Source organism: Apteryx rowi, unplaced genomic scaffold, assembly GCF_003343035.1.
Source record: "Apteryx rowi isolate R43461 unplaced genomic scaffold, aptRow1 scaffold_27, whole genome shotgun sequence".
Classification (NCBI taxonomy): Eukaryota; Metazoa; Chordata; class Aves; order Apterygiformes; family Apterygidae; genus Apteryx; species Apteryx rowi.
In genome coordinates this window covers 2,526,099-2,583,598 of record NW_020449085.1, presented here as the reverse complement: position 1 = coordinate 2,583,598, position 57,500 = coordinate 2,526,099, and the positions used below count along the sequence as shown (strand labels likewise).

At 54.0% G+C, this 57,500-nt stretch overlaps 2 protein-coding genes across 7 annotated transcripts; both read left to right on the top strand.

Moving 5' to 3' along the window:
- The first annotated feature begins 1,074 nt into the window (after window positions 1–1,074).
- UBL7 (ubiquitin like 7) lies at window positions 1,075–8,555 on the top strand. Of its 5 annotated transcripts, XM_026068216.1 has the most exons (12): window positions 1,075–1,151; window positions 1,845–2,088; window positions 3,168–3,287; window positions 3,986–4,068; window positions 4,190–4,274; window positions 4,992–5,049; window positions 5,667–5,800; window positions 6,272–6,321; window positions 7,032–7,199; window positions 7,441–7,563; window positions 7,953–8,113; window positions 8,237–8,555. In XM_026068216.1, the coding sequence occupies exons 2-11, from the start codon at window positions 1,905–1,907 to the stop codon at window positions 8,088–8,090; spliced, it is 1,143 nt and encodes a 380-aa protein (XP_025924001.1). In that variant the 5' UTR covers window positions 1,075–1,151; window positions 1,845–1,904; the 3' UTR covers window positions 8,091–8,113; window positions 8,237–8,555. The 5 variants fall into 5 exon arrangements, with proteins under 5 accessions (XP_025924001.1, XP_025923998.1, XP_025924002.1 ...); XM_026068213.1 differs by having other exon boundaries at window positions 7,953–8,555; XM_026068217.1 differs by having other exon boundaries at window positions 7,930–8,555.
- An 11,502-nt stretch (window positions 8,556–20,057) lies between these two features.
- On the top strand, window positions 20,058–51,022 carry SEMA7A (semaphorin 7A (John Milton Hagen blood group)). Of its 2 annotated transcripts, none has more exons than XM_026068212.1 (14): window positions 20,058–20,264; window positions 38,877–39,010; window positions 39,957–40,007; window positions 40,400–40,495; window positions 41,172–41,256; window positions 41,853–41,963; window positions 43,356–43,495; window positions 43,864–44,042; window positions 44,245–44,353; window positions 44,627–44,825; window positions 46,582–46,697; window positions 47,283–47,434; window positions 48,081–48,148; window positions 48,958–51,022. In XM_026068212.1, exons 1-14 carry the CDS (start codon window positions 20,153–20,155, stop codon window positions 49,302–49,304), a joined length of 1,899 nt encoding a protein of 632 aa, XP_025923997.1. In that variant the 5' UTR covers window positions 20,058–20,152; the 3' UTR covers window positions 49,305–51,022. The 2 variants fall into 2 exon arrangements, with proteins under 2 accessions (XP_025923997.1, XP_025923996.1); XM_026068211.1 differs by having other exon boundaries at window positions 20,060–20,264; window positions 48,955–51,022.
- The last annotated feature ends 6,478 nt before the right edge of the window (window positions 51,023–57,500 follow it).

Sequence of the window (57,500 nt, the reverse complement as noted above, 5' to 3'; positions counted from 1 at the left end):
TGTGGCTCATGCAGCCTTTCTGTACTTTCATGGTAACTTGGCTTTTTTTAGAACATAAACAGCTCTTCTTGTCAGAAAAGCTGGTACATTGGCACAGGTTTTAGGGATCAGAGGAATAGCTTGCCCTTTTTTGGGAGAAGGCGACAAGATGAAGAACAAATATTACTGAAGCTTTCTTGGGCACATGCAGCTCTCGGAAACTGGTCATCTCTGCTCTAGGAGGTTGTCCAAGGTGCCTAGAGAAACTTACTTCCTAAGAAAAGTTGGGGGTGGGATGGTAGATACCTCTTTAAATAGCCTTAATGCAAAGGCATCCTATGTTGTCCTAGTTCTTCACATAAGAAGTGGAGGGGCAGGTTCTGCAAAGGTATGTTGAGCGTAGCCTGTGGACTTCTGATCTTTTGGAGTATGCTGTCTCTGACCTAACCTTGCTCTGATAAGCTTTTTGGGAATAAGCGGCTCCTCCTTGGTGGCTAGGTTCTGTAGTTCACCCTCTTCTCTTGCATATGCACAACATCAAATGGTCTTTCTGCTTCTATGTTCTGCAGTTCATATTCCTGCTGAAATAGGTGGTAGCAGCTTTTGTTTTAAGCAGTGTGTCTTTGTCTAATAACAGAATGAACATGTATCTTCACTATGGTTAGTGTTGCGGGGAGCCTTTCTGACTCCTTAGCTGGCAGGAGAAAATGCTTCTGGCTGAAACCTATGGAATCTCAAGGCAGCTGGGTCTGTAAATGGAGCTGGAGCTAGACTGCTGGGGGTGGGCAGGGAGCTGGGGGGCGCAGGAGTCGGCCGGGGGCTCCGGGCGCTGGGATCAGCGGATGGTGCCGCGGGTGGTGGCTGTTACGGCGCAGCTCCTTCCCCGCGGGGAGGGCGGCGGCGCCGGGCCGAGGGATGCGCCGGGCGGGGGCGCCCTGCTGCTCCGCGCCGCGCCCCCGCCCTCCCGCTTTAAACCCCCAGCCGCCCGCCCATTGGCGCGCGCTCAGACGTCATCGAGGCTTCCACCAATCGGCAGCCGGCTCCACGCTGCTCTCCGTCACCTCCCGCCGGCGGACTCAATTTCCCAGGGTGCACCCCGCAGCCTGCCCGTGCTTCCGGTTCCGGCGTACCCCGGGGATGCGGGGAGCCGCGGGGCGACCTCGGGCGCTGCGGTGGGTTGGAGGGCGCCGGGGCCCGGCCGGGGCCGTGGCCCGCTCTGAGCACCGGGGCCTGGGGCCCGGCCGGAGCCCGAGCCTAGCGTGGGGGCTGACCCTGGGCCTGGTCTTAGGGCTGGGGGTCAGGGCTGGGGCTGGGCCTAATCCCGACAACGGGGGTCGGGGCTGGGCTGGGACAGCGGCCTAGTCTGGAGGACGGGGCGTGTTGGGGTGAGTTGGGCCCGAGGCTGTGCTGGGGGATGGGGCTGGCACTGCTCAGTCCTGTCACTATGCGGCTGTGGGCATGTAATCCCATGTCCTTCTCTTCCCCGCCTTCCCTGTGCCGGGAAGCAGGGTGAGCCCCAGTGCTTGTTTTCTGGTCCCGGAGTTCCTGGGGTTGGAGACTGGCTTGGGTGTCGCTGTGGATGTGTCTGCTGAGGGCACCAGGACCAGTCTTGTTTCCTCGTTCTTGGCATCTCTTTCCTGTTCTGAGTGTTGTGGCTGGCAGAGGTGCTTTCTGCCTTACCTGTAGTTTCAGATGTGGTGGTGGCTTAAGACTCAGGTAGGGACCTAAAAAGCATTGCTGTGTTTTGTTCAGGCCTCACGTTAGTTCCCTGTGTGCACCCCAGCAACGCTGAGGCCAGTGAGTTTAAATGGTGTCTGGCTGACTGGAAGAGAGTCTCACTTTGATTTGTTTTCTTCCCTTTACAGAGCTTCGTGGATCTGCTGTTGGCTTTCTGACCTTTGGTTCCATTAAGTGACATAGCTGAAATGTCCCTGTCGGAGTGGCACATTGCAGTGAAGCTGGCAGATCAGCCGCTGGCTCCCAAATCCATCTTGCGTCTGCCAGAGACGGAGCTTGGAGAATGCCCGCTCGGTGGATGCAGCATCTCCTACCTGAAGCAACTGATCACAGGGAAACTGCAGGAGTCTGTCCCAGACCCTGAACTCATTGGTAGGTACCTGCGTGGCTCATGTCAAAGGCCTGTCGCAGGGGCCATGTTTAAGTTAGTGATATGATGCATACTGCAAAAACTTGGATCGAGTGTCAATAGAATTTTAGGTAGTTTTTTAACTTCTTTTAAACCCCTCCTTGTCTCCTCTTCCCCCGAAGTCCTCATCTCTTCTGGCTGCGTTGAGGGCAGACAGGGAGTCCCTCTGCCTGGGTGACTCCACCCCATACTGCAGGCTTTACTCAAAGCCCATGGGTGTAAGGGAGCGCCTTCCTTGTCCACGCTCCTGGGACACAGATCGCCACTAACCCCTTGTGTGCGGCAGCTCTTGCTCCTGCATTTTGGTGGGAAGAGGAAGAGTTCTCCTGGTTGGTGGGAAAGGGCCTGCCTTCCCCTGTCATCTCCTGAATGCTGCTGGGACCCAGACGTGTCGTACTGTTCCTGGCGGCGGTGGCGTTGGGCTCATGGGGAGACTTGGCATGACTGGAGAGCACGGCGTGGGGCTCAGAGCTAGTTCTGGAGACTCTGCCACGCTGCCGTAGTCATCGTGTCTCGTGATTTTGATAGTGTATGTTCCGGCATTGATTTGGAATCACGGTACTCCTGCAGTGTCAGTGCGCTGCCCCTCACTGCAGGGAAGCTTTGGGAGCTTTTTCTTCTAGCAGTTGAAAACACTTTTCTATACGTAGCCTGTAAAGTGTGAGTCAAAAGGTATTCTGTAAGTGCTAGTTGTTAGTAATTAAATCACCATTATTTTCCAGGTTCATCAGCAGGAAATCGTTTGGCAGGGCTTGTCAGTACAGACCTGTCCTTATTATGAGATCTCTTTGCGTGTGATGCAAAGCAGAACTCTGAGAGCACAGATCCTCTGAAGGATGTGGTTCTGCAGGAGCTGGCGAGGTTGTCACCTTCTGCGCAGTTCAGCTCTGTGACTTCCCTGTGTCCCGGTGCACAAGGCCCGGCGCTGCTGAGTCAGTTGTAGTGGCTACGTGTGCGGAGCAATAACCCCCACACAGCTCCCAGTTCTTAAAGGCCGCAGGACCTTGCCGGGTGTGCTGTAAATGTTTGCTGTCTCTCGTAGATCTGATCTACTGTGGCCGTAAGCTGAGGGATGACCAAACACTTGATTTTTATGGCATCCAATCTGGCTCCACTGTTCACGTCCTGCGCAAGTCCTGGCCTGAGCCTGATCAGAAACCAGGTGAGGCGGAGACGGTGTGGGATAACCCTTAGGTCTCCTTGGGATGTGTTTAGTGTGGGTCCCTTGTGACTGAGGATCAGCTTCTCTTGCGATCTGTTTCTGGGAGGCAGGTGTGGGATTTGGATGAAGCCCTTGCAAAGGTCTGTACTCTTGTACTGGAACTCACCATTTCTAGCAGCAGCAAATGGGCTTTATGTTTTCTTGCTGATGGAAGAGTTAAGGAAGGAGCCATGTGATGTGGAGAGCAAATTTCCCTTCCTTAATTGAACTGCAACCAATTTTAGGGTGTTGCCAGTGAATCGTAAACAAAGTGACTGGTTACTCCAGCTCCAGGGTTGCGTAGGCTTGTGTGTGCTCCTAGTCTGCCAGATTGTAGAATAAAATGGGTTAGTTTAAAGTTCTTGTTTCAACACCTTTCCTTTTGTATGTGTAGGAGGGTATATGTGTATATTTTTGTGTGTCTGGAAGCTGGGAGTGTGTTTACCATCTTTGGGCATTTACTTGATAAGCTGTGATAACTGTAGTGAGATGCTCGCAACCATTTTTCTGTACCCTTCCTCCCTAGATGAAATGAATCCAGGGAATTAAAGAATCACCATTGCTGCTGCAGCATGGAAGTCCAAAAAAGCTGGTCAAGTGGCTAATAAAGCTGACTGAGAAAGAGAGAATGATGTTTTGTTCTGTTGTTTTTCCCTCAGAGCCTGTGGATAAGGTGGCAGCGGTGCGGGAGTTCCGGGTCCTTCACACTGCCCTGCATAGCAGTCCTGCCTACAGAGATGCAGTGAGTGGGGCTTCATACTTCCCCTTCTTGGTGTCTTTTGTTTGTCCCCCGTCTGTGAAGAGGGAATCCCTGAGTAGAGTCTTTGTGTGACGCTGCTGATCCATTCTGATTTCTCTGGCAGGTCTTCAAAATGCTAGGGAACAAGGAGTCACTGGATCAGATCATTGTAGCTACTCCTGGCCTAAGCAGTGATCCTGTCGCTTTGGGTGAGTCTAAATGTGATCCAGAGCATCTGAAGAAAGCTAAAGAAAGATGGTCAGTGTTTAATTCATGATGGGGAGAAGGGAAGAGAGCACTTTTCTCTGGGGAAAGTGCCTTTTCTCTTTCTTCATGGAGCGTGAGAGTGCCTGAGAGCCTGCTCAGGCAGGAGTCAGTTATACTCTGCTGATCTGTAGTAATGTTTGAGGATGGACATTAGCTTCAAGAGGCGTAGGGAACACAGAGATGGAGGGAGAGCAGCGGGGAATGGGTGCTCTTTCATTCTGCAGTGTCGCAAAAATGTTCATTAAATCTCAGCCTTGCTTGTGTTGGCCCAGCGAGTTATTAGCCTTTTTGCACGTTGCCATGAGAGAGGCGGAATATGGGATGCAGTCGCAACCTCTCACAGCGAGCAGCCGGTTGGGGTGAGCTGGATACCAGACTTGATTGTGTCCTTAAGGAAGAACTGTTTGTTGTGCCCGAGCACGGCTTGTGGGATCTGCTGGAAAAGCCCTGCCGCTTGGGTGTGTGGTTGTGATGGAGAGTCTCTCCAGAGAGAAGTGGAAGGTTTTGGAGAGAACAATAATAGGGTATTTATGGTGTCTGCTAATGACTCAGTTCCTGAAAGACAATTAATTTTTTTTGGTTTTCCCATGGTTCTTGTTCGACTGGCTGCTGTCTTTCTTGTATCCTGTCTCTTACTTGTGTTTCCTGGTCCTTCCCAGGAGTCCTGCAGGACAAGGATCTCTTTTCAGTGTTTGCAGACCCCAACATGCTGGACACGTAAGTTCACGTGAGCTGGTGCAGTGGCTAAGTAAAGCCTGTGTTGTGCTGCTGCATAAGCCACTTTTCTCTGGGTGGAAGAGAGAGTTCTGCTCCCCCCTGCCAGTACAGATACACCAAGCCAGAGATTCAGGATAGGACCCTTCTTCCTCAGCAACAGAAAAGAGGGAGCTGAGGCTTTGCCTAGGGCTTTGATATGCAGCCTCCTCCACTGTTGCATAAACCAAAGAATATTGTGAGAGATGGGGCCATCCTTGCATCCAGATCATGGGTTCAAATCCAGATACGGTTGCTCACAGCAGAAAGTTGCTCCCTTGAGAGCATACAGGAGACATGTAAAATGTGAGAGTCAACATGGGGTCAAGAAGGAGCCCCAGCTTTCAGATCCAGGCTCTCACCAGTGCCAGTTCCACAGAGGCTGTGAATAGGAATGGGGAGAATATGACCCTTATGTGTGGGCTTGGGAGGTTTTGTCACTGGACAGCCAAAGGCAGGGTCTGAGGTGGTGGTGTGTGGCCGTCAGGAATGGTTCTGCCATTGCTGTCATGAGTTTTGTGCCAGTACTGAGATGCTTCTTTCCTGCACGTGTGATTCATTCTTCCACTCCATCTCTCCAGGCTTATTCCCGCTCACCCTGCGCTTGTGAATGCCATTGTTCTTGTTCTGCACTCGGTGGCCGGCAGCACCCCCCTCCCAGCCCCAGAGACGTCCTCCCGGAGCATGTCGTCTGGCTCCTACCGGGATATGCCAGGTACATTCGGTCTTCAGACACGCAGATGTGTAGTGAACCTGCAGAGAAGATGTGCTGCAGATTTGCAGACAAGTTTGTACTGACACCTGATCATCCCCAGGCTGGAAGAAAGAGTTTCGAGTTCTTGACCTGGGAGTGTTCATTGTCATTTGATAGATTTTGCACCAAGTGTGAGACTCGTCTGGTCCACTTCAGTCTCAGGGCCTCTCCCAACCTAGTCTCTACCACGGCCGGCGGTAGCAGAGTGCTTGACTTCTGTCATGTGTGAACGATGGGCCTGAGCTGTCCACAACTGACCTGCTGTATGTGGGCTTGCTGGTGCTGAGGCCTCTCTCCTAACCAGTGCCTTAGCTGGAGCTGAGCCTGGCCCGCTGGAGCAAGGAGCACTGGACTCCACGGGATCCTCGTTTGATGATTAATTCCTGATAGCACCTAGTTTTCTGCATCTGTTTATTTTCCTTTCTGTTGCAGGTGGCTTTCTGTTTGAAGGTCTCTCAGATGAAGAAGATGACTTTCACCAGGTAACTGGGCAGGTCTGGGCGGAGCAGCTGTTTGGGACTTGCAGTATGGGTTCAATTCATTGCCCTTAAAGAATCCAGTGGCTTTCTGTCTTCCTCTTTTAACATCATGAGCCTGTCTGGCTCCGAAGGATGTTGTGACCATATCAATGATTGTGAGATGCTTGGATGCTGTTCATGTTGGGAGTCATTTGAGTGCTGAGGTAGGAGCACGAGGGAAGAAGGCAGAGGTACAACCCAAAGCTTAGCACTTGTCCTCAGAGTAAACATCATCTTAGTCAAATTCATGCAGAGCCAGAACTGGGTACAGATGAGTACCCAGTTCTGAGAAACGTGGGAGCATTGGTCTCTGCTCTTCTACTGCAACACGTGGAGGTTTTCTCTCAAAAGGACAAAATATTTTGTAGGAGAAATTAAATATTTAAGCAGAAAAAAATGCCTGTCAACAGATAGTTTGTTACTGGCTAATAGCACTTTGTTTTTAAGCTGGTGAATGGTACGTTAAAAGGTTTACTGTCAATTTCTGCAGCCTTGTAATAACTGAGTTTGGGAAAAAGTGTGCCTGATTGTCATGTGTGTTTGTTTTCTGAAAGCTCTGCACTTGACTTTCAAGTGCTGTAGGGAAGGGATCCCTGGGAATACGCATGTGAGCCATATTCTACTGGGACACAGACACCAAAATCAGAGGGTTTTTTTTTCCCCCCTCCATGCAGAGCACAAGATCGACACCATCCAGCAGTGCTTCTGGTTCCCGCCCAGCTTCCCTTGGCTACTCTGGGGCTGCTGGACCCCGGCCGATCACCCAGAGCGAGCTGGCGACCGCCCTGGCACTGGCTAGCACCCCAGAGAGCAGCTCCCACACGCCTACTCCTGGCACTCAGGTACAACGGCAGCACAGCAGCTAGGGATATCCTCCTGGGTCATAAAACCAGCCGCTGGGTGAGTGCAAGTCCTGCTCAGGTCTGGGGGCCCTGGCTGTGATATTCTCTTACTACTGGGGTCTCAGCCTCCTGGAACCTGTATGGAGTAATAATGGAGATGTAGCAGGTGCTGCCCCGTGCTGGCTCTGGTTCTTGTGACAACAGTGCTCTCCTGATCCTCATGCAACCTGTTTCTTCCCAGGGTCACTCCTCTGGGACCTCCCCAATGTCATCCAGTGTCCAGTCAGGAACACCCATCACCAATGACCTCTTCAGCCAGGCCTTACAGCATGCCCTGCAGGCCTCCGGGCAGCCCAACCTGCAGGTCAGTGTCTCAGCCTCTTCCTCTGGGAGCCTTTGAAAGTCCCATATTGCATTGGGTGTTGCGGGATGGAGGTGGGTCTTCCATCCACCTTCTGTGGCAGGATGTTGAGCTGAAAGGTGCATCACCAGAGGAGAATAGCTTCCTGCAGGAGGGATGATAGAGAGCAATGTGAAGTACTGGGTGGGTGTGGGAGGGGTGGGCTGGTGAGTCTGGGGAGTTTTCAGCAAGACTTAGAGCTTTCAGGAGCTGCGTGATGTGCATTTAGCAATGCCATTGTGAACTACAGAGAGATGTGGGAGAATCCAGTGTAGTAGCATAGGCTGTGGAGAAGGCTGTTATTGCTTGGAGTCTTACACCTACCCTTAGCTTCTTTTGTCTCCTGTCTGTAGAGCCAGTGGCAACCACAGCTTCAGCAGCTGCGAGACATGGGCATACACGATGATGAGCTAAGCCTCAGGGCCCTGCAGGCCACTGGAGGGGACATCCAGGCTGCCCTGGAGCTCATCTTTGCTGGTGGGGCTCCCTAGCTTTGGCTAGAGAGGCTGGACTGGTGCGTTGCACTGAGGCAGCTGTGACGCTCCTTGGTCTGGGACTCGGCCCTGAAACGCTTTCCTGCACTGGGGCTTCGCTCTTGGGCACTGAGCAGTTGGGGCAGCTGCTCCTTTCCTTGCAGGTGGCTGTGTGCTCCTGTTTGATGAGAACACTGACCATGCTAAGGGCAGTTCCTCCAGCTCCAGTTACCTCTCTCCAACTTCCCCGTCTCCCCACTCTGGCCACCAGAGACGAGACCTTGGAGCTTTGCACAGCACAGAGAAAGATCGATGGCTCTTGTGCTCTGGGAGATGTGGCGTCTGCGTTTCTGCAATCTTAGATGTTTCAACACATTCTCCTGCCCGCTGTTTTGTTCCTGCCCACCTGACATGCCTCAGGCTATTCTGTTTTGCTGTTGTGGTTCCTCTATTCAACTGTATTAAATGTACTGTCTTCACTTGCCTGGTGTTTGGGTTGTGATCCATCCTGGCTTAGGCTCAGCAGATCTGAGAGACAGTGTGCTCATTGCATCATGGAAACTGGATGAACCACTTTGCCTGTTGTAGGACTGTTACTAGTTCAGCAGAGGGCACTCCTCTAACAGCAAAGTACTAGCTGTATCTGTCAGGTGCAAAGATTGTGTTGTGAGTGTAGCTGTCCTGCACAGCCATGAGTTAGACCAATACGAAAGAACTAACTGTTCTGCAGAGACCCATTCTCAACGAAGGAGCCTCAAAGAAGCATCGTGTCTCCTTCTCAGCAGAAGCCTATTTGTTCTCAGCTGTGTGGGGGGATACTGGTAGAGCCCTGCAAGTTGACAAGAACAAGGTTACTGGTGCAGCTGTTCATGGTCACCACAGGGTGACAGTAGAAGCGTGACAAACACAAGGCAGGCTTGAGGCTGTTACCAAAGAGTGCAAGCAGGGGCTTGGTAGGAGGAATGTATTGTCTCTGGCACAGGTTAGGCTGTTGGGCTGCAGCCAGCATTTTCCAAAGTGTCCTCTAATCCTGGGTGCCATGGTTGCGGCACCTGAATTGCAAAGACAATGAAATGCATTTGTCTACATTTACAGTCAGTGAGATCTGTGAGAAGCTGGAACCACAGCTGGGCCTGGCTTTGCTCTGGTTGTACTATCAAGATAAAAAAGGCATGAAAATGGGAGATGGTTTGTCTGATACATCACCATGAGTCACTAGGGAAGCTGAAAGCAGAACACGGTCTACTATCAGACTACCCGTTCTCCCCTCTAGCTCCTTTCAGAGCACTTGGATCATTTGTTGATATGATCTTGGCTATCACACAGCAAATGCTGGATTGTTCTCTCCAGGACAGCCTATTGACTGATAGGTCTTAATCTTCTCTAGAGGATTAAGACTCAGAAGGGATGTACTGTGGTGTTCCCCCTGCCCCCCTTTCCATATGTAGTCTAGGAGATGCAATGGGATAGAGACAACCAGATTTCCTGACTTGATACACCCTTCCTGGTTATTGCCCTCATTATCTGCTTTGGAAACCCAGTCCAGATGATGACAACAATATTATGCAGTATGAAAAGTGATTAATTTGTTTCCATCCCTGGTGCTTCACCTTTTGCTTTGTAGGGAACAGATATCGTACTCCTGTGCATATCATCCCTGTACATCCTCCCTCACTCTGCCCGCTGTGGAGATGAGCCCTGCTGTCAGCCCTCAATCCTCCCTGGCTGACTAGGGATAAGCTGTATCACAGATGCTGCTGCCCAGAGCTGGCTGGAGTAATGCTGGAGGTGGAAGTCTCAAAGCATTTGCAGGCCTGCCCAAACTAGCTTAGCATTAGCAGGACTTGCTTTGGGACTGGGACTGACACATCTGGTGTGCCATGTCAGATCACAGCCTAGATCGGGACCAGCTTGGGGTTATTGGTGTCCCTAAATGGTCTGTCTTTTCTTTTTCTCTCACCCCTTGTCCTCATGATATGATCACCTCATCGACCCATGTTTTGTATTAAGCAGGTTTTTCCATTTTATTGGCTATTTCCACTTCTCCCTTTGGCACTGGATAATTGAGAAGTAACTGGATGTTTTGCATGGAAAGAACATATTTTGATTTCTGCTTTCACGAATCGTGGGGTACTTGGCTTGGAGTACCCCATCAGACACATTCTGTTTCTAAATTGGCTATAGCAGAGAAGAACTTGGCACCGACTTTGTTCATAACACGACTGCACGCGCTTTGCCTCATCTTGCCTATCTTTGGTTGCCTAAAATAGAAATGTTCAACAATCAGGCAAATTTAGAGATGCCAGAGGGGAAGAAAAGCCCCACCTGGCCCCTGCAAGGCTGGTGATGGAGGAGGAAGAGAAAGGAAGACTTTGATGCAAGAGGCCTTTGAAGGAGAGCAGAAGTTCAGAGCACCTCGGAACTGACTCTGCAGCAGTCAGCTGTGCACTGCCTTCGTGGCTACTCTAATTGCCAGGTGCCTCCTGCCTCCCAGCTTTGAGATCAAAGCGATGCTGGCAGCCACTTCATGTGCAGAGAAAGCTCCCCCAGCGCAGCCTCTGCTGAGGGGGAGAAACAGGCCAGGGGATGAGGCTGCAGGAGGCAGGCACTCATTTGGGGGAGTCCCTTTGCCTGGTATTAGCCACCTAAATGTGGCTAATGGGGATGTGTAATGGGGCATCTTGTCTGAGCCAGTCCTGGCTCCTACAGTTGCTGAAGGAGCCTATATCCTAAGGTGGGTATCGAACAGAACTGGAATGACTGCTGAAGGTGCTGATATCCACTGCTTGTTGAGAAAGCAGCTTAGTCCAGGCACCAACATGTCAAGGGCTGAAGCACGATAGATCCTGCTCTTTGAGAGCAAGCTGTGATGAGCTGTCTCCCCCCGCCTGGCCTTTGTGGTCCTTCCTTTGTTCCACTGCCCAGCTACCTTCCTCTCCTCCTGCGCCAGCTTTGCTTGCCGCTTCCACGCTTGGGTTAGAGGTGCATCCGTCCCTGTCAGGTCTCAGCTTGTTTGTGTCCTGCTTGCGTGCCTGACCTCCACTTTCCACCGCGCTCTGTTTCCCAGCCAAGCATCCGTGGCCCGGCTGTCTCACCGGCGGTGCTCTTGGGAGCAGGCTGGAAGGTGTTTGTTCAAAGCCTTTGGCTGACCGTTTGGAAGGCAGGAAGGTCAAACCATGGTTCCCCAATGTAAGCAGCTTTCATTAGGGACTTTCCATTCCTGACATCAAAGAGAAACTTCTTGATTCAGTTCCCTCTTTGGCTCTAGTGAAGCTGACAAGGGAAGCGATAACAGTAGGTGTTTTCAGTAGCGATGGCAGAAGTTGGTTTGTACTGCTGTGTTTTGTTAATACTCATGTTGTTACTTGTCCTGGTGCTTGACCATCAATGCTGGAGCATCATGGACACCTGCAGGGGCTGGCAGTTTGGCTGGGATCAAGGCTTGTCCCCTTCTTTTGTACTTTGGCCACCTTGATGGTTTATTCACTGTTTCCCCCTCGTCTTTCTTTTGGTTAAGACAGTCCTGAGTTGACTGCCTCTGTGAGGAGCAAGGCTGTGTTGTGGGAGGGTAATTTTCCGGTAACAGGGTAAAATAGAGAGATCCCCTAGGCTTCATGTTCATGATAGCTTTTGTTGTACCCTAGACAGCGTGAGCCGCCTGCCTGCCCACTTCCATCTTCGTCCGCTTTCACAGTGACGCTGGAGCCTTCCCATGTGCGAAGTGAATCCAACCAGCCAGATCTATCCCAGGAGCAGGCGTCAATGTTTGAGGTAGTGAATGTCTGTGCAGATGCAGCCTCCTTGGTTTTGGTAATTTGTTGCATAAGATTTTAAACTCCAGTGTTTCAAGCTCTTCAGCCTTGATTTCTAGCTTCAAATGACTAGTGTTAGAGAGATTTCCCTTCATTCTCCCACATACCTCCAGTATTTCAGAATAAGTGTTTTTTCCTTGCTCCCCCAGCCAAACCGAGGGACCCCTGCTTGCAGGGCAGAGGCAGGACTGTGCTGGTGCAGGAACCAAATAACTAAATCCCTGTTTGGGCAAGGCAGCCAAGCACCTGATGCTGATGTTCATCCATGAAGGACTTTTCAGGGTCCCATCCTCCCCAGATGCTCCCAGACCTCTTCCGTGTCCATGGGACACGGCATGTTTTTAGATTTGGGTTTGTTGCTTGTCACTTAGCCTCCTTACTTGCCTCCACTGGATTGAGTCTTATTTATGTGCCAAGCTAGCAGCCTGAGAGCTGTCAGAATACCCCTGCTCATCGTGGGTGTCTGCGTTGAGCTGAGGAAACACGACTCTCCCCCCGCCAGGAGCAGCGTGAGGGTAAGCATGCTTCGGCCTACCAGCTCCATTTTGCTGTTAGCTCGGACTATCGGTCAGGGTGATTCTCTCCAAAGCTGTTGAGCTGTGGCCCAGGTGGTTGTAGGCATTCAAGGTCTGCCACAGGCCCTGCTAGGGAGGGACTAACCTTGCACGTCCAGGCAGGAAACATCCACATCGTGAAGAGCAGCAGGGAACTTGTCGGGTAGAGCTCTTGCCCATCAGCTATTCTTTCTTTGCAAAGGATGTGATGGTTTCCTGGCTGGTTTCAGCTTTGTCCTGGTCGGGAATGCCGAACTGCCAGGAAATAGTTCGTCGGTTTTAGTTTGTTTCTTCCTAAGTTAGGTTTATGCTGGCTCAGTGAGCTGAACAGTCTCACTGTGAGGGGTCAGGCCAGTGCCGGAACAAAGGAAAGAGGGAAGAACAGGACCTTGCAGCTGCCATGAGCTGTGGGATTTCCTTGGCAATTCTGAAATCTTGGTCTTATCATTGCTCAGGCAAGCTTTCCAGGAAGGAGGAAAGAGAAGTTTTACTGATGCTGGGAATATTGGTCAGGAATAAGATGAGAATCCAAAGACTGGGGCAAGTGATATAGCACAGCTGTCCCAGCAGCATGTACCTTGTAAATGTATGGGACTTGGTCCCTTTCCTAACATGGATGAATGAACATTTTTCCTAAAGAATGGAGAAAAGGGACTTCTGTGGCTTTAATCATCAAAGCACCTTCAGGGAACTGTGCTTCTTATGCCTAGACTCCATGTGATGCTAACCGGGGAAATGCATACTAAACAGTGCAGTTTCAGGGCAGCCGACTGTTTTAACTTGGTGATAGCAGAAATGTACTGAAAATGTCATGCTGTGAAAGGATGTTTATTTCCCAATTATAATATTTTCTTCTCTATTTATAACATTCTAACATTTATAAATTACACTGTTTATAAATAACCCTCTGATTTATAACAGTGTATGTAGCTCTAGTCCTGCTAACTTTACCAGGATACTTTGTGAGTTTAATAAGAATATGGTAAAAAAAAAAAAAAAAAAAAAAAAAAAACATGGGAAGAAGGTTAACATCCTCTTGATACATCTTTTGAAGTTGAGACAAGGACTGAGCTATCGTCTTTGAAGATGAAGCTCACTGGCTCTAGTCCTCTTGAACTGGGTCTGGAAACCTTAAAAAGAAAAGAAAACAAAAAAACCCCACAGTCACTGTTGGGGTGAGACACATGATTCTGGGGAAAGTTTATGACCATGCAGCCTCTCCAGCCAACTTCTGAATGTTCCAGGCTGCCAGCATGGATGGCAGAGTGGTTGTCCGGAAATCTTTCTGCGTCTGAGTTTTTTCCTTACCGGGGAAATAAATACCTTGCTGATATAAGAGCGTGACCCATTCAGTTCAGCAGGGTGCATTAGCTCAGGTTTTAAGATTGAGGGTGAGTCAGGAGAGCTATGAGGTTCCACACCAGGAGTGATAAAGGCATAAAATGAGCTACGCAGGGTCGGAGCAAAAAGTCCTCTGTTCTCCTGCAGCAGCCAATAAACAGGTATCGCAGAAAGAATATAAGAACAGGGTGAGTAAAGAAAGATACATCTCTAATAGACTTTCCAGCATCTGGTGGCCTCAGGTTTAGGGACTTTTTGGAGCTAGAAATGGGGCCTTAGTGGTTGACAGACCCTGCTGATATTTTTGCTTTGAACACAGGCAAACTTGTAGGCTCTGTGCCACCCTACAGCAAGGAGTCCCGCAGTTTAGCCGTAGGTTTTGTGAAGATTTAACATCTATAACCCAAGAGAGTAGTCAGCAGCTGGAAGGAGGGAGAAAGGTGCAGCCGTGGGACTGTGACAGAGGTGACTTCTTGGATGCCAAAACCTCAAAAGGGTTGGTGGTGGTGTGAGAGAGTCACCCTGTGGCGGTGTGTACGGCCAGGCTCTGAGGTTTGATTTTTGGGTGCCTGGAAACAGCCTGGGATTGCTGTGGGCACTGAAGTGGCAACAGGTGACAGAGATTGCTGGGAGAGTTGCACAGTCAGGAAGAAAATTGTCGTTTAATCTCCTCTAAAACGGAGCCTGTTGCCAATGACAGCCGAGCTCTGTAATCCCCCCGTAACGCTCAGCGTGCTGTCTTGGCATCCCGCAGGGCAGGCTCCAAACTGTTTACCTCCTTTTTAATTGGATTGTTTGTGTAGGGCCCGATTCAAAGGAAGAGAAGCAGGACTGACGGTGCTGACTCTGGAGCAATCTGTCCTGAGGTGTAGCTCCCTCTGATTAAATGCTTCAATCCCAAAGGATCCTCAGTTACGCATAATTTAATCATCCCATGGATCCTGCCAGCTGGTGTCTGCCCAGGCAATTTTCATGCCAGTTTATTCTTCTTCCACTTCAGCTCTTATTCTTCTTTTTCCTTCCCTCCCTTCCTCCCCTCCCAAAAGCCTGTGATCTGGTGGTTTATGACTTCCTGCAATTGCTTTCCCAAATGAGCTACGTGGGAGCTATCTGGACACATAATAACCAGGAAGCAGATGATAGGTGCAAATCCTATATAAGGAAGGGCAGATGGGAGGCAGGAAGAAAGGGCAGCTCTTCCCTGCGCAGGCCAGTGTCCCTTCCAAGAATTTTGACGGGTCATGGGTAAAACAAGTCAAACAGTTTCAGCACATGGTGAGATCTTGAGCTGTTCCCACTCTCCTGCTGGAAGAGATGGCGGACTTCCCATGTCTGATGGAGAGAGAAACCGGTGTGTCTGTAGTGCTGAGCCTTTGTGTCACCAGGCAGAGGCTCTGCATTTAGAGCCAAGGACAGTGCAGAACTGCAGACGCTTACCTTCTGCGTCATTTGGCCCAGGATTGTCTAGCAGGGGCCAAGATGGGAAGGAGTAGCAAGAGATATAACACTTTTTAGACGTCTCTCCCTTCCTGGCGGGACAGATATCAGTGCTGGAAGTATTTTAACACTGCAAGGTCAACTTATTATCTTTAAATGAGTTTACTTTCCTCAGCAGCCTCCGCATATCTTACATGCCTGGCCAGTTTATGAGAGTTTCTTCTGACGTTTTTCCCAATAACAGTTTGAAGTGGCTCCCTGGGGACCAGGGGATTTGCACTGATTCCCCAGAGGAAAACATGGACTTAAATTCTACCCCATATTTATGTCAGGGAATGGGAGAGTGGATTGTGGAGACTGGACCTTAACTTGTGCATTACCAGGAGGACTTTAAGGATCTAATGGAGCTGATAAAGGGCTCTGATGAGCTTCTGTGTGAGGTGGAGGGTGCTGGACCCTTCTTGGGACTGCTCAGAGCAGTGTCAGTAAATGTGGCAGATGTGGGAATTAGTATTGCTGAGGAGGCTACTTTGCCCGCTGCTGAAGCATAGCTGCTCTGCAGCATGTGGCAATGCTGTCCTGAAATCCAGGCCTGCCCGGGAGCAGAGGAGCACAGCAGTCGAGAAACACCAAGAGTTTCAGGTAAGCAGCACACAGTTTGGCCTGCTGGGCCCTCATAGGAAGACAGAGCTGACTGTGCAGTGCTGGTATATCAATATGCAGCGCTCATGGTGACAGTGTGGCGGATCAATCTCAACAAAGCAACTTGCTGCTTTGTTTTAACTTTCTTTCAAAGGGGAAGAGCTGTGCATTGCGCTTTCTTTACTCTGCATAAAGCCTATGGGATCCGTGCTGAGCAGTGCCCAAGCTCCTGGCAGTCCATGTGGCAGAGATGTACATCTCGCTGTTGACAGCACTGCTTGCTAATGTGACCACTATTCAGGCATAACACGTTTGCCAGCCAACTGGGTGCTTGCAGTGAAAAGGGTGAGGGGTGGTGAAGGATCCTCCAGACAAGCTGAGTTAGTCTGTGGCAAGTCCTGGGGCAGGTCCTCTGCGAGCTGCTGCTATCAGTGAGTAGAAGACTTACTATGCTATCTTTCAGCATCATGGCAGAACAGAGAGAGGGAGGTATACAAAGTGATCAGCCCCACAGATTTAGTCCAGCTTAAACAGCCGATGGAGATGAGCTTGCATGAAAACAGCATGCCTGGAGAGGCTGAAGCGTTGGCAGCCATTGCAGGGGTGTAGCATCTGGAAGGGGGTGGCTGAGATTGCCCTGCTGGTGACCCCTGTGGCTTTCTGCAGGAATGTGAGTTGGAGGGGAGAATGTGCGTGTTGAAAGCAGAATGCAGTAGCTTGCTGATAAACAAGCTGCTTTGCTTCCTTCCCACCTCACTCCATCACTCAAGAACTGAAAGACCTGTTGGGTGGTGCCAAAAGAAACTGAATGGAATTTCACTTTCTTCCTGTCAAAGTCCATGCTAGTAAGTCTACTTGTTCCAAAGGCAAAATGCAGAGGAAAGAAATAGCAGGAGTCCCGTGCTTAGGCAGTAGAAATGCCATAGCCAAAAGGTCTGGTCTTTCAGGGCTCTGTAATGGTCACTTATACTTGTGTCCCAGCCTTGTGGGACATCAGTCCGTCCTGCAGCAGGGTCCCTGTCCTCGCTGCTGTGAAGCACAGGCTGGGTTCAATGGGGGATTTCCCATGCTCTGTGCCAACACATGCAGTCTAGCAGTCCCCATCTCATCCTTGGAGGGACTGTGGAAACATATGCTCACATGCGCCATGACAGTCAAATTAGGACGTTAGAAAAAGCAGAATCCTTCCTTCCCAGAGCACTAACAAGACCCTTGATCATCTGGGATGTGTTAACTTTCTCCTGGTGAACACCCTCAGTCCTTTATGCCATGGCCAAAAAGGTCCCTCTTTGGTACTTTTCTGAAGCTGCCACGACTGATAACAGCCAGAGATCAAGCTACGCTTGTCAGGTTTCTGGAAGAGATGGCACAGCAGTGAAAAGATCTTGCGGCTTTCACAGGGATAAGAATGTTTAAATTTTAGTGATGTTTGTGCTTCTTTTTGTTGATGAAATTTTCCAGGAAAAACATGCCTGTGTCCAAACCCATAATATTTAGTCAGTATATCTGGAGGACATGTTCCTGGTCATGTGGGAGGTTAGCAAAAAGCAATAACTATGCTCTTGTTGTGAATGGTGTTCCAACATACCTGTTCTTCTCTAATGGACCTGAAAAAATGCCAGCAGAAATGGTGGAGGTTTCAGAACAGTTAGGCTGCTTGGATGTTTGTGTCTTAGGCACGGGTCTGCGAGTGGCGCAGTGACATGAACGCATAGTACAGCTGAGGCTGTAGGGAGGCACAGGGCCCATGCACCCCCTTCTCCAGATGGTCTGTCCACATACCCATGTCCTATCTTAGCGGACAAACTGGCAAAGGGTCCTGTCTAGTAGTTCTGATCAGGCTGTTACGGGGCCAGAAATATTACATGAACATAGAAAATCCTCATATCTTTCCTGTGAACGTTTCCGAAGGGGAAGAAGGGTGGCCTGGGGAGGCCGGGGGGAGCAGCAGGTCCTCAAGGGAGACAGAGCTTTCTAAACAGATGCTCGCAGACTTATTCTTGTTTGTCTTCTACATTTGGACTCAGCTGGGTTGAAGATAAAGAGCAGGGGAGGGATTAGAAATAGTCAGCTATATGCACATCCTCTTACGGCATTACGTAGTTGTGAAGTTGCCCTGTTGGATCAGCTGGATTGAGGCTGTGCCTGTCTTTGTCCATCCTGGAGCAGGTTAAATGAAATATCCTCAGAAAGGTCTCTGCTCCATCAGTTGTCTTTGCTGATCTTTCCCATTTATCCAGGCCTGGCTGTGGTCTTGCTGGTACAGGCTGCCAGTGATGCTAGTCTCATTTGGATGGTGACTTGGTGCTGTACAATTGTAGTTATATGAGCCATGTGAAAGAAAAAACACATCAGGTCATAAAAGAAAAAGCAGGTAACAATGCATGCAACTTCTATTTGCATAGCCCAGATTTTGGTGGATGTGAATTGTTAAGTCGTCATGTTTATTAAGGAACCAGCATGGGTTGTTTGGCTTAGGCTGTTGATTTGCAAATGGTGCCCTCTTGTTTCTTTTTCACTCCTGACTGTGTGAAAGAGCCTTAATGAATTACACGCACATTTTCCAGCAAGCCTTCTCTGACGTGCGCTGCAAGAAAGCAAGTAGCAGTGGGTTCGAGTACCTCCAGGATCAATGGGGCAGGTAGAGAAAAGCAGTAACTTCTGGGGTGAAATGGACAGTTGCATAAAGGTGAGCAGCAATGCGGAACAGTTCAAGGCTAATCTGAGAATCACCATGTCTAAAAGTGGAAAACCAGAGTTGGTCTGTATGTTGTCATACTGTAATTACCCAAATGGCTGTTTGGTTGAAGAGAGAGATGAAACCCCATGCTTAGAGTTAGTGGGAAATTCCTGTGGGTCCTTAAAATTGTCAATTAGCTGCCTCATTAATTTTTTGCTTCCTCCAAAATGTCCCCTTGAACTGCCACTGTTCATCTCCTTCAGGAGTGGAGCAGTCCCGGGTCTAGCTTCAGTACTGACTTAAAAGAGAGCGCAGCTGCGTCTCATGTCCTTGTGAGTTCCCCGTGGGGCTCTCCTATTCTGGGCACGTCTGGCCTCGCTTTCCTCGCACGTAATGCCCTGCTCTTCTCATTAACAAATCTCACAGCGCTTCACAAAGACTGTCAGCCCTTGCTGGCCTCCTGACGGGGAATGGAGGTCTGGCAAAATGAAGCGACACTCTCCAAAGGTCGCACCGCAGCCCTGGTGGCAGGCCGGTCCCATGAGCCAGTGTGCTGCGCCCCACTAAGCATCTTGTCATTTCGGAGAGCATTAGCATGACAAAAGGCAGTGTGCGATCTTATGGAAAGGGATATTTGTTCACCGGATCTCTAACTAAATGGATTTTATGCATTCACACTCTCAGATTTTTCTTAATCCCATGCTCGCACTCACATGCTCCCAAGCACATGACATATGAGAGATGTACATGCCGGGATCATTTTTTTTGTGCAACACGGATGGCAAGGGACACCAGCTGTCAAGTCCTCATTATGTCTCTGGTGTTCTTCTTGACTTGTGAAGACAAATGAATTTTGGGGCAAATCTTTTGCGGAGTGGCCCGTTGCTCTGATCTTGTAGCACTAGCAGGAAAGAGGCTGGCACGTGAGCTACGCTGCAGCCTTGCTGCCTCCTCCTGATATTAGAGACATGGTCTCTTGTGAGCGAGTTGTCCTTGCCAGGCTGCTATCAGAGCTTTTTGCGCTTGACACATGCCTCAATTTAAGCAACTGGGAACAGGGATCTTCGTTATCAGCACAGGCCAGTCTTTGCACCCTTGATCTGCTGTTGCTTCCTGTGCTCTCACGCTCTCTCTCTCTTACACACACGCGTTTTCATTTTTACTTCATTCGTATCAACCTTAATATTTCTATTACAAGTCTCTTCACTGTCTGATAAGTTTATTGCAAGCCTTGGGCCAGCTGCAATTTTTCTCAAAGGAGCCTGAAGGCAAACGAAGCCATCAGGCTCTCACCTTCCTCTTCCAGGAAAGAGGGGGAAAAAAAAAGGAGGACGACAGAAATACCTTGCAAAGCCTGAGAGTACACATTGTGGGAGATCAGGAGGCAAACAAAAAGACCCCCTTTGCAAAGGACAGGCTTTTAAGAAGCCCAGAATAAGGCTTGCACTTTCTTCTTTTTTTTTTTTTGCATTCTACCAGCCTGGTACGAGGAAGAACACTTAGTCCCTCCCTCGTTTCCACTTATTGGCTGGCCTGGATCCAGCCTACTCCGTCGCTTAAGAAAAGAAATGCAGCTGTCAGGCTCACAATCTCCTGCTCTCCGCATAAGTAGAAATGGGCAGAAGGTCCCCCGTTGCCCTCTTTGTGGCCCTGTGGGCCAGCCAGCTGGGCCTGTGGGCCGCGGGGCGCTCCAAGGTGAACCCCAGGATCATCACGGCTCCCCAAGGTAGGACCCGGCGAGCGAGCGGCCGCGGGAAGCAGAGCGCAGCCTTGAGATGCGCCTGCGGTGCGCGGCCGGCAGCGATTCCCTGCCGCCGGGCGGTGCGGTTCCCCTCCTGTCGTGCCTTTCGAGTGGAGTTGGTCCTGTTATGTTTTTTTCTTTTGTCTCTTTGGGCAGACTTCTGACGCGCTGAAACGCCCGTGGTCTCAGAAGGGGTTTTAACCTCCTTGTTGTTTTTTTTTAATTGAATTTTTACATCTCTTGCCTTGACAAGTCCTTTACCCCTCTATATTCTGGGAACACTTTCCCATGGGTTGGGTATATTAAAGACCGTTGACAAGCCCGCGTCCTGGAACCAGTAAGGTAACCATTTCCTCTAGCTCATGGGGAGAAATGAAGAAGTATATTTGCATCAAACAGTTAATTTTCTTATTAATCTGATGTACTTAGCCTGTTAGTTGCAAATGAGTTGTGTTATTAAATATTTACAGACGGCCTCTATGAGAAAATATATACAAGTGAAATGGCTTGTGATCAGATACAATCTTACTGGAAACCGAACAAAGAGCTCCTTTTCAAGGATGAAGCGTATGCCCTGCGTCTGCGGGGAGCGCAGCCCAGGATACATGGGTGGAAAAGAGCAGGCTAACGTTTACTAGCTTTATCATGTGTCTTCCAAGCTTGTGGCTTAATGCCCTCCAGGGAGGATTTAACAAAAGACCCCGTCTTGTCCCCAGTGGTTCTGGTGTTTGTCTAACCCCCACGGTTCAGCAGAGCTGTAGGGCTCATGCTGCTCTGCAGTACAACAGCTCCTCTGTATTTTGCATTTGTCGAGAACTTCAGAGGACGGGAATTTGCAGTGGTTTATTTGGTGCCATCTGTTATTCTTCTGCCAGGAGCTCTTTCGGCCCCGGCGCTCCAGGAGATAAAGGCCAGAAGCACCGGGATGGATGCCGGGCACATGGCCCGGAGGTGGCTCCTGTGCAAGGAGATGCACAAAGAGGAGAGGAGCCGGGAGGGCAGCGGAAGGCTGCGCGTAGCCTTGCATCGTTTGCCCTATCCGCTGGCGAATTAAGCAGCTCAGCTGCTGCTCTGCCAGCGGTACAGAACCGGGGGAGCAAACGGTGCGAGACCGAGCGGAGCTGCGGCTGTGGGGCTCGTGCCTTCCTCGGCAGAATTTTCCCCTGCCCCATTTAGGAGTGAGGCGGCGGAAAAAGAAAGAAAAAAAAAAAAAGTCGGCTTGCCGATGTCTGGTGTGGGTGGAAACGTCCGTCCTAGAGCAAAGTGGTGCTGAAGGTGAAGAGCAGGCTCAAGCAGTCGGGTTTCCATGATACCCATGTCTGAGCGCCGGCCACGGCGTGCACACGGAATAGCGTCCTTTGGCCCGGCTGTGTCACACGGTGGCTTTCCTGGCATTAAACACAGTGGGGATCTGCCACCGAGAAACACCAAAGCCAATTAGTGTTAGGACACTTCCCTGCAAAGGGATCAGCTTGTGCTTATCTCTTTTCTTTCTTTTTTTTTTCTTTTTTTTAGCGTAGCTGGGACACAGGCCCACAGGGATTTCGGTTAGGGTGTTAGCGGAAGCAAATATGGGCTGTACTCTCATTAAGAGTCAGTCGTGCTTCCTATTTAACAGATTGTGTTTTGCTCCATGTAACCTCTATCCTTTAGAAAACGGGTCCTCACTGCATGAGGAGGAGGGCGGACTAGGATGGAGCGTGGAGGTGGGAGGAGAGGAGGCATCGGAGGAGGGTGAGGAAGTAGGATGGAGCGGGAAAGGGATGCAATGGGTGGCAGAAAGCCCTTCCCTGATGCTCCAAACGTAGCGAAAGACAGGTACGGTATCTTTAGTACAGGTAACCTGCAAGTCAGCGTGGTGCTGCTGTTTGCGTCCGCCTTGCGTAGCGGCTAGACCCTCGCCGTGGGGTGCCGGTGTTGCAGGGCTTGGTCTCCAGGTTGAATCCTGATCCCAGAGCCTGGGAACCGGACCGAAGAGCAGCAGCTGGGCTCCTCGCCGTGGTCACCTGCGTGGCCGTTAGCACCGGAGCGGGTGGGAGGCCGCCCTGCCACAGCACGGTCACCTGCAAGGTCGCCGGTTCGAATCCAGCCTCGCGCAGTGACTCCCCGTGGGGCACCCTTCGCGCTCTGCCCGCCGTGAGGGGCTGCGGCTTGGCCGAGGCCGGGTGCATGGTGCATGCCGAACCGTGGTGCGGCACTGGCCTCAGGCCGGGACTCTGCAGGGGCTGGCAGCTCTTCACCTAATTAAATTTGTTACGCGCCGCAGCCCGTCGCTAGAACCAGGTAGGGCAGCCTCCGCAAAGGCACCTAGAGATGTTGCAGCCCTGGAGAGGAGCAGAGAAATTCCCTCCTGTCACTGGCCTGAGCCCAGCTCTCCCCAAAAGACAAGGGTGCGTGCGCTCAGATCTGAAGGCAAAGAAACAAGCCGGCTTCTCTCGGTGTTCGGAGCTGCCTGCCTTTAAGTAATCTCCGGACTTTGGACTCGCAGTGCTGGGCCAGCCCTGTGGGTGTCTGGCACAAAGCGTACTGCAGACCTGCCGTTTCCAGGCTTCGAACGCGGTGCGTGCAAGCGCAGCTCCCAGCCGTTGGCCGGGGCTGTTATTCTGCCTTTGTTTTGCCTCCCTGCTGCTGTGACGCCGGGTGGGACAGGGTGAGGAGGAGGCATGCCTTTCCAGAACAGCCACCCCATTTCGACGTGCGGCTGAGACCGCGCGGTGCCCAGGACGGGTTGCAGGCTCCCTGGAGCTCTCCCGGCGAGCAGGGCCTTGCACAGGTGGCTGGCTCGTGGGTAGAGCTGGATAAGCAGTTACTTGAGAGCACGGCTGACTCTGCAGGGTTTCTTCTTCTTGGAGAAACGCAGCACTCAGCAAAGGGTTGAGCTCAGCTCCTGACCCCTGGTTAAACCTAATATGCTTAAGGTCCTTTTTCCTGACAAGGACTTTGCCATCTTCCCCTTCGCGGCTGGGCCGACGTACAGATGGCCTGGGGGTCTGTTCTGGTTATTACCCTTCCCGGCGTCCTAATGAAGAAAGACTGTAAGTGGCAAGTTCCCTATCTGCTGTGATTTTCGGAGTGGGAGTGAGTTCAGCCACAGCAGCCTGCACCGGCGCAGAGGAAAGCATATCAGCCTTGTACGCTGTGTTCTCGCTCGTCTTTCCTTCTAATTTCCCCTCTCCCCCTGCTGCTTTGCATTTTTCTAACTAAGCAGTGGTCAGCTGGGCTTTGCTTTGAAAACCTGTGTTCAGACCCCACACGGAGCGTTTCCCTGTCACGGCAGATACTGTGTTTACTGTTTTGCTCTGGCTGTAGAGATGGAGACCGCCGTGGGTTGGGGCTGGGCAGAGCCGTCCGGGTGACGGAGCCGTCCGGGTGACGGAGCCGGCAGATAACAGACTCTCCATGTGGAGCAGGAGGGATGGCATCCCAGGCTGCCTGTCTCCTGACCGGAAAGTCACCGAGCATCAGGAGAGCAGAGGAGTGGCAGAGAGGATGGCGAGAAGCCTGAGGACCGGCTCAGCCCGCTCTTATAGCCAGGGGTGAGCCATCACCCTGGCCTTTGGTGCAGCACAGGAGTGATTTTTACAAACGCCCAGCCCCTCTCTGGCGGCCCGGTGCATTCACAGCTTGGGTTAGGATGGAGTCTGACTGTTTCGTTATCCCCCTCTTTCTCATTAACAGACGGGGCTCTAGAGCTGCGGGGGACTGGTTCTGAGTTGATGTGTAGTTCGCTGGAGATGAGCAGGTCCCACAGGGGAAAAGGAAGATTATATGCTTGACCCTTGGCTGCCTCATCTGGGCAAACTGGCTCTAGCCTGCCCTGGGTCGGGAGGGAAGGGGAAATGGCAATTCCCGGAAAATGTCCACGCTGCCCGCAGCAGCTCCTGGGCTTTGCCAAGCCCGCTGCCTCCCTTGGCCCTGGGAGAAACCGCGCCAGCAAGCATCTCTGAGTGCCTCTGCCTCATCCCCACGAGCGCTGTAGGAGCTCTTAGAGGAGCTCTCCGTGCCCACTGATGCGGTGGTGCCGCATTTAGCTAGCGAAAGGGAGGAGAGCTGGCAAGAGATGGGGCCGAATTCATACTGATGGGGAGCGGAGGCAAAGGGAGAGGTTGTGGTGCTACTGCCAACTTTTGTTCCTCAGTGACAGTGGCACCCTTTCCTCAGGACCCATGGCTCCAAGGGCGTGAAACGTCTTGTAGGACAGAGTTTCACGTGTAGCTCTGAGGATCAGCATTTACAGGAGAAAGCTTCTCACTTTCCCAGCAATGCTATTTTCTGCAGACGGCTCATTTTCGCAGGGTGGGAGATGCTGGTATCATCAAAAAATATTTGAACGAACATTTTATCTGCCCAGATTGAAAAAAAAAAAAAAAAAAACAAACCAAACAAACCAAGCAAGTGAATCACAGCCACCTCCTGTTGCAAGAGCATGACACAAAAACAACAGACATGGGAGAACTAATAAGAGTTGTGGCTGCTTCGCTGAAGTGCCTGGAGCTGGGAATGAGAGTTAGAATTCAAAGCGCTGCCTCACTGTCCAGCTCCAGCTCTGTCCCAGCTGTGGGACAACTTAATGTTCAGCATTGCAGCTTAACTGCAGAAAATGAGGCTGGGAAGATTTTATGTAGGTGATGTAGTCCCTCTCGGGGCCTTAAGGCAGGATAAACTAAATCCAAGCCTGAATACAGGATGCTTTTTAAAGAAGTTTGTAGCCAGAAAAAGGACTCTTGGGCTGGAACTTAAGTTGGAAGCAGGAAACTGCTTGTTTTGCAGTCAGTGCTCTCCTACTGAGCTACGTCCTTGTTGTGTAGCTATTCCTGGTTGCCCTGAGAATAGGACTTGTTCCTCCTGTTCCTGTACCCTTCTTGGTACTTTGCCTTTCAATTTGCGGCTCCACCCAGTGTAGTAGGCTGTGTCTGATGCTACAGCAAAATACTACAACAGTGCCACGAGAGGTGGATGCAGAAGCATCACCTCGCTCGGATCTCGAGTAATTACAGAGCAGCTCAAGTTTGGAGCAAGAGCTTACATATCCCTTCTAATAAACCTAATATTGCTGTTAATGACAGTTCTGGATCTTTAGTGCTATAAATATCCAGTCTCCTCTCCAGGACCCTGTTGAACTGGCCTCTGCTGCCTCCTGTAGCTATGACTTCATCATCTAATTACCCATTGAATTGAAGTGTTTTCCTTTATTGGCTGTGTTTGTACTGGGATGGAAAGAACAGCAGGCGTCACAAGTTTAGGGTGCTCTAGCAGTTTCCTTGGTGAAGGCATGGATGGTTCCAGCCAAAACGTGCCGTTGGACTGGTCACAACAACTGTGGCCAGAGGTTTGCTTGTATCATGGACAGTGCTTTGCAAGCCTTGGAAAGTCTGATCCGAATGTTTGGATTCGGATGACTGAACTCAGTAACTCGGCGGCTTGGGTTTCCAAGTCTGACTAATGCAGCATTTCAGCTGAAGAGGGAAGTGAGAAGAATGGATATTGTATGTTCTCACTCATGGAGGTCAAGTGAACAGAAAAGGGATGCAATCAACATCTACATTGCCTTCTCCAAAGCAAACTCAAAAGGCTGCATGGCTTCCTGAGCAGGGCTGAGAACCAGCTGACATTCATTGCAGGGGTGGGAAGCCTAGAGCAGCAGGTAGGAGGGCTGCAAAGAGCACAAAACGGCCCTTCCAAATCTAGCAAGAAAGTCCCTTTGCGTGCATAGTCTTACCTGCTTTCTGTAGGGAGCTGAAATGTCATCCTCGCTCCAGAGCCACAGGTCTCTTTAAACTATCGCTTTAGACCTCTGCAGCGGCTGGGCAGGCTCCACGTGCCACTGCGCAGCCTGCACCCTCACTACCCTCACCTGGGGGAAGCAGTTTGGGCTGGGAGAAAAGGGCACGTGGCGGAAAGAGGAATTCTCTGTTGCCGCAGGCTGCGGTGCTGGTAACTGGCAGCCAGGGAGATGAGAGATGGCTGCCAATTAAGCTAAAAGGTAACGTGGCTGCTTTGCTGGTGTGTGCGCGTGGGGGTGCTCGGGGCGATTTTTATCCTGGAAGGCTTTTTATGATAAATCAGTCTCTGGAAACTGGTCTTCCTGCAGGGAGGGACAGTGGTGCTCTCCGGATAGCAGCTATGCTGCTAAAAGCATCCTTTTGTCATGCTGCAGTCGTTCCAGTGACCGTGTAATGAAATGCCGTAATCATAGGCCAAAGTTTTCCAGCTTCCAGCAGGAACACAGCGCGGCTCGGCACTGTTATTACGGAGGACGGCTTTTGGGATGTAACAAAACCTGGCTCTAAATTTAGTTCCCACAATCCGTAGGGCGCAGTCAGTGGCTTGGCTCCGGGGCTGGTAGGGAAAACGTACCTGCTAGAGGATGGTCCCTGCGAGCGGCTGCTCGCGAGGGCACCCGCGCAGTCAAAGCCCTCTGCTCCGGACTCATCTTGCAGCGGCGCAGGCTTCGGTGCTGCATAACATCCTTGGGGAGGGGAGGGGAGGGGGCGGCTGGCAATGTGCTAGCGTGCCCTTCCCACTGCCTGAGCACAGAAAGCACTGCAGTACCTGTCACATGCTCGCCTTTTGTTTAAATAGGAGAGACCCGTCTTTCATGGAGCGCAAAGCGCTCCGATTCAAGCCTTCAGAGGGCTAAAAGGGGCCTTGTGTTGTTGCCCTGCTTCACGAAGTCCTCGCTGACGGCAGAAGCTTTGAATCGAGGCTTGTTTCTTCCAGCCGCAGGTTAGGGGTCTTTTCCCTTTTATTGCTTGGTTAATGAGCGTTTGGGACTGCTGCCTGCTCTGGCTCGAGCTGGAAGGCCCCTAGCGAGAGAGGATATTGGTTAAGTAGCTCACAGAGATGCTTTTGAACAGACATGCCCATGCCATGCAGCTGGATTATCAAACTGGGGTATTTCTCTCTTCCTGTCCTAGTTCAGCCCCTTGAGCTGGATACTGCTGCCAAGCTGCCCTGGGACTTACCAGAAATAGAGTGGAATGCATTAATTGGCCCGAATATTTGCCTCCTTTAGTGCAATTCTGAGAAAGCATATTTGTCTAGTTAGACTGTGCTTTGTGGGCTCGAGGCTTTGTGTGTGCAAGCGCAGCCTTCCCGGGCGTGTTGGGCTGCACACAGGCTAAGAGCTTTTGCAGGAACAAAGCACTTGGCCATATATCCCCGATAATGTGGGCTGGATTGTTTGCTCTGCTCCGGAGCGTTTTCCTTTTGATGGCAGCGGCTCTCCTGAGGGCAGTAAAAAGCTGCCACATGAACATCCCATGATTGCAGGCTCTTTAGGAGCGGTTGGGGGAGAAGCCAAACAAAATGCAAGCAGCAGCATATGGTGGCAGCTGAGAATGTAGCTTGGCAGGGGGGTGGAAGGGTCCCGCTGCAGAGAGGAGGTAGTTGTTGCTGGAGTAACAGCATAGCCCTGCTCCTGCCTCCGAGGGGTGCGGTAAGGGTAGGAGCGCAGGGAAGGTGACTTTACTGGTGTAGAGGGATTCGGAAACAGTTGGGGAGGGGTGTGAGAAGAGATAGCGTGAGGTCTCTTGGCAGATTATTAAATGCTGCCTATCTCCAAACTGTCTTGGGGGAGCGACAGAATGAGAAATACCGAACAGATGAAACCTGTCACTCTGACTCGCTACAGAATTAAAATAAAAAAGAGGAGTGAAATGTATAAGGCAATCAGGCCTGCGTTTGAGTAACATAGGCTTCCCCGCTGCAAGTCCCCCCTCCGTGCTTTCACGCCTGTCTTTCTTTTGGGGGCAGCAGCAGTTTCCCGCGCATGCATTGACCCTTTTGCTGTCTCCTGGGCACAAGTCACCTTGCCTGTTCTTGCACTTGCCCTCTCTCAGTTCAAGGCCACGCAGCCCCCCGATTTCCGCAGCCTGCTGCGGGTGCCCTGTGCTGCCCGAGGCTGGGCTCCCCTGCTCTCCCTGCGAAGGATGAGGGTCACAGGTGGAATATAAAACTGGCCGGTATTGTAACAGTCTGAACCACCGCTGCTGCTGCTGCTGCCATCTCACCTCCTCTGGAGGTTTACTGGGCAAGTATGCCCGGGAGCGAACCCTAAATCAAAGGCCTTTGAAGAGCCCTTGGCTTTAGCTTGCAAAGCAGGGATTTGTCTCTGTGCCTTTACACTTGCTCTCCGCTTCTGAGGCTCACCGGAGGGCTGCAGCAGAGGGGGGAGACTCCTCCTGAAGGTGAGCTTGCAGGTGTCTGAGGTGGGATGTGGGCAAGCGCTGCTGGGGAGAGGCAGGTTCCCAGCTTCAGGGTGTGGGCTGACCTTTTGGGGCTCCCTGGTTGATGTGATTTCTCTCCCCCCACGCCGGGGAGCTGCTGCGGTGTGGCTGAGGCAGCGCGCTATGTCCCCTGACGCCAGCCCCTCTTATCATGACAGCAGCACGCGGCCCCGGCCCTTGCTCTGAGTTGTGCTGCTTTCGGAAACCGAAGTGCAGCGTTTCCTACAGGGTGGCAGGCATGGGAAGAGTATGGTCAGAGCTGCTACCCCCCAGGCTGGTAAGAAAGCACTTTGTCTTCACCGTTTGTCTACTCCCTCCTTTCTAGGCACACGCAGGCTCTCCGGATACGGGAACGTGTCTGTGGGAGTGCCCAGCTGAAACAAAGGCAGTGCGTGCTGACTTCAACGCGCTACCCACCTGGATAGCCAGCGCCCTTCCCCATCCCAGGTGGTGTCAGACAGTTACAAAATCCATAGGAAATGACTGATGCCTACAACACGGCTTGTTTCATCTGATGCCTTTTCAGGTCCTCGCCCTTTCCAGGACATCTAGTTGCAGCTGGTGGCCACTCTTAGACTTCAGCAGTCAGTGCTAGAAAAGAGCATAGTGGTGTTTGGTCAAGTTTTCCCTGGTTACTCTGTGTGCTCAGAAGAGGGAGGAGAGATGCAGGCAGCATGGCCACAACTTGCTGACTGCCATGGAAGGCTCTTGTGGTGGCCAGCCAGACAGCAGCTGCCCTGCGTGGGAGGTGGGCGGAGGTGTCTCGATGGAAGGGAGTTGCGTGTTCTCTAGGAGGCCATGGAGTGCTTTAGGGAGCAGGAAGCACGTGTGTCTGTATCTCGTGCTACTTGAGCAAGAGACGTTTTTAGCACTGTTTCTGGCTGCTTGATTTCTGCTGTTGCTACCTGGTGGGTTCTGGAGTCTTTCAGCTCGCTGCAATCTAACACCAGAGAGGAGCTTTGGGGATGAGGCAAGGAGTCCCTCCAAGCATCCCAAAAACATGAGCAGCTGGGGAGAGGAGAGACCTGGAGGGAAAGGCAGGCACAGCAAACTCCTTGTGAGATACACCAGCCAACGGGCTGATCAGCACCGTCTCCTGGCCAGGCAAACATCAGCTCCCCGTCTGCCAACACCCGCTCTGTCTCTCACTAAGCTGAACAGATAGGGGACAGGGAGGGAGTGAAAGGGCACCAGGAAGATATTTGGCCCTGAAAGGACTCTGGAGGGAAACGAGCTCTTAGTTTGGAATGGAAATCTCTAGGGGATTGGGCTTTATTAGGTACGTTCTTTCCATCTTGCTTTCTTTGAGAAATAACTGATGTTGGAGCCTGGATTGAATCGAGAGAGTGCAGGGCTGTCTTGTACGTTGAACAATGTCCTTGGAGCTGTGCGGTGGAGGGGAGCACTGGAACCAATTCACTGCGACCGAGATACGCTTTCGTCTCCGTACCTATGTATGCATACGGGGCCCTGCATCCTCCGAGCAGGGAATGGGGGGAAAAAAAGAGAGGTGGAACCTCTCTCTGTCTCCCCATCTCACTTCAGGAGAGCACATTGCTTCTCTGGGCTAGTTTCCCTTGTCGGGTAAAATAGGATAGCTCCATGGTCAGAGCATATGCTGAAGCTCTCATAAACCTGACTTGTAGTCCTTGTTCCGCTGTGAAGTTCTCAGCAGGGTGATCCTTCAGCCTTTCTGTGCCTCTGCTTCCCCAGCCAGAGAGGTGGCAGTAGGAGTGCAGCTCCTGCCTGCCTCGGAGGGCCTTAGCAGCTTGCTGGCCATGTAAGCCAAGGAGAGCAGGGAATGATGGACCAGGTTTTTCAGTGAGCAATGGGAAGGAAGTGGTTTCCCCCAGTCTTGCTTTCTCCCTCTTTCTCAGAAACCCCTCAGGCACAAGTATATCATTTTCGGCGAGTCATGTTGGCTTGTGGTGTAGAGACCCTGCAGCTCACAGCCCTCCAATCGTTCCATGGCAGGTCAGAACAAAACCACCCTAGAGCATGCCTTCTGATTCACCTCATCTAGAGACAAAGCATTTCCCTAAAAACCCTCGTCACCAGAGGAAGGGCCAAATCCCAGAAGCATAATAGGCTGATCCCAGACATTAATCCCCTGGGAATGGGATGGTTTATGAGTGAGCAGGGAATGTGTGAAAGGCCTGGGGAGCGTGAGGTGACACCTCCCTGGCCTGACTGACCATCACACTAGGAGCTCTGGTTTCCTCTTGCCACGTTGCTGCTCCCTTTGGGCAGTATCATGGGGGGAAAGGAGAACCTAATCACTTGATGATCACGGCAGCCACCCACAGCCATGCTTGTTCTTGCAGAAACGTCTCAACCTGGGAATTTATAGATCATCTAAAACTGCAGTTTGGCTTCTTGCCAGCCTCAGTCGTGGAGATGGGAAGAAAGAGTGCAGCTCTTTGGAAGCAGCGTGGTTCAGCCTGGCCCTTCCACCAGGGACAAATGGGGTTGGTGGCAGCCCTGTGCTGCCTGCTCCGGTGGCTCTGTCCCTCTGCATGGGTGCTGTGATGCCTGTGTTGCCCTTGGAGGGGCTCCAGTGTCAGGAGCCGCCAGGGAGCTGTCTGCCTGCCAGGCTTCCGGGGCAGGTGCGTGGCAGCGCACCTGGGGAAATCCCCGGATCGGCCTCCCTGTCTCATGGGGGAAATGTGAAACGAGTGACGCTGCAGGGTGACGTCAGATCTGGGACCGGGAATGGGGAGAGCTGACCCCAAACTAGGTGACTAAGGCAGCAGGCTTGACTTCCTAATTATAGACCCTGCCCTAAAGGAGAGCAGTCTAGCTTCCTGGGCTAGGTTGTTTGTCATGCATCCTGCATGCGCTGGGAAAGCAGGGACGGAAGAGAGATGCATGTCACCAAGTCGAGACGGTTTCGATGTTCCCAAAAGCGAGGTATGAGCGGGAGCCTGGAGAGCATGAGCTGCATTCATGGGGTTAGTCAGCGTTGGCTCACGGCCTGGGCACGTTGCCCAAGGTGTGGGCTTGCCGCAAAGGTGTAGCCGCTGAGTCCTGGATGACCCTGCCACGTGGCCGGATTGTGACTCGGCATCATAAAAGCATCTTTTCCGTGTACTGTCAGTCGATCCCAGTCCGGTTGCAGCAGAGACAGCGACATGCCGCAATCAGGGCTGTAATCTGTTCTGGCTCTGCCGGAAGGAAGGAAGGAAAGAATAAAGCCTGGATGTAGGGGAAATGATGAACTCTTTTTGGAGAGGGAGGGAACCAGGAAAGCAAATGAGCTGTGCACGTTTTCAGTGATTCAGGCAGGAACCCGCTCACTGTCTGACCCGCGGGCGGCAGAACAGGTGGCAGCGTCATCAGCGTCATCCCAGGGGGCTCGGTGCATGACGGTGACGATTGACAGCATTGTAATGTGTTACAGCAAAAAAAGTTCCTAGGGCTGCTGGGCGGATTTCCTACACGCGTTTCCAGAGACCTTGGCTGCATTTGCTTTGGTGCCAGGCTGCAGAGCTCTACTGGCTTAAATCGTGTTTTGCCATATAGAGATCCCAGCTGATTGCCCAGCCCAGTGTCCCTGTCCTACAGCAACAGCAGGAGAGCTTGGGAAAACATAGGCAACTTAGCAAAAGGGTTAAAAGTCCCTCTGTTTCTCTAAAGGGGTTAAATCCTGCTTTGGGTTGTGCCAAGCACTGTGTCTGTGTTTATGACCTTGGCAATTGCAGCAGAGCCAATGCGGAGACACGCTCCTGCGTGCTTTGAAATGGTCCAACTGTGCAAAAGCTCCTATGACCTAGGGGGCAAGTAATGAGCGTGGTGGGGGTAGTTCGAGTCTGTCCTTATCTTGGTGGAAAGCGGGTCTGGCCTGTTTCCAAACCTGCTTCCATCTCGCCTCCTCTGCCCAGGCCTGCAATACCTGCGCCGCAGCGAGACGGCTTGAGCCCAGGGCATCTACCCCAGGGAGAGAAGCCACAGCATGATGCTGCGTGCATGGGGAGAATACTATGGTTAACATAGCCTCTGTGCCAGAGCCTAGCGCAGTCCCTTCCCTGTCCTATGACTTGAGTTGGGGGACTTGTGTTGAGTGAGAGATGAGGTCGCATGGGGGACTTTGCTCCTCAGGGATGAGTCCTGGGCATCCTCCCTCTGCAGTGAGCTGTGCTTAGCTTGTACATGTCCAGGGCAGGGAGCCGGGCTGCTCCTCGGGCGCTGAGCCTAGGATCTGTGCTAAACCCTTTGTGCATTGGTATCAGCGAGGAGGAGGAGGTGGCCCGCACCAGTGTCACTGCAGGGATTGTCGGAGGTCCAGCCTCGGAGTTTGGAGCTTTGTGGATTTTGCTAATACCCATCCGGTCTGATTGCCTGGAAGTCCCTCGGAGGCCAGGCAGCCCTGCTGCTGGCGAAGGGGGCAGTCCGAGGTGCCAGCCTCAGTGGGGTTTTTGTGATCGGCCTGGCAGGTCAGCAGTGATGTCCCAGCTAGGGAGGTGGGAGGATTGCTAGGGAGCTGAGTCAAGTCACGAGTTTAGCAAGACCTCAGCCTCCTTCCATCCCAGGCCAGTTGTGCTGACTCCGCTGAAAGCATCCCAAAACAGCAAAACTAACAGGCTGTGTCAGCGGTTCTTAGTGCTTCTCTGACTGCGTGGGTCTGGGAGCGAGATGGGGCTGTGGGCAGGCTCGGGGGTCTCCGAGGCTGGCTGTAGGGGGTGAGCAAGGCTCCTTCCCCTGGCCGGAGACCCTGCTCCAAGCTGGTGTCTCCCCCTGTGCGGACCTTGGTGCCTGCTGCCTGGAGGTCCCCTCTGCCCCAGGGGCTGCGAGGGCTGCAGGAGGGTCGTAACCGCCTAGAGCTGCGCGTGGGCGAAGCAGCGTGTCTGCTGCGGGCTGTGCCTTCGCTAGTGCCTGCCCAGGCCTCGCAGCACAGCTTTGCTGAGCCAGGTTTGTCTGCATAGTGTCCCCAGAGCGGGGCTTAGTGGGGAAGGAAGGCAGGGCAGGAGTGCAGGTACCGGGTGCCCTGCTCTGCCTCGGTCCCCGTGCTGGCCCTGAGCCCCTTGGGGACACCGTTTCTCAAACCGTGTAATGAGCATTTTTCCATTCAGGGCAGCACGGCTGCTTTCCGGGCTCCGCGCTGTTGAGGGAGGGCAATCCCAGGGAGCAGGTAAATCCCATGCGTTGCCTGGCTTCCCCTCTCCGTATTTCCGGAGGAGTCCTCCCTTCACGGGAGTCTGATGAGCAGGAAGCGAAGGGTTTCCCTGGGCGGCAGCCTTTGCTTTCGGCTCCAGCATCGCCATTGCCGAGAGAGGCTGCAGGTTCTTATCGCTCGCTCTCCTTCCTTTTTCTCAAGCTTTCATTTCAGTTCCGTATTTTACAGTGCAGATGCCAGAGCGGATCAGAACAACTGCTTCCATTTTAGGAAGAGACAGTCCTCCTCGAGCGCCGGTGCATAGTAGACACACAAAGATTTCCCCACTATGGCGATTCAGAGCCATGCGAGCCGGTGACTAACCCGAGCAGCTGGGAATCTCAGAGTCTGTTGGGATCCGAGCAGGGCTGGGGGCTTTTTTCCTGCTTGGAGAAAGGAAGAGCGGTGGAGGGCAGAGGGGAGAAGGCCTGGCTTAGCTGAGTCAGCCCTTGAGCTGAGATTAGAGCTGGGTATTTCAGCTCTCCTGTGACTAACCCGAATGCCCACATTGCTTCTCTATTTGAAGTGCTGTGGACATCTGCTTTCGGGGAGGAGGCCAGGAGCGAACCTTCTCCCCGTGCCCAGGGTGCTGCGCTCCTTGGGCCAGCGGGAGCCAGACCTAGCCATGGCGCTGGGGAGGCCATGGGCTGCGCTGCCGGGACCAGGGCCACGATGCCAGGCGCTGCCCTGGCTCTTGGCTCCTTTCTGATGGGCTTCACCAAGGGGCTCAGAGATCCAAAGGGAGCCAGAGAGTTCTTTTGCCTGTCCTTAAAGCACGATCATGGGCCTTTGCCCAAGCCAGGCCTGGGCAGGCCAGCCTGTTTCACCCTGCTGTGCCCCGACCAGATTTGAAGCAGAATCGCTCCTTCTTTTGTCTGTGTTGCTCTTTGTGTGTTAAAGATCGACCTCTCTGCTCTCATCTCGTCTGGAACATCTCCCTCTTCCTTTACCTCCTCCTCATTACTTCACCCTGCAGGCATCCCTCCGAGATGCGCTGGGCTCCCTCCCTCCCCCTCATTAATATTATTATTATTATTCAATCTGGCATGGTTTTCCCCATCTTGCCTGCAAAGCACAAAGCTCTTCTTTCTCCTATTCATTGCTCCGGACTTGGGTTAGCATTTCAATTGACAATTGTGCCATTGATTTGTGTGCTGACCGTGGGGTTTGCCTTAAATGCCAGGCGAAGAAACCCGACAGGGTTAGCAAGGCTCTAGAAATTGGCCCTGACTCCCTTTAGGAGAGAGGTTGGGAATAGGGTTATGCCTTCCCCTTAGCAGGGTGTGATCCGCTCTTTGCAGAGTGTCAAAACCAGCCTTGGGCTTCCCGTGAGATGTGCGTGGTTAGGACAGGTTTGTGCCTTGCAGATCCAGCCCCCGTCTCTGTGCGTGCAACGGTGCTTATAAACTGCATCTCTCCACCTCCCAGGCTGGCAGCAATCCCTGGATCCTCTACAGCTTGGCACGGGTATACTTGGCAGAGGCATGTGCCCGGATGGTAGTTGACCCCTTTCACTTGGTGGGTTACAGACTGGGCGGAGATGTGTCACTTGCTGCCTCCTGAAACGCAGCCGAGTCTGGGCTGGGGCATCCATGGGTCATTTCCTAACCAGGAGCCGCGTGGGACTAGCCTGGGAGCTGCCTGCTCTCCCTGCCGCCGTGTGGCCCAGCCATTGGGATGTCCCATCCTTTGGTGCCATGTAGTGTGGTCACCTTGATGTGATCCCAGAGGATACCCAGCTGCAGCCCATGTTAAGTCATTTGATGCCCTCTGCCTTGTCATTCCCTGCTCTTGAATGCATTTATACCCCGGCCCCGGGCACAGGGGGACAGGGCTGCTCCTCGCAAGCCTGGTGAGAAGCAGAGGCGAAGGGAATCAAACCACTTGCTTAAGTCAAGCTGTTTAAGGCAGAGCAGGGAGTGAAGGCCAACTTTGCAGGTCAGCCAGAGGGCTGGTATGGAGGCAGAGAAAAACCACAGGACCCACTCACAGGGCCATTTTGTAGAAAGCTCCCTTCCAGATCAACTCACATCAGTGCTGGGACTGCAAACACGCTTTTCGGTCCTGGCTAGCAGAGCTGTTTATTCTCAGCACAGTGATTCAATCCAGTCCCTGGGGAGCAGTAGGATAAATAATACGTTGGCGCCAACCAAATGATTGTTTTGGGCTTGTTTGTTCTGGCTGTTGGAGAAGCGTGAGTTACCCTTTGCGCTGTCCTGGCTGGGAAGCAGGTTGACATGGCTCTCGGGGCCTGACCGAGCTGAGCTTACGAAAGAGACGTTGTTGTGAAAAAAGCCTCGAAACGAAACCAAAATTAGCAGGCTCGAGCAGGGCAGATGTGTGCAAAAGGGTGAAGGGGAGGAACAGGAATGGGGAACAGCTGCAGGTGTGTGTTTTCCTGGATAAGCAGCAAATTTAGGGCAGGGCTGGAGGTCTGAGAGCAGGAGCAATGTGTGCTGAAATGCAGCCAAACCTGCCTGTGCCGTGCTGGTGATGGATTTTGCAGGCAGTGGTAGCTGGGTGGGGAAGGAGGAGATCAGGGGCTCCCGTGCGGGTGGGCTGTTGCGTGCCTGCTGGGCCGAGACGGGGGTTTTAGGCCTGCTGGGCAGGGAGCTGGTGGAAAGGGGATTAGTGCTTTCCTCCCTGGCATGCGTGCTGTCTGCGTAAGACCGAGTCTGTGGCTGATGCAGAGCCGGGCTAGCAGGCATGCCTAGTGGGCCACCTGCTCTTAGGGCTATTTAGGCAAATGACTCTGTCCCTTGCACAGTCACAGTGAAAAGACTCGATGCCAGCTTGTGCGGGAGGCAAAGCACGCGCTCAGGAGTTTCTCCCTGGAGTCCTTGGACAGAGGAGAGACCGTAGCACTGGGGAGGGCAAAGGGAGCAGGCAGGGACTGCCTTCCAGCCTGGCTCTTCTGGCTGTCGCATCCCAGCTGCCAAATTCTCCAGCTGCCCTGCTGCACCGCAGCCTCCGTCCTGCAGGTACCGGCGACGGAGGGGAAGGGCGGCCTGAACGGCCTGCGTTAGCAAAAAGCTGCCACCTGGAGGGTGATGATGGCTCCCGTGCTGGGCCCGTGACACGCTGCTGGCACACCTCCACCCCGTCCCTTTGTGGCCAAGGTGCCCTTGTGAAGCAGCAGCCCGTGGGCCCCGGCTGGGCTTCCCATCGCAAGGCGGAGGGCGGGCAATGGCTGGCAGCACCCCGTGTTGGCCAAGCCGGTGAGAGGAAAGCCTGAGGAGGAGAGGGGACGGCTCTGGGTACCGCTGAACCCTGCAGGGATTAGAGGCCTGGCGGCACTGCCAGGTTCTGCTTGTCCCTCTAGCCAGCAAGGCTGCGGGTTGCCCCTTGGCAGGCTGGAGGACCAGGCTGCGTACACCCCCACAGCCGTCAGTGGGGGTGTTGCTCACCCCAGGGCGCTGTGACCGCTGTATTGAATTGGAGAAAAAAGCCTCAAATCAATAAGGCATTCAGGAACCCGAGTGTCCTCTAATGTCTTTTTACTTTGGGCTCTGCTGCCGGAGGCAGGGGGGTGCGGAGTCTTGGCAGGACCCCTCTGCAGCATGCTCTAGGCAGAGAGGAAGCACTGGGCTGTGCAAAGATTGTCCTTTGCCTGCCCTGCCAAACGCCCCTATAAATAGAGAGCGAGGGACACGTGCCACTGATTAATTGCCTGTCTGTGCAGGCAGCCAACTCCCGAGGCAGACGTAGCGTTTGTCTGTGTGCTGGGAACAGGCAGCGCTTGCCAGGAGAGAAGCCCTGTTCTTCAGAAACGGGGAAGGAGGCAGACTTGAAAACGGAGTGCCCTGTCGCATGAGCAGCAGTCAGTTGTGGTCTGGGCTGCGATTTTATCCCCTTAGAGGAGTTGAATGGTTCTGCTCCCTCTTGTGTGGCTGCTGCACGCTACAGCAAAAGGAGCAAGCTAACCTGCGGTGGTGCAAGTTGTGCCCCATGCGTTGGGCCCTGCCTCGGAGCTGGGCCCTGGCCTGGCTGCACAAAACTGTCCAGATGTGCCTACACCATCCCAAAGGGGATGCAGGACCACAGGACTCGGGTGAAAGAGAGCTAAGGCCCCGGGTGAGGGGGACTGTAGGGCACGTCCGGGAGGGGGCTCGCAGGCTTGCCAAGTGTGACAGCAGGAGCTGGCCCTGGCGGTGTCCTCCTGCACCTGCGATGGCAACGCAGAGAGAAAGGGAGGATGTTTTAGGAAGCAAGAGCTGAAAATGCCAGAAGGTGAAAGAGGAAGGAAGGAGGAGGTAAGGACAGAAAGTCCTTCCTCCCATCTGTAGCAACTGGTTGTGACATGGGGGCCTGGGTCTTGCAGCTCACTTCTCGTTAGCACCTGGGGTGTGGAGCCCTGTGGGGGGGAGAGGTGTGATGCTAGTTGTAGATGGCGAGGAGATCTGCTGCTCCTTGAGCACAGGGTGACTGACCCCAGCTGTAAGGCAGTGGGGCAGCTTCTCTCCCATTCAGCCAGATAAGAAGTCACAGCTTCAAGCAAGCATGTGTGAGGTCAGAGAGCAGTGGGCAGAAAGCCGTGGGCGTGTGAAATGCAGGCCTGCCAGTGCAGGAGCTGAATCTACAAGGCAGCTGCTGTCTGGAGCTGTTCTTGGAGGACAGACAGACAGGGGAGGGAGCCTGGGAGCCATGAGCAGGCAGCCCAAGGTGTTTGCTCCATGGCATAGCGGTGGGGACATCCCAGGGCGAGTGATCAGGGCATAAGGGTGCAATGAGAGGTTACCCAGCCAGAAGGAGAGGGTGCATCTCTGCTTCTCAGCTGGTGGGCACCCTGATATGCCTAAAAACGAGTGGCCAAACTCCTTTACTCCTGGCTGATCACCTTGAAGTGGTACTTGCTCTGTGAAGGGCCTCCTGTGTCAAAGTTTTCCCTCCTCTTCCTCCTCCTCCATCGCCAGCCCTGCAGGGGCCAGGCAGGGCCCCTCTCTATGCTCCCATCGTTTATGGAGCTATGCTGTCCCTGGGGAATAACAGGACAATAGTACAGCTCCTCTCAGTCTGGGAGCTGCCTTCCCCTGCCTGCCTGGTGCTAGGCCAGCCATTCCAGAGAGTTCCCAAGCTGAGTCTCATGCCCCGGCCTTTCTCATCACTCACAACTGAGGACAACATGTGGGAGTAGGCATTGATCAGCCTGCGCTGGCTGCGAGCGCTCTCCGCAGTGAGTGGTTTCCCTGATGAGTCTCCTCTCTCTGGTGTTCCTAGGTGCAAGAGAGTATGTATTTCCCACGAGTGAGAAATACCCTGTCTTTTACCATAAAGAAAACAGCTCAGCTATCTTCGTCGGGGGAGAGGGAAAGCTTTACTATTACGACTTTGCAACCTATGAGACGTACACGGTAAGGATGCTGGGCTAACAAGTTTGGCCCCAGAGCCCCATGTGAAACTGTTCAGCCTCCATCTCTCAGCCCAGATTCTAGGTATCTTGCTCAATGTCTCTGCCAGCAGCAAAGTCAGGACTGGAAGTGCCCAGTTTATGCCCAGCCTGCCCCATCCATCTGGGAAGCCACAACATCAGTATGCTCAATGGCTGCAGCAAAGGGGAAGTCTCCAAACTAACCATGGGTGGGTCCTTCATGGAGGAGCTGGGAGTTTTTATGGTATTTGCTGCCCCAGAGGAAGGATTTTTCAGGTAGGGGACTCTTTCTTTAGCATGGAGAGGGATGCTCAGAGTCATGTGATTGGGAAGAAGTTTTGTTCCCATCCCCTTCCGCTGTCACAGCCCAGGCTGCTTTTCCTTGAAAGCAATGCGTTCTGGATCAGCTGGGCACTGAGTTAGTCTAGCAGGAGAATCCCAGGGTTGGTTGGTTTTCTCATGACCTCTTCTTGGTCCTCAAGCAAGTCAGTTCCTGAAGTTTGTGCCCAGAAACTTCCCTTCTTGTTCCCAGGAGCATAGTGCTTAATGTGTCTCAATCCTCAGACAGCCACCAACTACTGTTGAACACCCACTCCCTGCTCTGACAGATCCTCTCCCGAAACCCTCTGGAGAGCAGCCCAGGCTGCCTACCAGTCATGCCTGCCACTTTGACTCTGCATCCCCACTTCTTCCCATCCCCCCAAGGCTAGAGAGATCCAGTCCTACCAGCCCAGCCTCCCTAAGGTTTTTCAAATGCTGAAGTGGGGAAAAGGGCTGAGTTCCAGTGTTTGATAGCCCTCTTGCAGACATGCTTGCTTCACTTCTTGCTGAGTAAGTGAGTAGCATGTGGTCCATGGGACTGAGTTCCTGTTAGTTGTTGGCATTGAGGAGGAAGGAATAAAAGCATGTGTCTCTCTCTTCTATTTCAGGAAGACTTCCCTGTGATAAAAGGAGGACAGTGCATGAACTCTGGAGGTCCGGTAGGTTCCCTGGAGCTCCCCAAAAAATGCTGGAAGGTTGTTTCACAGGCAGCGCTTTGCCCTGTGTGGACTCATGTGCTGCCCTAAGGAAGACACTAGGTCCTACCTGTGGTGAAGCGGTGTGGGAGGGGCAGCTGGAGGGGGCTGGATGGATGAGGGCTGGAGGACATGGGCCAAAGGACCACTCCTTGCATGCTGTCTCTGGGTGAAATCCTCCAGTACCTGTGGAGCAGGAGGTTGGATGAGATAATGTCAATTTTCTCCTCTGGTTTAAACACCCATGAAAAGCTAGGAAGCCACATAGCTTGGAGCTTGGTTTTGCCTCACACTTAGAGCAGCTGGGTCACGTTCTGCCATTCACAGCCATTCGTGTTCTCTTTTTTCTCTTGCAGGAAGACAATAAAAATTACCTCACATTACTGGGGGAGGATGGAAACGGGATGTTAGTGTGTGGTACCGGCGCCTGCTCTCCTACCTGCTGGCACTGGGTATGCTGGAAATACCCTAGCACATGGCTAACTGATGGGACTAGAACTGGGTCATCCTGCTCTGTCTGGTGTCTTCTCCACTGGACAGTTGGGAGTCCTGGGACATGTCTGGGGGATGTGGTACAATTTGGGAGCGGGCCCAAAGCCAAAGTAGAGTTCAGGAGTCCTTAGTGCCCACATAACAGTTTAAATCATGGAACAAGGGGCAAGGGGTCAGGAAATACATATATCTGTTTGTATACATGGCTGCCTGTGTTGGGACCAGAGCAAAGCGCTCGCCATTTTGTGCCCTGCTCTCTCCATCTGTAAAATGAGGCCCTGATACCCCCTTCCTTCTCTGAGTGCTCTGAAGTGCCCAGATGCCAGCTCCTGCTAGGAGCTTATTATGACGGCTTGGGACAGTACACCTGAGCAGAGGTCCGTGTGGGCCAAAGGCGATGCCAGCCACCTCTGTGCTCGCTTACCATAACCCCCCTCTCTTTACCTCCGCCCTGCGGCAGGGACTCTGCCTGGTCCACCTGAAGATGGGCCACGGACTTCCTTCATTCGGGCTGTGCCAGCCAAGCAGAGCTGCGTTCCTCTTGCCCCAGGGTAGACATAGGTGCCTGGCTGCTCTCCCTTTCCTGAACTGCCCAGCAGATCGCACTTCTTAGGGGCAATTTCTGTCCTTCCACAGGAACAGAAGAAGAAGGGCTCTCCGTCGGATGGGAGAGGTATTGCCCCTTTCAGCCCTGACTCGAATTCCCTCGTCGTTGTTGACGGTAAGTCTGAATGCTTGCACGTCTTCGACAGTAGCACCGTGCAGGAAGGCTAGGCTCTCCACAGCATAAAGGAGCACCTGGAAACCTTGAGGCTGTTCCAGAAACTACATCCCTCTGCTCTAGTTGGGGATCAACCCCAGTGCTTCTTGCTTTGCCCCTTATGAACGCATGCACTTCTAGGACAGAACATAGCACAGGTTGTTTATTCCTGTCCTGGGGATGGGATTGAGTCTTTTTGCAGGAAGCTAGAGTGCAATGGTAATAGAGAGGAAAGAGAAGGTCCTGCAGTAACTCCACTGCTGAAATGGCTGAGGACCTGGTAGAGGAAGAGATGGGGCTCCCTTCCAGAGGCAGAGCAAGGATTTATCCCTGCTGCTCTGAGGAAAAAGCTCAAGAGCATCCCCTGGGGGAGTCCTGCCAGGCCTCTTCAGTCCTAGACAGTGAGCACTGGGTTTGGTGATCTGTATTCGCCAACTGTGTGAGTCTTTTTGGCCTACCACATGCCCAGATTATTCTTGGTTCTTCTCTTTCTTCTCACAAACCCTCCTGCCCCCTCTGGAAAGAGCCTGTTGCAAATGAGCCTTCCTGTCCCATAGGTCATGACATCTATTCCACCATCAAGAAGAGCCAACAGAACGGCAAGATACCCCGTTTCCGGCGAGTGAGAGGAGGTGGAGAGCTCTACACAAGTGACACTGTGATGCAAAGTGAGTATGAGGGAGATCCTGAGGGAGTGGGACTTGCTGCTTTGCCCCATCAGGCACATAAATTGGACTCCTTGTCAGTCCACAGCTGTGGGCCATGTTATGTACACAGCACAACTTGAAGAGGTGCGTCCCCTCTGCCCAGCTGCGGCTCAGCTCCAGAGCCTCCTGCTTGGGTTTGCTCACTCCTGGGATAGAGCTGTGGGGAGGGCTGATTCGGTCCCCATCTGCGATGCTGTCAAGGAGGGACCTAGCAGCCCCTTTTAGCTCTGTTGCTGGCAGCTGGGGGAATTTGAACTCTGCTTCTGGGCCAAAACAACTGACAAGTGAGTTCCTCTTGCTTGGGGTAGGGAGGGAGGAGATTGGGAAATGGAGAGAAGTGGACAGCAAGTCCCATGTCAGATGCTGGAAGGAAATATTGTTGTGTAAAGGTACCCAGCAGCTCCTTTATGGTGGTGGAAACGGGAAGAAGAACTTCCACTCCGGGCAGACTGGTGTGGGGAAAATGAGTCTTTCCAAATCCCCAGCCAGGGTGAGACTGTGAGGCAGGAAGAGGTTGGGCTGTGCATGGGACAGGGGGGAACAGAGGGAAAGGACCCCCCTTGATTTCCATGAGCCATTGGCTTATTACTTCACCTTCTGCCAAGCCTCCCCAGTGACCAAAGACATTCTGGCCAAGGACAAAAATCAAGTCAAAATGACACCAAGGCAAGACAGGACTTATGTATCTGGGGACATGGTGGGGGGGAACCAAGGCAGCAGCAAACAAAGTTGATGGACCCAGAGCCATGAGGCCAAACGCATAATTAGGCAGAACACCCTGCCATGGAAACACCAGCTAATGATGCTCGGAGGGACCCCGAGCCTTCCCCCGCTGCTGGGGATACCCTTTGTGGTGGTGGTGTATTAATAGGAAAAGCATCATTGGGTTTTCCACACCAAACACAAACATTGCAGCTTGCTGTCCCACTGAGGGAGCCTTCCTATATGGTTATAGTTCCTCTACGCAAGAAAGGAGAGTGGGTTTCCTTTGCTGCTAAGCAACCAAGGCTTCACTGGGCTCTGGGGACTTGGCCTTCAAGGAAATGGGTGCAGGCAGGGGGAGGAGGAGGAGGGAGAGGAAGGGGAACCCCACGAGGGAGGTGGCATGTGAAAAGCAAACATTCATGTGCTGCACCCAGGGATCTGTGACTGGTCAGGTCTAGAGGATGGGCTCGGACCTGTCCCTTGCCTGGAGCACAGATGGTCTTTGCATTTCCTCATCTTGCCTAAGAGTGACTGCTTAGTTGCAGAGGTCGCCGGTTTGTTCCCAACTGGTGACTTTCAGATGACCTTGCATTCCTGAAATGTGCATGTTCAGGCCAGGGCTTTCTGATAGCTTATGTCCCATTTCAGACCCCCAGTTTGTCAAAGCCACAACTTTAAGGCACGAAGAGCCTCACCAGGACAAGATTTACTACTTCTTTCGTGAAGACAATCCAGACAAGAGTCCTGAGGCACCCAGAAACATCTCCCGAGTGGCCCAGCTGTGTAAGGTACATGTGAGCAGTGTATGGTGGGGAGGGAAGAGTGTTACGGGGTGGCAGATGGACATACCAGCTCACCTGATGCTGTCAGCACATGAGTTGGTCCCTCTTGCTCAATTCTCTACTCTGCCACAGAGTTCAGGTGGGGCACGGCCATGTCCTCAGACCTTCCTGTCCTCTGGCTCCCACATCGGCTGTGGGGGTAAAAAAGCCCTGTCCTGTCTCACTGGGATGCTAAAGAGGTGCACATCTGTTGCAGTGACCAGGGTCAAATATATCCCTGGGACATCCTCCAGTCATCCATCCAAGATGCTGGGTAGGGGGGGACTTTGTGTTCCTCCCTGCCAGACCCTGACTCTGCTTTCCCCCTCTCCCAGGAAGATAAAGGGGGAACCAGCTCACTCTCTGCTTCCAAGTGGACCACCTTCCTGAAGGCCAGCTTGATTTGTGTTGACCCGGTCACCAAGGGCAACTTCAACTGGTTGCAAGATGTCTTCTTTGTCCCTTCGAGTAACTGGAGGGATTCCAAAGTCTACGGGCTCTTCACAAACACATGGTGAGAGTTCTTGCAAAATGGGGGAGGCCCTGTCCCATGGACCAAGTCTTTTTGTTCAGCTTTGTTCTCTCTGGCACACTAATAGGTGGAAAACAGCCAGAATGGACATTGTCAACAAAGGCGTGACACACACAGCCATGCCCCATCCACAGGGATGATGGCCAGCGTCTCACTGACCCTCTCTTTGTCCTGTTGTCCACAGGGGAAGCTCTGCTGTTTGCGTGTATTCCTTTGGGGACATTGACAATGTATTTCGGACATCCAAACTCAAAGGCTACAATGGTCCCAACCCGGATGTCAAGCCTGGACAGGTGAGTGAGTGATAAAAGATGCCCACATTAGGTGGAGGGGCCCTGTGAGGCTGGAGACCTGGTCCCTGCTCTGCCCCTGCTGTCCTCAGAGTAGCTTGGAGAAGTGAGGGGACAGGCCCACCATTGAACAGCCAGGTGACAGCTGGGTAACTGTCTCAGGCAGTGAGGAAGGTTGTATGGCAAGTCTGCCCTGTCTTGCTCTCTTGCCCTTGGGTCTCGTCCCCAGGGATCTGTCTGACTCTGATGGTGGCTTTTGTTCATCTCTTGGCACAGTGTGTTTCCTCTGGACAGCACACCCCAAGCGAGACCTTCAAGATAGCCGACAGCCACCCAGAGGTGGAGGACCGGGTGGAGCCCATCGGCCCCACCAAGAGCCCCTTATTCCACAACAAGCACCGCTACCAGAAGATCGGGGTGCATGAGGTCTCTGCAGCAGATGGACGCCGCTACAATGTGCTCTATCTGGCAACAGGTACTGGGAACTGTTCTTCCTGAGGTCACCCACTGCTTCCCCTCGAGGGCAGGGAATGCAAGGCAGGCAGTGCCAGAGACAGATGAGACCCCCCCAGTGCAGAGCAGAGGAAGGTGCTGTGTTTCCCCCAGCCTGGCACCCGTTTGTCAAGCAGAGAAGAGTTGTCAAGTTCCAGTACAGCTAAAGACATCCAATTTGTGCTGGTGTAGGCAAAGACAGACTGGAAGTAGAGTCCCAGCACATGAATTTTACCCTGTTGGGCTGCTTCAGCCTGTGGTAGGTCACAGGCTAAATGTTTTTAGGGCAAGTGAGGGGTCACAGGGCCCTCCCCAGCTGCAGCTTTACACTGTTGAGCAGGGATCCTTTGAGAAGGGACCTGCTCTGTCACCTCCTGTCCTTGCCTGTTCTAGGACAGCAGTGCAGGCTTCTTGCTACACCAGCACCTCCAGCTCGAGACACAGCGAGCCAATCACGGCTGTTGGTGGTGCTGGGCCAAGGCTGAGATTCAGCTGCAGGTGAACAGGAAGGCAGAGCAAAATGCCTGTCCTCAGTGTGAAGTTGGAGAGCGCAGTCTTATGGACTGTTTGGCTTCTCAGGCGGTTTAGATACTTGCTGCCCAGAGGCTGTGAAGCCCCTAACCCAGCGCTTCCCTCTCTTGCCTTACTAGCTCCCCAGCATTTCTCCCTTCAGCTGTGCCCATCCCTTTTCTGCATTGCGCTGGGGTTTGCTCACTCTAACAGAGTTGGCATTTTTGGAGGGACTTTCTGGGCCTTTTTTTTCCCAATCTGTGATACAAAATTACAGGCAAGTCTCAGTAGGTGGCCTGGGTTGGATCACGGCCCACCTGTGCTAAGATTTATCTTATCTTGCAGGAAGCTTTAGCTAAATATAGCTAATGTCTTTTAGATCCCCTCTAGGGAGCTTGCTCCAAGCTGCAGGGCTTGGCAGGGCAGCTTCCCACCCTCACTGGGGTGAGAGGAGAGGCAAGGCTAGCAGTTGGGGTGAGAAAGGTGGGTCCTAATCCCTGCCTGTCCTGGGCTTCCTGGAGTCACAACTTTTACCTCCTCCTGGTTGACGATGCAGAGGGGAGCTGCTATTTGGAAAGGGGAGGCCATGCAAGTACTTGAGGAAGATTAAACAGTGAAGATTCACTAGTCCTGTTCCCTCAGGATTAATCTTTTCACCCCTCCCTACCAAACTGACCTGTTTTCTTAAATCACCAGTTTCTGGAGTCATTTAACTGGGCAGGAGAGGCAGTTTACTTAAAAGAAAGAAAGGCAAAAATCCAAGTTTTCGCCTCAGGCGAGCAGGGAGATGAGGCTTGTGATCAAAGCAGAGCTGAGTTAGAAGGCAGTTGGTTTTCTTGCTGAGGCCATTAACAGTGTAGCTGATCAAAGCAGGCACAGCCAGGCCCTGAAAGGCGACGGGGAAATCAGTTCCTCATGGCTCTGGGCTGGGAGGATGACAAGGCTCTGCTGTGGAAAGCACTATTGTTTGGAAGATTATTTCCTAGCAAAACAAGCAAACTCCTTCCGAGAAAGGTCCTGTTTTCTTGCCACTGATACAGTCTCCTCCAGGTGGCTGGTTTCAGGGATATGGTCAAGCTGGGCTCTGCAGAGCGGGTATCATCTGCCACAGAATGGGCTGAAATCACAGAGCTGTTTTTTGCCTGGCTTTCCCAGCCCTGGCTGCAGTCCCTCTGCCTTGCCATTGAGCCCTGCATGGCTCATCAGGGTGCTCTGCTCCTTCTTTCCAGACAAGGGATCCATCCACAAGATCGTGGAGTTGCCAGACGGGGTGCAGAACATCATGGAGCTCCAGGTCTTCCCAAAGAAGGACTCAATCCAGTCCATGATCCTGGACCATCAGAGGGTGGGTCTCTGCCTGCACCGTAGCAGAAAGGAAACCACTGGGTCAGGCTGTCACTTACAAAGCAGTTGACAAGGGAGGCAGGGACAGAAAATTAAATGCCAGCCCCTGGATCTGGAAGTAGCTGCTGGGTGGGTTTGTGGGGGTCAGGCAGCGGACTCTGCTAAATCCCAGCAGCTGGGCTGATGTCCCCAGTCCTGGTAACTGTGTGTCTGTGGACAAAGGAGCCTTTCCAATGTCTCTTCTCCTGGAGGCGATGGAAGAACAAGGCTATTTGCTCCCTCTCTTTGTCCGGCCTTGCTGGCCGATGAGCTGTCAAACAGTGCTGGTGCTCCACCCCAGAGGTGACAACATTGCTATGACTGATGGAGCAAACATATAAACAGGGTGGATGGGGAAAGGATGGCTGCTTCTCGTTCCATGATCTAGGGCAAGTGATATATGGCTGCATTGTCTGGGGCCCCTCTGGTGAAATCCACTCCAGTATCGCAATGACTAAACCTGTGGGAACATTTCTACTGTGATCCTTGTAGGGTGGCACTGGGACACAGTGCTGCAATGATCAGCTGCTCTGCTTTCCTCCTACAGGCAATGCTGTATGTGGGCTCAACATATAAAGTCATGGAGATACCCATGGACATGTGTGGGGTGTATCGTAACAACTGTGAGAGCTGCTTGCTGGCAAGGGACCCGTACTGCGGGTGGTCTGATGGGCGTTGTCAGTCCGTATATCGAGGCCGGTACGTGGTACTGACTCTCTGCTTGCTCTTTCTCCAGCACATTTCATCTGGTTGCTTTAGCATGAGAAGTACCCAACCCCTTGGCATTTCCCTTCCTGGCCATGTTCAAACCTGGTTTTGAGGCCATCTTCTCATCACAGAGATACCTGGGCCCATTATGTCCAGGCAGTAACAGCACAGACATCTATGTGCCGTCCCTGGAACTGCACCTCTGCAGGGATCTGACCCTCCTGCAATGCCCGTGCACTGGGGTGGGGAGAAATGAATGGGTTTCATACGACTGGGCTGAGCACCCAGCTCCTCTTTTGCTGGTAGAAACATGCATAGCTCCATCAGAGCAGAGGTTCTGGTTTGTTATGCCTGCCCTTATGGATGAAAATTAAGCTCTGCTGCTTTGCAATCTGGCCATGATGCTATTTGAAGTGGTTGTTTGTGATGAGTTGTTGGGTCTTGCATTTGTCGTCCAGCAGCCCCTTAAGCGAGGGATTATTCTTCCCTACCCAGGTAGTGGCAGATGTTTAAACAGCAGGTTTAACTTTTTGCCCCATCCGATCCATCACATCCTTTATGGGTAAATCCTTTCCTAGCCTGAAAGTGTTGTTTCCCTGCTATTAGTGCATTGCTAATTCTTGTTCCCATCTGTTAGGGAGGTGCGTCAAAACCTAAATCTGGGCTCGTGGAAAGAAAAGTGCCAAGGGGGTAAAATTAAGGAAGGTAAGTAAAAGGCCATGTGCCCACAGGGAGTTTGGGGCAGGGTGACTGATTCTCAAGTGCTGGTATGGGTTGAAGGAAGTATTGCAACTCATTTCTGGGGAACTGGGGACCACCGTGAGTAGGAGTATTCTGAGAGATGGATACACTGGGCAAGTCCCAGCTTGTAGCATAAATAAATCCTTATTTAACCACTAGGCAATATACTTGTTAATGAAAAAATGAGCATTAATCAAATATTAGTCAAGCCTTTGGTATACAATACCACAAGCCTGATGTCACATTGCTGCCTCTGATAACCACAGACTTTGATGACCCTTAGTCTGAGGCTAAGATGGTCAGGCATGATCCTAATTGACCCTGCGCAGTCTGCAACTATGCCAAGCAAGCAGACACTACAAAATATTCCACCTCCTACCCTAAATCAAGCAATCTGGGTGTTAGGCAAACAGAACAAACTCCCTAATAGGTCTTCATGTCCAAGGGGCTGTCAGCACATCTGGACACCTCTACACTGCTGTAAACCATCTGGTTTGGCCTCATTTCACTTCTGTGGTGAGGCTGAGCCAGTGCTGTTGTGGTATGTGGTCTTCTGAGCTGGACGGGAGGTCTCAGACTCTGTTTGCCACTGATGTCCAGGCAGAAGAGTCCTACAGACTTCACCAGCTGTGGGTCAGGCCCTGCTATTATTGCTAAATGCCCATGTAACATGTCACCATCAGTCCAACAGTTCTTCCCTCCAGACTTGCGAGGGAAGCTGTGGTTCCTGGAGACACTTGTCTCATCCCACCCTTGTTAATCTCTTCCAGCAGACAACTACCAGAACATCACAGTTGTCCCTTTCTCTCGCTACTACCTCAACTGTCCTGTTGAGTCCCACTATGCCACCTACAACTGGTACCACAACGACTTCCTCATCAAGACCTGTAACAACACCCACCCCCAGCAGGACTGCTTCCATTTCATCCAGAATGTGAGCCTGGCTCACTACGGCCGCTATGTCTGCATCTCTGAGGAGGACGGCTTCAGGCAGGCTCTGGTGAAGGAGCGCCTGGTGGACCAGCTCAGGTTCATGTCACAGATGAGCCAGGCCACCATGACATTTGGCTCCTGGTTGCACCTGCTGCTGATGGTGGTGTTGGTGGAGCTCTTCCACTGAACATGACAGGATCATGTTCTCACCTTCCAGTCTGCTGCTGCTCTTCCTCGACTTGCTGTCCACTCCTGAGGCAAGATCCCCATTCTCTTAGTCACTCTTAGGACATTAATCTTTGACTGTCCCAGAAGGGGTCCTGCCACTCTGTGCAGCAACCCTTCCATCTCTGGTCCTGGTGGAAGAGATGACTCAGGCATTGTGAGGAAGACGCAACTGCAAGGCCAGATGGAGCAAGGTTTGGGGACAGGGAGGGAAGGGGTACCCAGTACACAGTGGACATTCACTGCAGTGCTGATGGGGTGGCTTCAGCCTCTCCCCCAGCATCTGCTGGCAGCTCTGTGCTGGTAATCCGCATGAGTGTACACTGGGTGCCAGTTTTGTTCAGGGGACTATGCAGATGTGCATGCACTGATCCTCAGGGCCTGGTGACTCCTCTCTTTGGGAACATGCATGTGATGAAGAGGAGGAGCCAGCCCTTGGCCTTACCAACTGGTTGATCTGTGCTTTTTTCCAAGCGAGGACTGATGCCTCCAGGTTTTTAGTTGCTAATGCCTGTTCAAGTTGACAAGCACCTGGAATGCTCCCCATGTGACCTGTGAGTCCCTACCTGGCCTGGTCACAGAGGTCAGAAGAATTGGACCCTGGGAGCATTTTGTTTTTTGTAGACATGGGAGGAACTAGCACTGGTTACCTGCATGAAAGGGCGGGTACAGAGTTAGCATTTTGCATGGAAAAGACTTGGAGGATGACTAGATTTGGCGGGTGGGAAAGGGCAGACCAAAGGGCCCTCGATTTCCCAGAGATGGGAAGGGAAGCCCAAACCAGAAGCGGGGTGGCCCTGAGAAGTTCAGACGCACAAGTCCTCTGTAGGCAGCTAAGGACATTTATCTGTGGTCAGCCTGCTCCCAGTGTACCTTTCCTCCTGGTGAGGGACCAGGCTTCCTCAGGGAAAGAGGAGGCAGGCTGCAGATCTCAGGGTGCTGCAAACAGGCGTAACCTCGCTGGGCAGAGCAGAGCAGAGGGGCTGCCTCTGTTTCCACCACCCAGGAGCAGATCTGCCTCTCTCCCTCGCAGTGACTGCTGAGGGAGGAGAAGGGGAAGCACCACACTTACTTCCCTTGGCCTTTGAGGCCTCCAAGCAAGACTAAACTGTGAAAACTGGGATTCTCTCCCTAGGCCTGTGTGCAAGGGGTGATCCCACAGCTTGTCCAAGCCTTTTCCAGTCCTCTTGGCCCCCAAAACACCCAGTCTCAGGCCATGTAACGGAGGGACATCATATCATATGCTTCCAATTACCTGTAACAGCAGCACAGCTCCTGCTTTGTGCCTACTTGGAGACGCTCAGGAGCGCCGGAGCGGGATGAGCACCGGGCAGGCGGCGCAGCTGGCCGGGGAGCCGAGTCCCTGGGTCTCTTGGCTAGGGGGAGACATGCCGCATGTCTTTGTGACCGCAGACTACGGACAACGGGCCAGAGGTTCCTACTGCACTACATTTCCACAGCAACCTTCGGAGTCTAGAGTAGAGCTTGTTACATCTCTTCTCAAAGCACTTTAACTTTGTGAACTAACAAATGTCTATTTATTAGCTGCTGAGGATTGTATAATTTTATAATATTGTAGAAAGGGCGTGCAAAGTAGTAAAAACAAAACATCTACCAAAAACCTCTCAGAGCTGCGACCAAAGCGCTAGGGTGATTGTGGAAATAAAAGCGTGGAAAAGAGCCGGCGGAGCGTTGTGTTCGGGGCGAGGAGCGCGGGGAGGCCCGCGGGACGCAGCCCCTCGCTCCCTCTGCCCCCCGGCGGAGCGGTTCCCCCACCCCCTGCCCTCCGCGGCGTCCGGCCGCGGACGTATTTACAGAGCATCCTTTCAAAGGCCCTCGGCGTTGTTTAGCCCTCCGCCTTTCCTGTTGACGTTTCGTCTGCCGTGTTTTCTGGGCTTTCCTGTTCCCATCAGAGGAGCCTTACATTTGTAAGGGCTGATGTTCTTTCCCCTCCGGCGCTAGTCTGCAGCCTCCCACCCCCGACCTTTCTGCTCTGCGCCGGCGCCACGGCGTGCGCTGGACCTGCCGGTCCAAGGCCGTGTTTCACCACCTCCGGGCTGCTCCGGCTTTCTAGGTTGCTCCTCTGAAGTCTTTGATCATGTCTTAGCCGGCTCATCGGGGAGGGGGCACCCCTTCCAGCACCGGGGGCCACCGCACGCGCGCCGAGCCAGTCGGTGCTCAGCTGCGCAGGGCCGCCGCGGGGCCCGGCGTCGTCCCCTTGCTGCCGGGCGCCTGCCGCCAGCCGGCCCCAGAGCCCGGGCGCTGAGAGAGGGGCGCCGGAGCCGGCTTCGTCTGCGAGGCGTTTCACCGGCCGTCGAAACGGGAAACCCGGCGCGAAGGGAGCGGCGTGATCGCGGTGAAGAGCGCGTGATCGCCGGCTCGCCGCTCGGGCCACGGCAGGAGGGAGCGCGACACCTGGGAAATTCCCACTGGAGAAGCCAGTGGGCTTTCGTGCCCCTCCGCGGCCGGGCCAAGGCATTTCGCGCTTGCAAAGGGGCCGGGGGCTGCCGTCTCCTCGCCCCGTGCCGGGGGCTCCGGCCAGCAAACCGGCCCCAAACGGGGGCTGCTCAAGCAACCTGCCGAAACAGCCTCGACGCCGGCAGCGGAGCGGGGAGGGCTGGCAGCGGCCGAGCGCCGCAGCACGCGGAGCCCGGCCCGGCGCCGCCTACGGACGGCAGGCACGAGCACAGGGGCCGCTTATAAATAGCTGCGCGCGGCGGCTTCGGGGGCCTGTTGGATGGCGCGGGAATCGCTCTGTTCCCGCACGGCGGCCGCTTTGACGCAGAAAGCGCTTTTTGCGAACACCCCCCCCCCCTCCACCACACACCCCGTTCTTGCATCCCGGCCACCTGGCAAACAGCTCTCAGAATAAAAACCGCGCCGCTATTGCAGCTCCGTTTCTGCTGTTTCGAGCTCTTCTTCTCCGGGAAAAATGAGCTGAAGGTTGGCAGGGAGCAAAAATAGAACAGGCTTGGGATGGGCGGGGGGCAGGGAAAGGACACGAAAGCTTTTAAAATGTTCCAATAAAAGCAGAAGGAAACCGGGGCAAGCGAACAATGCAATACAGTACAATACAGCGCGACACAGAACAGTACAGTTCCCTACAATACCACATGGCTCAAGCCCTGTGAAACCCCCATCAAAGCACCTTCGCGTCGCCGGAGGAACAACGGCAGGAACCGGCGGCTGGCGGGGCTGCCCGGCGCCGCTCCCTCTTCTGCAGGCGTTTCAAAGGGTCGCGGTCGCCCTCCAGCCCCGCGCTCAGCTGCGTTTCTGCACGCTATTCTTGGCTGTTCCCGAAGGCAGCGTCAGGAAGTCTTTGGGAAACATCGGTGGCGCTGGGCGGGAGCCACCCGAGCGCCCGGTCTGCGCCGAGGCACCGGCGAGCTTTGCCCGACAGCCGCCACGTTCGAGCAGCTCAGCGGCCCGTTCGCAGGGCGTTGCAGCTTCTGCGGTGCTCACGGCTCCTCCGTGCCGCGTGCCGGACACCCTGCTTGCACGAGGGGGGTCTGGCCCCCGAGCGCCGAAGGGGAAACTGAGGCCCAGCAGCAGCAGGGCTGAGCACAGGGCAAGGTCCCAGGGGGGCCACAGCTTCGCCAAGGCGCTGCAGGGGCCTTTCCCACATCTCCTGGTCCAGCCCGGTCTGCAGCGGCCCCGGCCCAGGGAGGCCTCGGGCGCCGCAGGCGAAGCCCTGGGCGAGCTCTCGGCTGCGCCACGGGCCGCAGAAAGCCACCGTCCCCATGCGGGGAGCCGGGCGCCCCCCGGGCGCCCCCCAGCCCGCGATGGGGGAAGCTGGAAAATCGCCCTCACGCCAAGAAACGCCGTGTTTCCCGCGGGGGCACGGAGAGCTCGGCCCGTGGAGCAACGCCGCGGCACCCCGCTTTGCTCCGTGCTCCCTGCCCTGCCTCCCGCAGCTCCGGTCTAGGAGCTGCTTTAAGAAGGCAGCGCCAGGGCGTATTTTGGCCGAAACAGGTTCGGTCGTATCTGCAGTCCCCACGGCGCCTTCCCCCCCCATTACAAACCAGTTACACACCGAAGGGCGGACTCGGGCGCCGGGACCGAGCCTGCTGCTGGCAGCGGCGCGGGGAAGGCTCCGCCGTGCCGGTGCCCGGCGGGGAGCTTGGCACGAAACCTGCTGGCAGCGGCACAGGCAGCGGCGGCGGCGGCAGCAGCGTTTCTGCGCGAAGGAGGAGCGCCGAGCCCGGGAGCCAGCCATTTTTAGCCGGAGATAAAAGCAGAAGTGCGAATTCTGACAGCCGGCCTCCTCCGAAACGGGAGAGGCAGGCGGGGAGGCTGGGGAGAGCGGGAAGGCGCCGAAACCCGCTGCCGGCGCGTCCCAGGCGCCCCGCAGGGAGGCCGAGGTGTTGGCGGTTCCCCGCGCGCTCGGGTGGCAAAACCGAACGGGACCAGGAGAAAAAGACCAACGATCCTCCCCCTTCGCCTGGGCCGGGAGGAAAAGACGGAGCCTTTCGCTGAATTTGCAGCTGGAAAAGGCCAGGCCCAAACTTTTCAGGCTTGGTATTTGATTCTTAGCCGCGTTTCCCCCGGCCGCCGGCTGCTTCCTACGAGCGCAATGGCTCGAAAGCCCGGGCGGCGCCGAGCAAATGCACGCGAGCGGCCGCGGCGGGGGCTTGTCCGCCTGCGCCCGGCGCAAACGGAAAAAGGCAGGTTGCAAGGCCGGCCGCGCTGTTCCCCCCGGCTGGTTCGGGACGGTTGTGTCCCCCGGGGCACCGTGCCCAGGCGGCGCAGAGGTGCAGAGCAAGCACAAACAGAGCTGGCTGGAGCTGGCGGGGTGGCCGGCGTGGAAATCAGGCCACCCCCAGGGCCACCCCAGCTTCCCATGAGCGGTGGGGACCACTTCCAGGGCAGGGACCAGCCCATCCGGCTGTCACTCGTGCTGGTCTTCTGCCTCCCCAGCTCCTAAGAAAATCAGCTCGAACCCCTTTTCGGGGGTCCTGGGACACTTTTGTCAGGGCACCCAGGGGATCGGCTGGGCGTCCACAGCTGAACGGCCCCAGGCAGGTGGTGGTGGAGGTCTCCACATATTTTTCTCTTTCCAGGAGGATTTGGGCCTTGGTGGTCCAGGCTGGGGAATGAGGGTGACACCAGCTATGGGTGCTACATCAGCCCGGAGCCCAAAAGGCCTTTTCCTCCTGGGTGCTCACCAGCATGTGGCTTGGAGAGCTTCAAAGAGGTGGCAAATGAAGGTGGGTTTGGATGCAAGAAAAACTCCACTAGGGGAAGACAGTGGGGAGCAAATAAGCGTGCAAACACGGGGAGCACCAGCCCCCGTCCCACGGCTCCAGCCGCTCCCCCACCCCTTCTCCCACACACGGCCGCATTTCCACCCCCGGGCTCCTTCCCGGGCGGGTGGTTGAGGTGCAGCAGTGCTGGCCACGGAGGGAAGTCTTGGCCCCAACAGCTCTTGCAGCTCCGGGAAGGGCCCGAGGCCGGGATGACGGGGACTGTTCCTCTGCCCGGCCATGGAAAGAGGACATCAGCTGAGCTGGACTTTCGGGTCACCCACAATGACTCCGCCACTGAGGTTTTTCCTTCCCTTCCCGCTTCCTTCCCTCGTCTCCGCTAGTCCCCACTCCTCACCCCACCATCTACTGCCTCTGCCTGTGCTGATGCAACCCCGTGTAGGGCCGTGGTGTAAGTCAGAGCTGGGAACTGACCCTGGTTACCATCTCCCCAGGGTTTTTTGAGGTTTGGGTTTATTTTTGAAGCCAGCTCATTCCAGGACTCCCATTTCCACCTCGTTTCCCACACAGCTACCGCACGCTGACCCCACCGCTGCCGGGAGAGGCGGGCGGCGAGCCCCCCCCAAGCAGCTTCGCCGCCGGGGCGGCTGCACGCTGGGGCTGCTCCAGCGCCGCGCGACGGCCTGGGCTGGCGGCGAGCAAGGATGGAGGCGGCTCGTGAGAAGGCACCGACATCCCCGCAGCGCGGGGCCGGCGGAGAGGCACAGGAGCAGGCTGTCGCGCTCGGGCTGGCCCCTCCGTCCGCCCGTTCCCGCGGGTCGACGGCCGGCCGGCCGGCTCGGCAAGCAGGCACTCGCCATTTGTGGGAATGCGGGCCGCTTCCTAGAAACGAGATGACCCAGGAGATCATGGAGGAAGTTAAAAATAGCGGGGATAAATAAGCGTCTTCCTTCCTTCCGAGCGCACGTATTCCTTAGTTCCTGCTGCCGGAGTCACGCATGCACCAGCACCGCGGTTTCCCCCCAGCCTTGAATCGCCACCCCCAGCCCTTCCTCCCCGCTAGGCTTTTCCTTCCCTCCTGGTTTTGCCCCGGTGCGGCACAGGGGTGTGCGGAGGCAGCGTCCCCCCGCCAGGGTCCCCTCTCGGCGGGGGCAGGCGCCGGTGAGGGCACCCGGCAGTTTTCAGCTCCGGCGCGGTGTGCAACGGGTTAGAAAGAGGCGATGCAGTTCAACGGAGCAGGAAAACAAGTACGCCGCCGCCCCCCCTCCCTGGACCGTTTGCACGAGGGTGGTTTGACGCTGCCTCTGGCAATTCGTGTTTCTCCTGGGGGCTCAGCTCGGGCCTCCGAAGGAGCAGGCGGGACGTGTATTTGCATCGCTGCTGCTAAAGGAAAGCGCTTCCCTGACCCGCGTTTCCGTGCCGCCTTCTCCGCTCGTGCCGGCGGCGGCGATGCCGGAGCAGGACGGTGCCGCAGCGACCCCGACCCAGCTGGTCCCTGCTGGCGGTGGGTCCCCGCCGGGAAACGCCGCGGGCCTCCCTCGAAAGGCACGAGGACGCCGGCGCCCGCCCGGCACGAGGCAGCGCTGCGTGGGCCGGGGTCTTCGTCGGCCGGGCAGGGTCCCGGGGGGCTGCGCGGGGCCGGGCAGCAGGAGGTTACGGGGTGTCCCCGTTCGGCTCGGTGCAGGCTTTTGGAGACATTCAGCTCCGGGCTCCAGCTCTCCTGCTGGAGGCAGTGAAAGGAAACCCGGTTCGAAGGAGCTGGCAAGGCCTTGCAGAAATGCACACAGCCAAATTTCGCTAGCCCAGGGAAGCGCTTCGGTCTCCTCCCCAAAATCCAGAGAGGTGGCATCACTCCTGGCACCCGCGGAGCTGGGTGCGGTGCTGGCAGACATGAGCGTATTTTATCAGCCCTGGCGCTTCTTGGCAAGGGCTCAGCACACCGCAGATTCCCCGAAGGCCACCCAGAGCGGCGGCACGAGGCCGGCCGGGCCCTGCAAGGCGGCAGCCGCTGAGCCCCCCCCCGCCCTCGCGCACCTCCCTCCCGCCAGCGCCAGCCGGGCGGCAGAGACGGGCAGCGGAGGCGCTGAGGACCGGACCTGCTCAGGCTGGACGGGGCTGCGCGAGGGCCCTGCACCGGCACCCTGCTGACGCCGAACGTTTTGACCACCGAGCTCAGACCAGGCTGCTCAAGGCTTAGCGCAGGCGGGTCGTGCAGACCTCCAAGGATGGAGGCTGCACACCCCTTCGGAGCCCCTCTTCCGATGCCACACCGGCCTCCTGGAGAGCATTTTTTTCCTTATGTCAAGTTGGACTCCCCCATTTCAGTTTAACCCCCCCGTTTTTGTCCTCCCACCGTGTCCCTCTGTAAAGAGCCCAGCTGGCGGCCGGCTGCCGAAGAGGCTGCAGTTCATCAACTTCTTTCTTTTACTGGGGGAACTCCTTATGCTACAATCACTTTACCATGACTCGAAACTCTATGGCATGATTTGCAGCTGAAAGTTTTCTCTCTTTAAAAGTACAATGCTATGAAAATCAGTTCTTCCCCCTCCTCTCCATGCTCTGATTGAAATATGGGGGTTTTCTGGGCGGGATTTTACTAGTTAAATTTTCCCAGCCACCTGCTTGCAGGCAAGACACGAATGTGTGTAATGAATAGATTTGCCGTCTTCCCCGTTCATGCAAAGAGCGGGGAAGACCGCGTGGTGAAATCACAGCAAGAAAAAGCCTGCTGCAAAAGTACACGAAAACCAGGCACCGAGACTGGCGGATGCAGTCAGCACAGGGCCGGACAAGGGGGCCAGAAGTCACAGGGTTCACGATGAGCGTGGGCCATATTTTTAACGTAGGAAAGCAGTTCAGCCAGCTCTGCACCCTTTTCCCAGCCGCTGAGTTCACGCTGGGTTTGCTCTGCTCTTGGCAGGGTCCAGGGATGCGGCTGCTTCACCGTTCTCCCC

Bases quoted from the DNA above. Each gene is read 5' to 3' on its own strand.
- UBL7 (XM_026068216.1), top strand. From the start codon at position 1,905: ATGTCCCTGTCGGAGTGGCACATTGCAGTGAAGCTGGCAGATCAGCCG. The intron at 5,801-6,271 runs GTACATTCGGTC...TTTCTGTTGCAG, and splicing joins CTCCTACCGGGATATGCCAG to GTGGCTTTCTGTTTGAAGGT. The intron at 7,564-7,952 runs GTCAGTGTCTCA...TCCTGTCTGTAG, and splicing joins CCGGGCAGCCCAACCTGCAG to AGCCAGTGGCAACCACAGCT.
- SEMA7A (XM_026068211.1), top strand. From the start codon at position 20,153: ATGGGCAGAAGGTCCCCCGTTGCCCTCTTTGTGGCCCTGTGGGCCAGC. The intron at 41,257-41,852 runs GTAAGTCTGAAT...CCTGTCCCATAG, and splicing joins TTCCCTCGTCGTTGTTGACG to GTCATGACATCTATTCCACC. The intron at 44,354-44,626 runs GTGAGTGAGTGA...CTCTTGGCACAG, and splicing joins CGGATGTCAAGCCTGGACAG to TGTGTTTCCTCTGGACAGCA.